The sequence below is a fragment of the Mesoplodon mirus genome, assembly GCF_964341445.2.
Source record: "Mesoplodon mirus genome assembly, chromosome: 2".
Classification (NCBI taxonomy): Eukaryota; Metazoa; Chordata; class Mammalia; order Artiodactyla; family Ziphiidae; genus Mesoplodon; species Mesoplodon mirus.
The window spans coordinates 69,992,493-70,046,522 of NC_138977.1; the positions used below are offsets into that span (position 1 = coordinate 69,992,493).

Here is a 54,030-nt window from a genome sequence, read left to right on the forward strand (position 1 = left end):
TGGAGCCAGATCATAAAGAATCTTAGACAGCAAAGTAATAAAATAGAATACACTTGCATAGTGTCTGCAATGTGTCAGGTTCCAGTCCACAAACTTTCTATAAATTAACTCATGTCATCCTCAGAACAGTCATCAAGAGGTAGGTACTATATTTAATATCTCAATTTCACAGATAAGAAACTGAAGTATAGCAAGGTTACATAACTTGACTTGAGATCACATAGCCAGTAAGGTTTCAACCATGCCCAGAACCACCACCCTCTACTGGCTCTTGTAATAAAGAGTCTGGACTTAACTCTCCAGCATGAAGAAAAGTGGAATACTTGATCTTGTTTTTATAAAAGTAAACAAATGCTGTCATGGAAAAGTAAATAGATGCTCATATAGATAACTCAAAGGATAAAGCAAAAAGAAGGGGGAAAATACAGTTTTACTTCCCAGAGATAAATTCTGATAACTGTTTTTCTCTTTTACTCCAAAGTGTTTCAAAACTTCGTGGACACAAATTAAAGAATAAAAGAGAACTGAGGCTGGAAAGAAACATAGCCTGCCCCCACCCCCGCCATTCCTTCTCCGCAGCCCCTACCCCAGAAGCAGCCTCTTTCTTTTTTTTTAATAAATTTATCTATTTATTTATTTTTGGGCGCGTTGGGTCTTCATTGCTTCACGCAGGCTTTCTCTAGTTGCAGCGAGCAGGGGCTACTCTTTGCTGTGGTGCGCGGGCTCTAGAGGGCAGGCTCAGTAGTTGTGGCGCATGGGCTTAGTTGCTCCACAGCACCTGGGATCTTCCCAGACCAGGGCTTGAACCCGTGTTCCCTGCATTGGCAGGCGGACTCTCAACCACTGCACCACCACGGAAGCCCCCACAGCCTCTTTCTTGATTTGACAATTGGAGGAAGTATTTCTTGAAATCAGGTGTGCTACTCCTGCATCTCATAATGTTTGACAATTACAATACTGCTTCAAAGTCTACTATTGGTTATCTTAATCATTTTAAATTATATAGTGGTCCTCTACTTATTCTATCAACTCTAGTTAGCTCATTCTTCCCTTTGCAAAATGAGAATATTAATTCCTCATACCTCCTTTCAACTTTCTTCCCTTGACCTTCTGCATTTGCACTTTTACTTTTATAGTACCAAGGTTGTTAACGTTTATATTCTCTGCTGCAAGCATAATCAGGTCTACGATTCTTTGTACTTAGTTTGACTTTAAGAGCTAAAAAAACCAATAAAGAGCATTTACATTAATATGACTCAATATTTTTTTACTGCAAAGCCAAATATAATGCTATGGTTATATTTCCTTTTTTACAAGTCCCATGTCACAACCCCCGGGTCATGGTGAGAAGAATGATCCTTGTGTCAAGGTGAAATGGGTTCTCTTATAGTCTATCAATTATGTTTAAAATCATTGCATATCTTATTTTGCTTCAAATTTGGATCACAACAGCTTGTGGTCTTACATAGATTTTATTTTGTGGGAGGAGGTTTTAAATTGCCTTTTTTTGGAGCCCTCTGTACTCCTATTTCAAGCTGATATGTTTGTGCTACAGGCCTGGGGCGTAGCTCTTATCCTGGATTTTCCTTCACTGCCCTCTGGAATTGGATCCACTGCTCCCTCTTGTACTCTTGGAGTGGATCCAGCCTCTTTCTTGAATTCCTTCCTTGTTTTCTAGAGTATATCATCATAAAACTTCCTGAGAAGGATTATGCCAGAGATAAACTTTCTGATTCCATGAATTCCCAAAAATATCTTTATCTTGCCGTATCACTCAAATCCCTAACAGGAAAAGTAAAGCCACTAAAACATTTAAACAGAGGAAATTTAATGGAAAAAATTGGTTACATAAATAATGGAAGAACTAAGAAACCAAACAAGGAGAAAGGCAACCCAATTATTACAGACTGTGGACATTCACAGTCATCCTCAGGCTGGAGGGACAAAGCAAGAGATGGTGTTCGCAAGTCCCACCCCTGGGCCAGGTAACCCAGGAGAAACTGGAGCCACAGAGAACGCACAGCAAAGGTCAGATTCCACTGCAGGGGGAGGGGTGGGAGGGATTGGGAGGAATTATATCCTGGTATCTTCATTCCTCCTGTGCTCTCTCACTGCTTGAACCTAACCATAAGGCAGTAAAACAGGAGCCTGGGAATAGCAGACTACAGAGCAAGTCTCCTGCAATACAGAGCACAGTGGAGGAAAGGCAAGGAATCTATTACAGAGCAAAGTCCAGCCCTCACTCATACTCGATTTATTTCTTGCCTAGTACAACATTCCAGGTCCTCAGTTCTATTTCTTCAGAGCTTCAAAGTCATTGCTCCACTGGCTTCTAGCATCTAATGTTGTGAATAAGAAATCTGATGCCAGTCTGATTCTTCTTTCATTTTAGGTGGCTATCAAGCCACTGGAGCCCATCAAGCCACTGGAGAAAGTGAAAGTCCCAAGCTTCCTATTCCAAATAAGACATCACTGCCATCAACATTCTTTCCTTCTCATCTCCCCTCAACCCATCCAGCCTGTCATACCACTTTGCCCACAGAACAGGAAAAGGAATATTTTAGAGCAACTCAAATTTCTGGCATTCAAAATAACTGTCACCAGGATTCCCCAGAAGGATGCACTAACTTTCCTGTGGGTCACCAAACCATTCATGCCCATAACAGACCCTCCTCAGAGTAGGTGCTGAATAAATATATGTTGAATAAATAAATGAAACTACCTGGAGATAACAGACCTCAGGACTCTTGTCTCTCTTCCTTGTTTTCCAGGTGCCACAGAAACCCAAAATCTCCAGGTTCTCCATCAACATATCCCTATAGTGATCTAGACCCATCCTAATCTGATCCTATTTCCCAAACCTTCCATCATGAGCCGTGGAACTCATGATACATCACCTGTAAGTTCCCTTCCTCCTTCTAAAACCCCAGCAACATTTGAATGTATGTATCAGGTGTTACCTCCTTAATTCCGTCCTTTACCACCCCGCCTCCTAACCTCTACCATCACTCTCCCTAATTCATTAATGACTAACATCTGCTGTGTTAATTTCTTATGACTGCTGTAACAAATTACCTCAAACTTACTGGCTTAAAACAACACAAATTTATTACCTTACAGTTCTGGAGTCTAAAATGGTTTCAGAAAGGGCTGCATTCCTTCTGGAGGTGCTATCTCCTAGAAGGGGAGAATCTATTTCTCTGCCTTTTCTAGCTCCAAGAGGCTGCCCACATTCCTTGGGCCATAACCCCATATCACTCTAATGTCTGTCTCCATCATTACATCTCCTTCTCTTACTCTGATCCTATTGTCTTACTCTTACAATGACCCTTGTGACTAATTGCCCCTTAGCCCCATAATCCAGGGTAAACTCCCCATCTGAAGATCCTTAACTTAATAATATATACAAAGTCCCTTTTGCCATGTAAGGAAACATATTCACAGAGTCCACAGATTAGAACATGGGCATTTTTAGGGGGCCATTATTGTACTTACATACCCACCCTCCCTTCCACCCCTAGCCCTGTCGCCGTTCTCAGTGTATCAGCATCCATTGGAAGATCTGTCCAACACCTAGACCTCTCAGCTCTTTGTCACTAATAATCATCTTTTCTTCCACCATACCTCAGTCACTTATCCCATGGTCATACTCACGACCTTGCCATTACCATCAACCACACTTCCTCCAATATCTGAATTTCAAATATCCAAATTTTTTTTACTACAACCTCATTTCATTGAAATCACCAACTCTAGCAATAATACAAATCCCAAAACTTCCAGCCCATTAATTATAGCAGGTTTTTAGTTTCTCTCACCCTTCTCACATCCATCCTGACCTAGCCTAGATCCTATGGTCCATCATTATAATCCCTCCCTTGAAAACCCTTAATTTGTTTGCCCTTTTTACCCACCCACACACCACCTGAAAAAGCATCCTTGGTCAAATCTAATCAAGAGATTTAAATTCTTGGTTGGGGGGCGGTGGGGGGGAGGTAACACGAGATAGGGCAGGGTCAAGCCTCTCAGGCCATCTTACAAGAGTACACAATATAATAAATATAAAATGACCAAAAACTAGTAATGTCTACACATAGTAGAATTCAATAAGCTTTAGCTATTATTAAAATATTCTTTTGTCCTACTTTCTGTATTATTGCTAAAAGAGTATAATTCTAATAGCTAACAAACTATTTCACCACTTTTAGCTTTTTTTTTTTTTAAGATCCATGTGGGCCCCACACTTTTGGGTTTCTGATCATGTGGCCCAGTACTGAAATATCTGGGTGACTGTGCTTTATTACAAGCACACCCTCCATTCCTGTAAATCTAAATAAATCAAGTCAGATTTCAGCATAGCCCAGATGAAGAAATACAAAGCCTGTTCTCGGAGAGACATATTACACACCAAGGAGAAATAGGATCTCATCAATTGGTATGATCAGGAGTCTGGTTAGCATTTATGGAAGTAGACTCTAAGGGTATTAAAGAAAATAAAATGTATGGTTTGATTATCAATATGGATGCACTTCCCTGGCATTCAGGATTTAAATGTGTTAGTGTGAGCTTATGGAAGTGTCTTTATAGCTTTCTAGTTGGTTAACTGAAGCTTGGACTAAACAATAACCTATACTATGAGTATGAGATGGCAAAATTTCTCTAGCATACTGTTGAAAAGTGATTTTTAATTTTTAACATGCATAAATATCACCTGTAGATTTGGTTAAACAGTTTCCTGGGCCCCAGACCCAGAAATTCTGATCCAGTAGGTTGAGGAGGGCCTTGAATTTGCATTTCTAACAAGCTCAGGGGTGATGCCATTGCTACTGGCACGAGGACCTAGGACCTATTAATCCCTACACTTGGAGAGCACTACTATAAAGGAATCTGAAGGCTCAGGGAGAAATGAATACTGGAGTACATCTATTATGTGCAATCTGCTGGACCACTCCTTAGCTATAACTTGGTTTTAGACAAGTTAGATGGAGATGTCCCAAAGCAGTTAGAAATAATATATTGGAGCACAAAGAATACAGATATGGAATTTTTATCAAGAGGTCATAAAATTACCACAAATAACATCTCACTGATAGAATCATAGATGGAAAACTAAGATTTTTCTGCTGAGCAGGTCTGCTACCAGAGTGGACCCACCACGAGTCAAAGGAATACTAGATTCTAGAGCAAAGTTTCTCAACCAGTTTTTCATGATTGCTTCCCTAAGGAGACATTTCAGACATTTTTTTCCTAATTGCCTTCCCCCATGAAATTGTAATGCCACAGATATACTGGCACATGTACTGTATGTAATGTATAGTTGTGAGATATATATATATATATATATATATATATATATATATATATATATCCAGGCATACCTCATATTATTGCACTTTATTGCACTTTGCAGCTACTGCATTTTTTACAAATTGAAAGTCTGTGGCAACCCTGCGGTGAGCAAGTCTGTCGGTGGCATTTTTCCAACAATATTTGCTTACTTCATGTCTCTGTGACACATTTTGTTTAATTCTCAGAATATCTCAAACTTTTTCAGTATTATTATATTTGTTTTGGTGATCTGTGATCAGTGATCTTTGATGTTCTTACTATGATTCACTGAAGATGAGGTGATGGTCTGTATTTTTTAGCAATAAAGTATTTTTTTAATTAAGGTATGTACATTGTATTTTTCAGACATAATGCTATTATTGCACACTTAATAGAGTGCAGCATAGTGTAAACATAACTTTTATATGCACTGGGAAATCAAAATATTTATGCGACTCACTTTATTGCGATATTCCCTTTATTGCGGTGGTCCAGAACCAAACCCACGATATCTCCGAGGTCTGCCTGCGTATAAAGAGTTTTTTCACTCCTCCAGAACCAGTTTTTACCTTCATTGGGAATGTAGGTTCTAGACCCAGATCCACCATTACCTTGTTAGGTTTTCTTAAGCTATTATCATTTCTGGGTCTTAGTTTACTCCTTACAATCTGACCAGGAAGTGTGAGATGATTCTCAAGATTCCTCCAGTGTTCTGCCCCTTCACAGTTACTATTCCATTAACGGACTTGCCCTTTGACATATGTACAGTGTTTGGTTGCATCTCTGTGAGTGGTGTACATTGAAAAGCTGCCAATAAATGAGTACAAAAATGAGCTACACTTTTTCTCAATCTGGCATCAATGTTGCTTTTGAGCCCCCAGTCAGCCTAAAGCAGATAGCTTAGTTTATTCCATTCTGGCAAGCTCAGGACAATCTGACAATTTGCCAGTCATATTTAGGACTTATCACCATCCTCCACCAGAAGTTCAAAGCACTTTCTCCTCTGCTGGGCCCCATATGGATTAGAAACATCCACGTTATTCATTTCTTCTGCCCATTTTTTAATTTGGTTGCTTTTTTTTTTTTTGATGTTGTGTTGTATGAGCTGTTTATATATGTTGGATATTAATCCCTTATTGGTCATCTCATTTGCAAACATTTTCTCCCATTCAGTAGGTGGTCTTTTTTTTTGTCAATTGTTTCCTTTGCTGTGCAAAAGCTTTTAAGTTTAATTGTTTACTTTTGCTCTTATTTCCTTTACTTTAGGAGATGGATCCAAAAAAATATTACTGTGATTTATGTCAAAGAGTGTTCTGCCTATGTTTTCCTCTAGGAGTTCTATAGTATCCAGTCTTACATTTAGGTCTTTAATCCATTTTGAGTTTATTTTTGTATATGATGTCAGAGAATGTTCTAATTTCATTCTTTTACATGTAGCTGTCCAGTTTTCCCATTTTTCCAAAGAGGAAATGCAGATGGCCAACAGGCACCTGAAAAGATGCTCAACATTGCTATTCATCAGGGAAATGCAAAATCAAAACCATAAAGAGATATCACCTCACACCTGTCAGAATACTATCATTAAAAAGAACACAAGGGCTTCCCTGGTGGCGCAGTGGTTAAGGATCTGCCTGCCAGTGCAGGGGACATGGGTTCGAGCCCTGGTCCAGGAAGATCCCACATGCTGTGGAACAACTAAGCCCACAAGCCACAATTACTGAGCCCGTGTGCCACAACTACTGAAGCCCACACACCTAGAGCCCATGCTCCACAACAAGAGAAGCCACTGCAATGACAAGCCCGTGCACCCCAATGAAGAATAGCCCCCTCACTGCAACTAGCGAAAAGCCTGCACACGGCAACAAAGACCCAACACAGCTAAAAATAAAATAAATAAATAAACAAACAAATAAATAAATTTATTTTTTTTAAAAGAAAACAAATAACAGATGTTGGCAAGGATGTGGAGAAAAGGGAACCCTCATACACTGTGGTGGGAATGGAAACTGGTGAAGCCACTGTGAAAAACAGTATGGAGGTTCCTTGAAAAACTAAAAATAGAACTACCATATGACCCAGCAATTCCACTCCTGGGTAGGTATCAAAAAAAAAAAAAAAAAACCCACTAATTCAAAAAGACACATGCACTCCACTGTTCATATTCATAGCAGCATTACTTACAATTGCCAAGGTATGGAAGTGACCTAAGTGTCCATCAACAGACGAATGGATAAAGAAGTTATGATATATAAATATACACAAAGGAATACTACTCAGTCATGAAAATAATGAAATTTTACCATATGCAGCAACATAGATGGACATGGTGGGCATTATGCTAAGTGAAATAAGTCAGATGGAGAAAGACAAATACTGTATGATATCACTTACATGTGGAATCTAAGAAATACAACTAATGAATATAACAAAAAAGAAGCTGACTCACAGATATAGAGAGCAAACTAGTGGTTACCAGTGGGGGTGGGGAAGGGCAATATAGGGGTAGGAGAGAGGGAGGTACAAACTACTGGGGTAAGATAGGCTCAAGGATGTATTGTACAACTTGGGGAATATAGCCAGTATTTTGTAATAGCTGCAAATAGAAAGTAATCTTTAAAAATTGTATACAATTTTTTTTTAAAAATAGATAAATAAAATAAAATATATTAAAATTTTTTAATTTAACAAATAAATGAAGAGCAGCAGTACTATAAAAAAAATAAGAAAGAAAGAAGAAACATCCATGTTAAAGAAGAGGAAAAAGGTGTGGCCTGTTTTCTATCCCTCCATTCTACTTCCTTGTACCAGCTCCCGGGTAGATGACTTCAGCAGATCTCCAAGGGAGCAGCCCCCTTCTCACCCATGGCTTCATTTTCCTTCAGTTGCTGGAAGGATTTAACTGTTGAGGTTAGCACAGTTTTGTCTCTCACCCAGACAGAGTCATATGCTGGCTCTGTCATACAGAACACGCCATGGTCTGTTGATGCCCATCTGGGTGTCTTGCCCATGCATATTTCTGGTGTCCCCTTCACTACTGAGCAGTGTCTTGAAGGGTACAAACAAGCTGGCCCATGCTCACAGCTACAGTCTTGGGTTTATCCAGGCCTCAGGGATTCTAGGACTCTCTGACATGGCAAACTTTAAGACCAAGAGAAAACAGGGTGAGGAAGATCTTGACTCCTTCATACCTGCTTTGTTTTCTGCCATTTAAACACTGTTTGAGAATTTGGTCCCCTGTGTTCAGAAATGTCACCAAACTTTCAGAGAAGAGCACCTTTGTTGGGAAACACAGTGACCACATAAGACCCCGTTGGGGAAGGCAGAGAATAAAGGTCACAAACTCCCTTTTCAACTCTCTTTCAGCCATACCACATCTCCTGATGGAAAAGTCTAGTAGTGTTACTGAACATAAGTTCATGTGCCCAATGGACAGTAAAGCCAAACAAACCAAAATTTGTTTGAAGCAGAGAAAGGTTTATTGCAGGGCCAAGCAAGAATGGGTGGTTTATGCTGAAAAACCCCGAACTCCCAATGGTTTTTAGGGAGAAGTTTTAATGGGCAAAATTTGGCTGCAGGGTGTGTGACTTTCTTCTGATTGGGTGGTGGTGAGGCAACAGGGCGATGCCCCAGGAATCAAGCGCTCAACCTGAAGTTACCATCCTCCACATGGGTGGGAGATTTTGTTCCTGCAGAAGAACTTAAAGATATTATGTATATTCCATGAGAAGGAACAAGGAACCTGCCCCAAGGCTGCATTATTGTTTCTTCACTGCTCCTCCCTTGTTTCTGCATTCCCCCACTTCCCTGATTGGCAACTGTTTGAATCTGCTCTTTGGAGCTCAGGGAAGATCTAGGAGGCTGAAGCCTTTATCCTGCAAATAAGAAATGAGGGACCTGGAAAGGCTTTTGCACCCAGGAGGGCCCTTCAGTGTCCTGCTCAGTTTCAGAAAGACAGGGTGAGGGTATTTATTTTAACTAAAAAGAAATAAAATATTTTTAGTCCTCAAGTCTGATTTTTCTCCTCTATAACCCACTCTCCACTTAGCCAGCAAGTGGAGGATAAGAAACCAGTCAGCAGCCTTTAATAAAAATTGTAGTGTATATACAGCATTAGGATTTGTGATTCATGACTTTTTATCTTATCTGTCCTATGCTCCAAGGTCTTAGAAGCAGAGAACTTACAATTTAACACTTCATACTGAGTTTTATCTACTTCCCCCACATTTGTATCTCCTCCTGTAATCTATCTCTAAATTAATGGTGCAATTATCCACCCAGTTTCACTCAATTCAGAACAGAGGGATTATCCTGGGTGCCTCCCTCATCCTTATCAGTGATAGTCATCAGTCATTAAAACCTGCAAATTCCTCCTTAGTCGTTTATCTCTGTCATACACCCCTTCTCTGTCCCTTTGTCTTAATTCCAGCCTTCATCACTTTTTGCTTAAAAAATTGCAATAAATTCCCAATTGGTTTCAAAGTCAATGAAACCTCTCCTCCCTCCGCACTAAGCATGTCTTCCCAAGGATGTGACAAGGTAACTCTCCTGCCTCAAAACATTTAACATCTGTGGAAACAACACTAGCCCCATAGGTAAGAAAAGAAAACATGAAATCAGAAATGTTTCTTCTTTTTGGAAGATAATAAACTTTAATCAATAATCTTTAAGCAAGTCACTTGGACTTAAAAAGGTATTTCGTTTATTCAGGTACTGTGTTGTGAATGCCTTCTCTTTGCTGGTAACAGAAGCTCTAGGGGAAAAATAGCACTAAGGGAACTAAACAGAGAACTTATTTGCTAGCTGATCAAATTGGGTGAAGATCTAAAGTAAGATTAGGTTGATCATGCTCGATCTGCTATCTCAAGAGACAGATTTCTCCAGTGTTTTCCTGCCATTTTCAGAGTGAATAAGACCTGTGTGCTGCCAAGCTGTTTTATTACCCACATAAAACGCAAACCTTTTTGTTTGTCAAGATTTACATGGTTAGAGGATTATCATAAATCACAATTAACAATAGCTTAGGAGATTAGGTTCATGAATTTTACATGTTGTTAATCACCTTATCGAAATAGCGCCCGTCTAGGGTTTTACGCAGATTTATTTTTCTTCTTAGTACTTATCACTAACAAACATTTTGTCTATTTTCTTGTCTCCACCAGAAAGTAAACGCCATAAGGTCAAGGAGTTTGTTTTGCCAAAACAATGGTACAATATGTCTTTTATTTCAATGGTACAATATGTCTTTTATTTGTATGTATCTCTAGTACAGAATTTGGTACAAAGTGAGCCTCAGTAAATATTTGTTTAACGGGTAAATGAGAATGATAGGAGGGGAAAATCTTCCTCACGTAGCCAAGAAATGTTTTTTCAACTTACAAATTACGTGCATACAAATAGTTTTCAAAACAACCCTGGGTAAGAGGCAGAGCCTGTTGTACCAACCTATTATACTAGTATTCACTGAACCTTGAAAGTGTGTCATGGGGAGGTCACAAAGCAATGAAAGAACTCCTAAAATCCGGCCAGGCGGCTCTCCGACCTCGTGTGACTCAGACCATTTTGTAGATTTCACATCTGCCGCAAGAAACCCGTTGGCTCCGGTCTGAAACTGCCAATTTGGCACACTATCTGGCAATAAATTCTTGACAAGAGGAAAGAAACAGGACGAAGGAATAATTTTTAATTCTCATACTATCATCTTTCAATTTTAAAATAATTTTTTAACTGCTACAAGTGTAACCGTTGAAAGAAAAACGGTGAGCTCCGCTACCCAGAGCTAAAATGGCTGAAATGCCTTCTCTGCCCACATCCACGATGGACGTTGACTGCGAGGCTCCCAACAATCCTCCATTGGCCCCGCCCCTACAGCTCGGAAACCCTCCTTCCTACTATACCCGCCCTTCCGTTAGGCCTCCTCTCATGATTGGCTGTCCTTAGTGTTTGCGACTTCTCCGGATGTTGCGTCACGCAGCGAGCTAAAGAGACTGCGCTCACAATCAGTAAGAAGTGGACGGCGGGCGCGGGACGTGGTAGTCGTTGCGATTCGCTGGCCCGGAAGGGGACCTGCGCCCTTGAGTTGACCAGGGACTGAGGTAAGGCTCCCCCGGGCCGTGAGGCACCGCGATCCACCGTACTACTGACAGCCGGCCTCGTTGGGCCGATGCGTGCGTGTGGGGAGGACTGGAGACGGCGGCGCTGCGGGCTGCGTCACGGGCTGGCGGCGCGTCAGGGCCGTCCTGCAGGTGACCCGGTGGAGGGGATGGCGACTTCGGGGCCTGGGGTAGGCGGGCAGGGGCCCGCTCTCTCTGCCTGCTTCTTCCTGGGCAGCGAGGTGCTGAATCATCCCCGCGGCCGGGCCTCCCAGGCGCCGCTGTGGTAGATAATGGGGTGCCTGCAGCTGGTGTGCTGTAGAGTCGTGCGTTGACTTTGGGAGGCTGGAGTTTTTGCTGCCGGGCTCTCATCCGAGTCTTGTGATCTAGCTGAACTTTCTCGGGGGACCAGGCGCCCGAGCTCATTGATGCACACGAAAGCGTACGGGGTCGGTAATAGTACCCATTTTGTAGTTAAGGCACCTGAGTCTCAGGGATCAAACATGCACACGAGGCCACTTCTAGCCTGTGATAGAAGTAAAATTCCCACTCTGGAGGCCACTCTGAGCTGCTGCTCCTCAGTAGGTGTGTTGAGGACTGAGAGGCACAGCACCTTTAGGCTGAGATGATGTAATGTCACGAAAGTGCTAGAATGATTCGGTATTTTTCCAAAGGATAGGTGTCAGTTTTGTACACCCCTCGCAGATCCCGTGGCAGAGTTGGAAGTACACTCAGATAGGTATTTAAAAGCAAAGATTCTTAGCTTTTGGGGTGCTAGTTAAAATACATATTACTGTGTCCTATTCCTAGGGGTTAAATCATTAGGACCGAAGTTAGACCTAGGAATCTACATTTTTAAGATACATCCCAGGTGGTTTCAATACCTTGAATATTTTTATATCATATTTTGAAGGGAAGTAATACTTAGCATGCTTGGTTTCCACTGATGTTTTATAACCTTGCAATGTAGTATGACCTTGAAGAGTTAATCACTTCTTGGATGACATTTTTCCTCTGCTCAAAGTTATTCTTAGCTCTTTTTTAAATTTTCCCACTGAATGCTGGTATAAATCTTCAGCCAAAACCACATGTATAAAATCCATCACACACCCCTTAATTCTCTTAAGATATTAAATCCACCCTGTATTGGACACATAACTTAAAAGTCATTCCTCTTGTTATTGTTCCGATTGGAATTTAAACCCATTTTGGTGGTCCATCCCAAACCAGTTCTGTGGGATGGATTTCTTGAACTAACAAGGGACAAGCAGAGTATTCATCATTATCATTTTAAAAGGTCACTTTATTTCACCTTTCCTCCTAAGAGATGACTGGCTCTTTCTTAGAGCCAGTGGGTTGGTTAATGGGTGATTTTTTGTCTCTGTCTCTAACTAGCATTTCAGATCTGCTTGGTAAACCTGGTGCACCACCATGCTGGCCGCAAGACTTGTGTGTCTCCGGACACTACCTTCCAGGGTTTTCCACCCAGCTCTGACCAAGGCCTCCCCTGTTGTGAAGAATTCCATCACGAAAAATCAGTGGCTCTTACCACCCAGCAGGGTAAAGATAATCTGAATATTTTTATATTGTCTGTCTCTCTGTATGCTTCTGGGACCATTTTTTTGACAGATTGTGAAGCTCCCTATTCTACTATTAGTGATTTACTGAAACAGCCCTGAAAATGTCCCAAATCAGCTCTTTCTTCCTATTAGTGTTCTGTTCCATCCTTATCATATATGAAAAAGAACTCCTATAACTTCTCCTTTACTTACAGCTCTTGGAATTTCTCATTCAGAGAATTTAGAGTAATTTGTGAAGGACTGAGAGCTGTATGGTTCAACAGAGAGATCGTGGAGCCGATTGTCAAAAGCTTAAGAATATTACCATTTGGCCAATAACTTATTAATAAGTTACTAAACATGTCATTTCAGCTCTTGTTTAGAGAATGGTAAAACAAAATCTGTCAAGTTAGAGAGAAACCCGTTTCCTTTTGTAGTAGATTTCTGTTCTAGCATTCAAATTAGGAGTATAAATTTTGAAATGTGAGGTAGATAAGGAAATATACAGAAGCTAGAAGAGACAACTTTTTTCTCTTAAATTAACTGTTCCATTGTTGAAAAAGAGCTAAAATAGAGGTAGTAGTCATCCCTCCCTTTGGCTTTGTATTAAAGGAAGGATTGAGCCCATTTCCCAGATGAAAAAATGCAGCTAATACTTACCAAATGCGTATCTTTTAAAAGTTAGTGTTTAAAATATGATAATTCTAGAGATATAAATAAAATTTGTAGTTTATGAAATAAACAGTTCAGAAACCTGACCTAAGAAGTTAGGTTGTAATGAATTAGTGAATCATTTCGAAGATAGAGCACAGGTAAGGTCTACATTTAATTTTTTAGATTGGCTAACATACTTTCATAGTGAAGTATATATGACTTACATACATAGGAAGTACCAAGTTACATTATCCAGAGTTTCCTAGGGTGATGAGATCCTCTGTTTTATTTTGTTGTTAACATTCTTTTGGTGTGGGTGGTGTGTGTCTTTGTTTCCATGTGTATCAGGAATATGCCACCAAGACAAGAATTGGAATTCGACGTGGAAAAACTGGCCAAGAACTCAAGGAGGCAGCTCTGGAACCATCATTGGAAAAAATATTTAAAAGTAGGTGGCAGCCTTTAGTAAACTCGTGTTTTAAAAAAAGGTCCAGAACAGCCTCCTTAAAGTATATGCAAACTTGTACATATGTGCATTTTGTGAGAAGAAGGGCAGTCATGCTCAGGTGTCTGATGACCCTGAAAAGGTTGGTACTTCACACTGAGCTCAGTGGTCCCCAGTCATATTTCTTCCAGAAAAAAATTTTACTTTCACCATTTTTTTAAGGATTATTAGTTAATGTGCCATGATCTGAAAGTTATAATCTGTTATTGAAGTTCATTTGAAGTCATGTAGAATCTTACTTCAAACATAATATTTGTATATGTTTCAGGTCAAGAGTAAATCACCAAAACATAGATGTTAATAAAAAGTTAGTTGTTCAAGAGGGGTCATCTTGATTGGCTGCCCATTTAGGGCCTCTCAGGAAGCAATACCCTAATGACGTCAGTTTGGTTCACAGTTTGGATTTCAGCTTTGCAAGTTCAGAATCTAGATTGGTAATCTACCCAAAATCAAAGAACACTACTGCTCCTTAACAGCCTTGCAAAAGGTCAATACCCATCTTCCCTGACTTAAAATGGAGTTACGTCCTGATAAACCCATCATAACTTAAAGAGGTCCTGAAGTTCAAATTATATTTAATATACCTAACTTACCAAATATCATAGCTTAGCCTAGCCTGCCTTAAGCGTGTTCAGAATACTTAACATTAGCCTACAGTTGGGCAAAATTATCTAACACTAAGCCTATTTTATAATTAAGTGTTGAATCCTTCCTGTGATTTATTGAATCCTGAAAGTGAAAAATAGAATTGTTGGGTGAGTACAGAATGGTTATAAGTGTATCGGCTGTTTACCCTCATGATCAACTAGCTGAGTGGGTGCCACTGCCCAGCATCACAAGGGAGTATCGTACTGCATGTCAGTACCCCAGGAAAAGATCAAAATTAAAAATTCAAAGTACAGTTTCTACTTAAATACATATCGTTTTTTAAAAAATCTTAAAGTTGGGGACCATCTGTATTTTAAAATGGGAGAGAGCCCTAGTTGGCATCCCTCAGGGCATTTCTGTTGGTCACTTGGCCCTAGAAACCAAATTATATGAATCATAGCAACAGTGTAGTAACATTCTTAGGGAATAAACTTTGACTAAAGGGAGCAAGATGCTCTTTGTGAATACCTCCATCCAGTTAAGAGTTGATAACATTTCCTCTCGGTACTCTAAAAAACAAGAGCATCCTCTCCCTTGATCTTGCTGCATAAACACTAATTACATTTTTCTTTGGTTCATTTTTTTCTTGACTCCATGTAAAGCATCATCTGTGTTAATAGCACTTTAGACACAATATTAAATATAACATGATGTTAGCATGTTTTTCTCATCTTTATTTTCTAAGAGTGTCACGAGAACACACATCTTTTATGAATAAAATAACATATATCACAGAAGTATCCCTACATCTACAGATATACTGCCTCCGCAAATTTTGTTAGAGTGAACTTAAAGATTAATTAAGTCTAATCATTTTAGTCAAGACAGCAGTATTAACTTGCATTTCCTCCTGTGTTCTGCAGTTGATCAGATGGGAAGATGGTTTATTGCTGGAGGGGCTGCTGTTGGTCTTGGAGCTTTGTGCTACTATGGCTTGGGAATGTCTAATGAGATTGGAGCTATTGAAAAAGCCATGTAAGTAAATTTTTCTCAAACAATTCGTGCCTTAAAGGTTCCAGTTTTCTTCTCATCCTTATCTTTCACCACTTTTGGAATATTTTGTGTCCAGTGTTCCAACTGTGTGGAAATATACATGAATAAAAATAGAATCTCTCATTTCCTTGGCATATATTTATTCAAACAATAAATAAAAATCTTTTACCAAGGTTATATATGTTTAAGCAAGAAGCAAATGTGTTGTTTTGTATATGTGCCAAGTGCTTATATGTTTTATATTACTTAATTTTTTATGGTAACTCCAACATGCATCATTATTTCCATGATACTGGAATAAGATTTAGAGAAATAAAGTGGTATTTCTCAAGATCTCCCACCTAGTAAATTATTCAACCAAAATTCACATTCATAATTCTATAAATTAACTGTGTTGTGTTTCTTACAGAATTTGGCCTCAGTATGTGAAGGATAGAATTCATACCACCTATATGTACTTAGCAGGAAGTATCGGCATAACAGCTTTGTCTGCCCTGGCAGTGAGCAGAACTCCTGCCCTCATGAACTTCATGATGAGAGGCTCTTGGGTGGTAAGTTAGCTTGTTTTTGTTTTCCTTTCCCACTAAATAGCAAGAGATTAAATGAAAACTCTCAGAGGAGGGGATTAAATGGAAAGAATACCTTACTATATTAAACAAATCTTTGTTCAAGTAATATATGAATTATTAGTGCAGCTGAAACAAAGTAGGAAATACCTTCTTAGGCAAGTCAGCTATTATTCCTTGTTGAATATGTATTTTAGTAGCAGCAAAGATGTTGGAAACCAAACTTACAGGAACATTCTACTTATCTAGCAGCAGATACCAAACAGCTCTATTTTGTAGTAATTTACTAAAAAATAAGGCAGATGAAAATCCATCTTATGTGGCACATATATACAATGGAATATTAGCCATAAAAAGAAACGAAATTGAGTTATTTGTAGTGAGGTGGATGGACCTAGAGTCTGTCATACAGAATGAAATAAGTCAGAAAGAGAAAAAGAAATACCGTATGCTAACACATATATGGAATCTAAAAAAAAAAAAAAAAAACAAATGGTTCTGAAGAACCTAGGGGCAGGACAGGAGTAAAGACGCAAACATAGAGAGAATGGACTTGCCAACACAGCGTGGGCGAAGGGTAAGCTGGGACAAAGTGAGAGAGTGGCATGGACATATATACACTACCAAACGTAAAATAGATAGCTAGTGGGAAGCAGCCACATAGCACAGGGAGATCAGTTCCGTGCTTTGTGACCACCTAGAGGGGTGGGATAGGGAGGGTGGGAGGGAGACGCAAGAGGGAGGAGATATGGGGATATGTGTATATGTATAGCTGATTCACTTTGTTATAAAGAAGAAACTAACACACCACTGTAAAGCAATTATACTCCAATAAAGATGTTAAAAAAAAAAATCCATCTTAGAGGTCAGTGGAGGGTAGCTGTCACAAAAACCCAAGCACTCTATACTACTAGGAGTAGAATAGTGCTGGCACTGTTCTGAACTTTTCTTGACCCTTTATAAGGTTTTATATTCAGTGAGAGTTTCTTGAGCATTTGTTGTTTTACTAGCATTTTTTTTTTATTTTAGTAGGAGAGGACAGGGTAGTTGAGTTTTGTGAAAAAAACAGCTTGGGCAAAGGAGAGGAGATAGTCATTATAAGTGACTTTACAATCCCATTCAAGTGAAGTTCAAGTGTTTGAGGTCTGGAGTGTAAAGAAGACACAATTAGAAAGGGTGTGTTTGATTGCCGAGCTGAGGAGAGCGCCTAAGCGGTTAGAGGCCATTGCAGATACTGGAACAGCAAAAGTGTGATTTGTATTTGAGCTTTAAGAGCTAATGTGGAAGAGACAGGAAGCAGGTATACCAGCCGTGCCTTTTCAAGGTCTAAAATGATGGTAATGCAAACTAGAGCAACGAGCGTGAGACTGGAAGGGAATGGGAGATGGGAAAGTTTATATAACACTTACACACTTCCCACAGCAAATTCCCACTGATTCTTCCCATGGGCAACCCAAATCCCTATGACTTCCAAATCTGTAATGTGTCCACTATTCTGTACTTTCTAAAAGGAGAACCATTTGCAATTATGTAGCCATTTAGACACTTCAGTATTAGGGTCTTGCTTCTCAGATGGGTGTCATGAATCTCCTAGCCTAGAGGTTATTGAAGGCACAGAATCAACCTGTTGCATTCTCATCAGGTATGTCAGTTTTAATCAGAGGTAAACAATTTAAAGCAATGCTTTTGTAATAAAGCAAACATGAAAGATTAAAATATACAAGAGTTTAGCCCCTAAAATAAGACTTCAAGGAGGTTTTGTGCTTGGGTCATATTCTCAGGTGCTTGTGGGCATAAGATCAGCCTCACCTGCCTTCAGGGCTGCTTAAGTAAAATAGTTTAGAAAGCCAGACAGGTGCTACAGAGAGGAAGAAGCCTTTGGGAGGTGACAGACATACACACAAATAATGTCAAAGTTTGTACCAAGTGCTTTTGGAACAGAGTAGAGACATCTGACACTGCTTATTACAGCCAGGGTACCTACCAGAAAAACTTTACAGGCAAAGAGGTAATCCTGGAATATGTCAACCAGATAGGAAGGAGGTATTTTTAGGCACAATAAACAAAAATAAAGAGGTGTGAAACGGGTATGTTTGCAGCCTACCAGTTCAGTGTAGCTGGAGTGTAGAGTATGGGAAGGTAAAAGGCAAAAAATGAACCTGGATGATGAAGGACTTTAAAAGAAAAATATATAATTGTGTTAAATATCCTGAAAATGCTTTGCACAGAGATAGATGAAGTAGCTTTTAGTAATTGTTTCTCTATTGGAAGGTGGTGAAGTAGAACCCAGCGTGCTTTTCTGTGTTATGAGTGAAGGCTTTCGCATTCTCAGCAAAAACAGCTGTTACGTTTACCTGTACTTTACCTCAGAGGTTGACCGTTCAGATGCCCATGGGTTAGACATAATGCAGATGAGATGAGTGAGGCAGGCCTGGTATGTCACGTGGGATTTTGGCATCTAGAGAAAGCCTTACAACTAAATGCATTCACGCTCAATTGTTTTTTGAATAGTTGGCCAGACAAAACATCTGCTGCTTGATCTTGCCCAAGGGCTGCAAGTTTGCAATTTCTGCTTTAAATTTCCTGAAGATTATCATCTTTCATTACAAACATTTCTTCCTTGTTATGCACAAGCAATATTTAAATGTGTAACAATGGAAATCGAAGATAGACAAAGAAAGGGGATGAGGGCCAATTCAGCCAGAAAATTGGGAGGATAGAAATGTAGAATCTTATTTCTCATCTTTTCCATGTGCTTCTTTTTTTCAGGTTTTCATTTAGCAAATACAGAGTTTGAGACAATGTGCTATATATATATATATATATATATATATACACACACATATATATATTCTAATTGGTGTATCATGACTAACTTTTTTTAATGTTACTTGTGCTATACCGAAATAAATATAATTTAAAATAATTAAATAATTATTCTGGGATTTTTAAAGGGGTTTTGTTATACCTTTGTCTAACAAGAATCAAATTTTTTAAAGATGATGTTATCTGCCAAAGCTCTACTCATTCACTTAAAGTTGTCTGGAAAACTTTATGTGTGATAGTAGGGGGTGCTCTTGCTAATTTGACCAAACTGAAATGAGCACAAGGCCTTTTAATGTGCTAGAGAAATATAGGATTCTGTTTATTATCCTTCATCTTTTTAAACATGGTTTATTGGAGGGACTAACTGGACTTGGAACCTGTGGGTTTCTACTTTGTTGCTGTATAAGCATCAATTTTTCTTAGTAATACATGTCTTTCAGACAATTGGTGCAACCTTTGCGGCCATGATTGGAGCTGGAATGCTGGTCCAGTCGATATCATATGACCAGAGCCCAGGCCCAAAGCATCTTGCTTGGTTACTACATTCTGGTATGTTCTGTTTTACAATTGTTGTTAAACAATCTTAAATACTGCCTTTTTTGATGGCTCTTCACGGTTGTAAATGATATGTACACAATTTAATTAAGCCTCATGTCTGCTAAACACGGTTTTCTGCACTTATTCCTGGTAATAGTATTGCCAGATCTCCACTCTGGAAAGTTAATGATTCTGATACTAAGATCATCGACAGCCCCAGTATTACACTTGCCTCTGGTGACAGTCTGGTATATGCAGAGATTTCCTTTTATGTATTTTGTCTAATACCAGAAGGATTTCAGATCTGATACACATCACTTGAGAATTGTTCTTGTTGTATATCTTTAGAAAAATAAGAAACTGGGGTCTCTACCAGAGAAGGAGGACGTAAGATGTGTGAAAGAATAGGAGCAGAGATTTTTGCAGTGGAGCATTGGGAAGAAGAAAGCAGTCAAAAAGATCTTTGGAAATTCACTTTTGTGTGTGATGAGGTTAGCTGGGTCAGTATTTAGATAGTTTTTGGCACAAAGTTACTGTGGGCAGGACAGAGGCTGTCCAACCCTGGTATTACAGAACAGTATTAATATTTCTTTAGGTATATGTAATATTTTCCTTAATTATGGAAAGACAAATATTTTAAAGTTGATATAAAGTATTTTCCATTGCAAGTATCCCAGGGTATTCTGCCTCTGGGTTGAGTAAAGAACACCAGATGCAGAAACAAAATGCTTTAGATGCATGATCTCTACCACAAGCCAAGACAAATTTTATAAGGATTTCCATGAAAATTCCAGGGAGACAGACTAAAATGTTTTTCACATGGGTTAGTAAATGGAAATTAGCTTTGGGATACCCAGTATGATGAATTTCCAGTGTGAAATACATCATTTGTATTCTTCATGTGCTGGCTTTGTTTTGGTGAATGTGAGAGAGCATGACTTCCCAACCTTGGTTTTCAAGCCTCTCTTCCATTAGGTCTTAGGTAATTCAACCATAGATATTTTCCATGGACCTTTACAAGACAGAACTTTTGTGGTTGGGAGGGCGATGGTCCCAATATTTTCTTATACCAGTAACCTGCTTTTAAGAAAAAAATTACTTAAAACGTAGTGTGTGCATTTGCTATAAAATTTAATATCTCTTAGTGCCATATAAATATTCAAGGATTATTCAACATCTTAGCCAGTAAATAGAGTTCTACACCTGTCTCCCATTTTAGACACTGTTTCCTTGAATAAACAGGTTTAGTGTCATTTTATCTCTGATAAATAGTAGATCCACTTGTTGAATTAAAGTAGCTATGTAGTTTTAATTCTAGCTAGAATAAGTAAGCCTTTCTACCTGTGTTGCTTAGAAAACCTCTTTTTATCTGATATAATTGTAACATATAAATTACTTAAGTTCTGAGTGTTTTATGTGTGTTGGAGGGCAGTCCCCAAGACCACCCATTCATTCAGCAATTTGTTAGATGGAGTCACAGGACTCAGCATATAGTTATACTCAGAGCTAAGGTTTATTACAGTGAAAGGATACACAACAAGGTCAGCAAGGGAGAAAGATACAGGCAAAGTCTAGAGTGTGGAGAAATCCACACACAGGCTTTCAGTGCTGTCTCCTTCCTTTGAGGGTATACGGCAAGAATGCTAAATATGCAGTAACATGTACAATGTTTCTGCCCAGGGAAGCCCATTAGAGACTCAGCGCCCAAGGTTTTTATTGGGGGCTGATCATTTAGGGGCCCTCCTAGCAACTACCAAAATCCAGACTCCCAGAAGGAAAGCAGGCATTCAGCATAACTCACTGTTTGCATAAATAGTCTAACCCTAAGGTTAGAGAATGGTTCCAGTGCCAAGTTCTCAGATGCCAGCCAAGGATTAACCTTGCAAGCAGGTCTTTGTAAAGGTAGGCTTAGGTCTGCTGTGTTAACCCTTTCTTGCACAGTATGAATGCCATTTTTTTCTTTTTTTAATTTGTTTTCAGAATTTGCTTTATTCTTCATAAACATCTTGGGAAGCTGTGTGTGCTGGCATTAGCCTGTCCATATGTTCATGGATGAGGAAGCTGAGGCTGGGTGAAGTCACACAGCAGGAAGTGCCAAAGTCAAGACTGACACCCCCCCCACAATGTTATTTCTCTTTTTTTCTTTTTTTCCCCCATAAATTTATTATTTATTTTTGGCTGCATTGGGTCTTCGTTGCTACGCGCAAGCTTTTCTCTAGTTGCGATGAGTGGGGGCTACTCTTCGTTGTGGTGTGTGGGCTTCTCATTGCAGTGGCTTCTCTTGTTGTGGAGCATGGGCTCTAGGCACATGGGCTTCAGTAGTTGTGGCACATAGGCGGAGTAGATGTGGCTTGCGGCTTCTAGAGCACAGGCTCAGTAGTTGTGGCGCACAGGCTTAGTTGCTCCATGGCATGTGGGATCTTCCCGGACCAGGGCTCAAACCCATGTCTCCTGCACTGGCAGGCGGATTCTTAACCACTGCACCACCAGGGAAGCCCCCAATGTTATTTCTTAAAGTCCAACTCTCTGTCTAATTCTTCATTCACTGACATGATTGAGTTTCAGACCCCTTTAATCCAAAGTGGATGACCTAAGGGCAACCACTCACAGTGTCAGAGAGACATCAAAGCCAGATTTTGACCCAGGATAAACATCCCAATGCATTCTATTTTCATTTTTCATACAGATGTTTAATACCTTGTGGACACAGCTGTGGTCTCAATCAGGCCTAAGTGATACTGTGCAAGAATTACTGAAATGCTCACTGAAAGCTAGTCTCTTCTAACTGTGTTTTTCCCCTGCTTTATAGAGATATAACTGATACATGATATTGTATAAGTTTAAGACATACAACATGTTGATTTGACACTTATATATTACAAAATGATTACTACCATAGCATTAGCTAACACCTTCATTTTGTATTTACCGTATCTTTTTTATGGTGAGAACATTTAAGATCTACTCTCTTAGCAGCATTTATGATAACGGTATTATTAGCTGTAATCATGATGTACATTAGGTCCTCAAACTTGTTAATCATAACTGGAAGCTTGTACCCCTTGACAGGTATCTCTGCATTTTTGTCTCCCCCCAACCCCTAGTAACCACCACTATGCTCTGTGTTTCTCTGTTTGACTTTTTTAGATTCCACATATAAGTGAGATCATACGATATTTGTCTTTCTCTGTCCAACTTATTTCACTTAGCGTAATGCCCTCAAGATCCATCTGTATTGTCAAGAAGTGCAACATTTCATTCTTTTTTGAGTCTGAATAATATTCCATTGTTTATATATACTGCATCTTCTTTATCCATCCATCCATTGACAAACACTTGGGTTGTTTTCATATCCTAATTTCAGTTCCTTTGCTTATAAACCCAGAATTGGGATTGCTGGATCATATGATAGTTGTGTTTATTTTTTGAGGAACCTTCATACTTGTTTTCCCCAGTGGATGTACTGATTTTCTGAAGGGCAGTTTTCATTCACAATGATAATGTTGAGCTATTCTTATCAGTTTTGTAATTGATTTGTCCTTAAGCAGCAAACATCTATTGCCATTTAAGATTTTTATCAGTATCATTGGAAAAAATCTCAATAATCTCCTTGAAAGTTTTTCTTAAAATTTTGCTGTCAGTTGCAAAACTGATAGGAATTCTAATAGAAATGTCATACAGATGAATTTCTATCCAATATCTTTCCTAGAGCAAAAAAATTTTTAATTTTTCATCATCATGTAATAAAATATGCCCTATTACTTGATCTAGAAATGTTAGTCTCAAAAGAGACACACTGGTATTAAAATTTCCGTGTGAAGGTAGCTCTGTGCTTATTCCATGAGTTCAACTATGCACATTTAATGTTTAAGAAAAGGGAATAGTTGAGAATTCCCTGGCTGTCTAGTGGTTAGGACTCTATGCTTCCACTGCAGGGGGCCCAGGTTCGATCCTTGGTTGGGGAACTAAGATCCCACAAGTCATATGGTACTGCCCAAAAAAAAAAAGAAGAAAAGGGTATAGCTTGCTCTACTCAATACGGAAACAATGCCTTATCTAAGATCTGTTTTTTTTAAATAAAAGATTTCTATTTACCTTTGCTAATGAAATTATTACTATACTTTTGGTGGACATGTTTATAACTATCTGACAACTAAAATTGCTTTTTACAAGCTGTGATTACATTCCCTATTACACAAGGTAACAGCAGCATCTGTCCTTGAAGTTCCTACTTTAAGATTAGCATCATATACTTAATCTTTCCTTTTACTGTGTTCTCTTTCAGCACAGTAGATTTGACCTTCAGTTATTTTAAGCCTTTCATCTCAGTTCTTCCAAATGTGAATATTGTTACAAAGACTATTGGTAGACTCAGATCCAAATAATGAACTACACTGAATTTGACATAGTTACTAAAAATCTAAATTAGTGTTTATACTTGTGTGAGTTTTGACTGACTGACTAGGAATCGTGTTACTTGTGATTTAAAATTTGGATAGGTACAAGTTTTAGTTGTGGGGTTTTGGGGATAGTGTCACCTAAATAAGGAGAAGACTTTTTGTAATCATATTGTTTAACTATAAGCTATATGTTCAGATGGCATGTTAGTTAGAAGAAGCATTTTCCTTTTGGTTGTTACTTAGTAAATATTTAACTGCCTGCTTGCTCTTTCTGCAGGTGTGATGGGTGCAGTGGTGGCTCCTCTGACGATATTAGGGGGGCCTCTTCTCATCAGAGCTGCATGGTACACAGCTGGTGTTGTGGGAGGCCTATCCACTGTGGCCATGTGTGCACCCAGTGAGAAGTTTTTGAACATGGGAGCACCCCTGGGCGTGGGCCTGGGTGTCGTCTTTGTGTCCTCACTAGGTAAGCCACTGTGCTTTGATGCTTGGTTCTTGGTTCATGATGTCCTAAAATCATCTGACATACTCAGGTATCCTAATGGAGAGAATCTAGTAAGTGTCATTTTTAAAAGTTGGTTAAAACATATATGCTAATTTGACTGGATTTGCTCACTTGGCATCATGGCAAACCATTATTATTGGTTTTACCAAATACATGTAAAATGGGAAAGTTGGTCTGGAGAACATGAAAATTGCTCTGATGCAGGAACTTTCCTATAATGTGGGCAAGTGACCCATTGCAAGAATGAGTATAATGGGTTTTGAACTGAATGTATGTAAAATTAGAGCACATACTCGGATGTTTCCTTATCTGTGCAGCATACCAAAGAAGAAAATTTTTTTAAGTAATGCTGATTATAAATCCAGTTACAGAAAAATCCTTTTTCCCAGAAAAACTTTTTTTTTCCCTTTTTGATTTCAGGATCTATGTTTCTTCCACCTACCACTGTGGCTGGCGCCACTCTGTACTCAGTGGCAATTTATGGCGGATTAGTTCTTTTCAGCATGTTTCTTCTGTATGATACACAGAAAGTAATCAAGCGTGCAGAAGTAGTACCAGTGTATGGAGTTCAAAAATATGATCCCATCAATTCGTAAGTAGCCTTTAATGTCTTTTCTTTGTTGCATAAGGACATTTGTGTTGCTTCGGCCTATTTTGTTTTATGACTGTGTTAGTTTCCAAGGACTGCTATAACAAATTATATAAACTGGCTGATTTGAAACAATAGAAATTTATTCTCTCATGGTTCCAAAGTCCAGAAGTCTGAAATCAAGGTATCATCAGGGTTGGTACCTTCTGAGGGCCCTAAGGGAGAATCTACTCCATGCCTCTCTCCTAGCTTCTTGTCATGGCCAACCATCCTTGGCATTCCTTGGCTTTTAGATATATCACTCTAATCTTTACTCCTGTCCTCATATGATGTTCTCCCTGTATCTCTGTCTCTTATAATGATGCCATATTGAATTAAGGCTCACCCTTCTCCAATATTACCTCTTCTTTACTCACATCTTAATTATAATCGCAAAGACCCTATTCCCAAGTAAGGTCACATTCACAGGTACCACAGATTAGGACTTGAACATATCTTTTGAGTTCAACCTGCAACAATGACTTTGTTGAATTTTACTATTTTATTTCTGTTATTATTTGGTCTGTTCTCTTTCCTTAGTAAGTTGTGTATACATTTGATTATATTGCAACTAAGTGTAATAATTAGGTATGTATTCAGTTGATTCAGAGTATTTTACCTATTTTTGTTAATTAGCCTTATAGTCCTTTTGTTGGTCAATTAATTGTGTGTGTGTGTGTGTGTAATTTATATTTAACAGACTTTAAAACTGAAGAAAAGATGTATTAGTCAAGTGTTATTTTTGGAAAGTGTACATAATTGAAATTTTTAATAGGAAAGCCTATTTTATTAAAAATTGGAAACACTTCAATTTTTAATTTTTTATTAAAAATTGAAAATTCCATTTTGGAGATACTCAACTGTAGCTGATGTTAAGTGTTGTATAATAATGCTTTTTCCTTTCCTTGGCCTCTCCACCAAAGTAGGTTATTTTATTTAAGTAATTTCCTTGAGTTTCATGGTGTCTATCACATTTTTTAAAGTAATTTATTTTTCTTTGTTTAAAACTTAATGTAATGATTTTTTTAAACATTGCTATAATGCTTACAGATTTGTAGCAGGTTTTTTTGGGGGTAATGAGGGGAGGCATTGAGGGAGTGTGTTATATTTTAAAATGCCAGACTTGTGTCTGACACATTTTTGTGAAGGTGTTTCTTTGGTTTTTGTTTTGATTATTTCATTGTCTATTACCCATTTCTTTTTTTTTTTTAAAGCAAGATGCTGTACTCATAATAGAGTGTCAGAGAATATAATGATTTTTAAAACTGCCCTTTAACACGTAAAAGATTAATCTGCCAAAAGAAAAATCTTGATAGTTTTCTAGTCTAGGACTTCCTTAGTTGGTGTCTTTTTTAAAATTTCCATTTCATATACCTGGGACAAATAATCAGTGTTGCGCTTTCTTCTCTCCTACGTTAAGAAATCGTTTTTGTCATTGTTACAAGAATTACATCATATTTAACAGGCATAATTTCTTTTCTAGGATGCTGGGAATCTACATGGATACATTAAATATATTTATGCGAATTGCCAGTATTCTAGCAACTGGAGGCAACAGAAAGAAATGAAGTGACTCAGCTTCTGACTTCCTTAATACATCAGATATCTGGCTTGTTTAATAGGGGCAGATATTCTTTAGTTTGTGCAAGCAGCTTTCGTTGAAGTTTAGAAGATAAGAACTTGTCAACATGTTTCAGGTGTTCCAGTAATGTGATGCTTCAGGTCTGCTTTTTCTTCTGGAGAATAAATTCAGTAGTTCTCTTCCAAATAATACACACATTTTCAATTCTTGTGTTTGAGTAATTCTAAAATGTTCAAATGAATATGAAAACCAAGTTTTGTGTTGAAGGAATTTAAGTATTTTATATATTTTTAAATTTATTTGGTTAAGTGAAATTTAGCAAACTTGTGTACCTGCATTTTTCATTGCAGAATATTAACAAGTAATGTCATAAGTGATGTAGGGGTTTGGTAAAGGGACCAGAGAGAAGTAAAGCGACACCTGCAGTCTTTCTTTGAATACTTAGAACTTAGCACTCGTGTAATTGTGGTGAGCCAGTGAGGGGGTCTGGATGTTTGGAAACAAGTCATGGCTGTACATCTGCTGAACTTACCAGAAGCACTGAGCAGAAAACAAAAGACATAGGTGATTCTCCACGCTCTCCTTACGATATGGATGTGATCATGTTTGGCTTCTCATTGTTTGACACTGTTGGGAGAGTCCACAATGCTAATCATGTGGAGAATTCCTGTTACATATATTATGTGTGTGTGTAAGTCTTACTTTTGAATTGTCTAGTAGAACAAAATATCCTTAAAACACTCAGGAAAAAAATATTCGAAGCATGAAAATTGTTGCATTTTAAGTATACAAACAATATGTGCATAGTTGCTGAATATTTTTACAAATTTATTGAAATGTTTAAAGGAATACATGCTTGCCTTTCTTATCTCTTCAGGCTTTAACTTTTATCAGAAAAGCCTACTCGTGGTTTACACTTGAGATTATGAAAGCAGTTTTCCCCCTCAGATTTAGTTTCTTGCATTCCCTCTCAGAGGAATCACTGAAAAAAAGGAAGGCACGGCTTCCCTGGTGGCGCAGTGGTTAGGAATCCGCCTGCCAATGCAGGGGACATGGGTTTGAGCCCTGATCTGGGAAGATCCCACATGCCGCGGAGCAACTAAGCCCGTGCGCCACAGCTACTGAGCCTGTGCTCTAGAGCCCGCGAGCCTAGAGCCTGTGCTCCGCAACAAGAGAAGCCACTGCAATGAGAAGCCTGCGCACCTCGACGAAGAGTGGCCCCCGCTCGCTGCAACTAGAGAAAGCCCGCGCAGAGCAACGAAGACCCAACGCAGCCAAAAATAAATAAATAAATAAATTTATTTTTAAAAAAAAAAAGGAAGGCAAAGCGAGGCTTCTTTCATGAACTATATCAATCAAAAATGTAATGGAGAAAATGCTTCACTAGAGTTTCCCCTAGCAGAATTCTCCTCTCCTCCATAGGCCATTACTTAACTCTCTTGTGCCATTTATAAGTTTTTTGATACACAAGTTATTTTTGGAAGTTCTTATGAATGAAATAAGTGTATGATTATTGAGATGGTGTTTTGACAAATACTACAGTAATCCATTAATAATTATTCTACCCACCTCAAGTTACATAGGATGCCTATTCCTGAAATAATAAAGGTTCTAGCCAGATGGTGATTGGTCTGTAATTTTTCCAGCTGAACCATATGCATATCATTGAATAGGAGATTTGTTCGAGAGAGTAACTTATTCCCTTACTGATGTAGTATATAGAGTATGGTATGATTATAACTATGGTCCTTACATCTAGACTGCATTTATCTGAATCCCAGCTCTTCCACTTATTCCTTACGTGACCTTTGGCAAATTACTTAACCTCTCTGTGCCCATTTCCTCATCTGTAAAATGAAGATGATAGCAGAACCTACCTCATAGGGTTAAGGTGAAATGTGCAGGCACTTAGTAAACGCTATATAAGTTTTAGCTGCTGTTGCTGGCTGGTTTTGAAGGGTTTTTTCCTAAGAAACATCTATGAAACTTCTGTGTTTTCCCTTCTCTACCTTAGCCCCTGTACAGTGTGATCTTAGAGTGAAATCTTACCGGTCCTGTTGTCAGTCACGTTTTAGCACACAAAGTTTATATCCTTATGTTGGGATGATATACACACAACACAAAATGATATAATTTCAACAGTGGTATCAGGCAAAGGCTTATCTAGAAAATCAAGGGGTTTTTTTGGTTTATTTTTTTTTAATGACAGCATTTTATTATAGCACTTTTTCTGATTTTGCTAAGACAGTGAAGACTTCAGTATGAAATGAATATAAATTAAAATATTATAATAGGTCTTAAATGATAACAGAAGAAAAATCACTATTTCTCTGGCTACTGTTAACATACTACTGGGTTTTTTTTTTCCCTCACATCACTCACAGGGAAGAGTGGAGACCTGCAAATTGATAGGCTTTAGGCAAAAAAAAAAAAATCCATTTCTCATTTTCTGAAACATCTTCTGAAGAGTTAAAGGGTAACTGAGGTATGTGGTTAAAAACAATCACACAAAATAATAAAGGCCCATTTGGTTTGCTTAGAATGGTATCTAATGAACATTCAGAGGACGTGAGTATAGCGTCTGGACCACGCTAACTGGACCCAGGGGAGACAATAATAGAAGTTGCCTTCTGAAGCATAGCAACCTCATGTAAAGACAGCCGTAGCCTCTGGTGATGAGTGTCAGAAGAGAACAATGTTACGTTTACAAGGTGTCCGAGGATGAAATCTTCAAGAGTAAACATAGTTACAGCACATAAGAAAGGTAGGGCATTTTACACAGCAGGAATATAATGGAGAGAGAGTAGGGATATGGGGGAAGATGACAAGAACAGGTTCCCCTGAAGCCTGATTCCCTGCACACAACTGGTGTGTGTGCTGTGCCTAGAGGCCTGACCCTTGAGTATTTTCTGTGCACTTTAAAATGTTAGGATCTGGGAAGAAAAGCAGGCATATTTTCCTGAAATTTGTTCATCTGTGTAGGATGTGTCCACATTAAAGTCCCTGAAATTGAATATACCCAAGATCTATATCATTTGAATAGGGTAGGAGGGTCCAGATATGCTGATAATATCTAATGTTGAACTGAAATGTTTGCATGTTGTGTGATAAGCCCTTTGCATAATCATAACATTCCTTTGAGCTAAGCACTGCTGTCCCCATTTTGCAGAGGAGTAAACTGAAGCCCACAGGTTCAGTCTTTGCACAAGGTCATATGGCTGGGAAGAATAAAGTGGTAGAGTTGAACCTCCTAACCAGATATACTGGGAAGTTTGTGATGAATGCCATAGGGCTGAAATCCTGTTTGAGAATCAAAAGCACTACAAATTAAATAGGTTGAGGTTTAGCTGAAAATACTTAGAACATTAGAATTTTAGTGTTTATCAAAAGGGATTGATCTCGTTGAAGGATAAATGGATGGTAATCATTTATATTTTACTTCCCCAGATCCTATTGTATAGAGTACCAGAAACTCCTTTTCTGTATTGCCCAGTCCACTTGGAGCTACAGATGAAACCATTTTTTAAGGTCGATGTAATCAGTAAGATGAAATTCTCCTTAAATGTACTCAATTTAGCTAGCACTCAAAATGGAAGCCATTTTTCAGGAAAAGATATGAAAGCTGTGATCTTGAGGACTTTGTCTTTTGTGAAACAGTTCAGGAAGATGGAGGAAGTTCCCTCAGTATTAACATTTGAAAATAGCAAAAGGAGCATTTTGTGCCAGTAGCAAAGATGAAATCAGTGAAAAGTCTGATGGGGGAGGGAGGGTTATATGGACTGCTCTAGCGGTATCTCACAGGGCCACCACCAGTTAGCATGAGGGCAGCTCCAGCACAATCTGTTCCCTTCAGCCTCAGTATTCCATTCTGCTTTGCTCATAGCTTGTATTGCTTCCTCACCTAATGGAATATCAGCCCTCCTAACGGGCCTCCAACCTTCCACCTTCAGTTGAGAGGCTGGGTTGCAGCCTCATTGGATACAGTTAGAAGGCTTGGGGGTCCCTGTGGCTACACCCAGAAATACAGGATTGATATTTTATGGCAGGACCAACTTGACATTCATTCTCACAACTGAGCAAATTCAGAAAATTTTTAAATATTTAAAACAAATGCTTTCCACTAAGCACTTTTTAAAAGCTGCCTGATCACCTGTACGTGTGATGTCAGGTGGCTATCATTCTTCCAGGCTAGCCTTCCATGTGCTTGGAACAGGTGGACTGCTCACCTATGTGCCCCAGAGTAGTTTCACTTAGCATCGCAGAGCTTGGTGAAATAGAGGTTCAAATGACGATCTCCTAGGAAGGGTGTCGTGTCTTTATTAGCTCATTAGTCATGCTACCTCTTCTAAGATGCAGTATTTTTCAGACTTCATTTCTGAAATGTGTGTTCCATTTCATGATTTTTTTCCACAAAACTAAACAGCGTATCTTTAAATCAGTGGCATCTTAGAATTGAAGAAATAATGGTATTTTTCAATGATTTGTTTTCCATTTCTAATAGTTCATTGTCCTGTTAAGAACTGGTATCTGACGATTCAGAGAGACTCTTCCACAACCTAGCCCCACCCAGTTACGTACTTCATACAGGTTGAATGGACTGATTTCCCAGCAATGCAGAATGACTCCCAAATAGGAATGCCAGTGGAAGTTGAGAGAGAAAGATTTTGTGGTTTGGCATGATCTGGCTGTTCATAAAAGGGATTAACGAGTTGGTTCAGTTCAGTACTCCTTTAAGGGATGAACTCTTAGCACCAACTGTGGGGAGAAACCAGGGTGAATGAGACCCTTTTTGCCCTGCTGTCACAGCCTGGCTGGGAGCTTGTCAGCTAGAAGACAGCATCAGATGGGCAGAGGCAGTGGGTGGTGGCCAGGAGAGATCTCATAGTGAGAGAGGGCCGTTGGCCCTGCTGACCTTTGAGCAGGGAATGCTGGAGACAGAAACCCTTACTGTTGGTGGGGAATTTTGCGCCTGAACACAACAGCATTATTATTATTATTTTTTGCTGTATAGTTGATTTGTAATGTGTCACTTTGTACAGCAAAGTGACTCAGTTATACACCTATATACATTCTTTTTTTATGTGCTTTTCCATTATGGTTTATCACAGGGTACTGAATATAATACCCTGTGCTCTACATTAGGACCTTGTTGTTTACCCATTCTAAATGTAATAGTTTGCATCTACCAACCCCAAATTTCCAGTCCATCCCTCTTCCTCCCCCCATAACAGCATTAATCTTTACAAGTCACTTTTTTTTAACAGATCAGGTCAAGAGATAGGCACTCTATTTGGTACCGTGTCGCTAAAATGTGAGAAACAGCAACAAATGACCCAAGGTAATTGTGAAGTGATTATTGAGAAACTACAAAAGCATTATCGAGACTACTCACTACAGGAGTTCAGAGAAAGGGGGCAGTTTCACTATGCTGAGTGCCCACAGGAACATAGGTGTCCTACACACACCAGCACAGAAAGGCTGGGGGCTGGAGGGGGCTCCCAGCTTTAGTGGGAAGGGACGTGTCTGGGGCAGCCTCCTGGCAAAGCATGATGGGAAGCATCTGGACCTACTTTGCAGAGAACCCAGCCTTCTCCACCTGCAAACCAAATGTGTTTGTGACTCTACTTGTGTGCTCACAAATTATGTCACCCTTATACTGGGTGCCTCAGAAAAGAATTATGGTCATCTACCTCATTTAAGTAGAAGACGCATTTAAAAAGTTGGGGAGTTCCTTAGCAGTCCCGTAGTTAGAACTCCACATATCCCCTGCAGGGGTCACGGGTTCGAACCCTGGTCAGGGAACTAAGATCCCTCATGCTGTTTGGCACGGCCAAAAAAAGAAAGAAAGGAAAAAAGTTGGAGAAATTATGACAAGATTTTCACTCTTGTTATTTCTGAGTGGCAGAAAAATGGGCATTTGGAAGGGAAATGGGGTGTTCAGTATCTTTTTCAGTATATTATATCTGCCCCTAAGTAGTTTTTTAGAAAAGTAAGTCCATATGGAGAGAAAATACATTGAACAGCTTAAAAGAAGCTTTTCAGATTTTAGGAACTTAGTGGGAAAGCAGAAACTCTCTCCACCCTGTGGCCTTTGGCACCATCTCACCTCTGAGTGGAATTGAACCCAGAGCCTTCAAGGCCCTTTTAGCCCTGATGTGTTGTGTCTGCAGTGACATCAGGGTTGAAGTTTAGCCCAGCATGGCAGGACTCTGTCGGCACCTTGCGCATCTGCCTGGTCCTGGTGCTTCCAGGCGTGGGGCAAGAATAAGTGAAGGGGACACCTCACCTCTGGGAAGCCTGCTGCCAAACCTGCAAAGCACGCAACAGACACTGACAAACAGGATCCACCCCAACCCCACCTGCCGATCTCCAGCTCCGAACGCTGGCAAAAGCCGGAAACCTTGGCATCCTCCTCCCTCCCCATTGCCCAAGTCAGTGGCACTTGCTTTGCTGGTCCTCTCACCCTTCTCCATCAAAATCCACACGTGTGGGTGAGTCTGCTATCAGTCCTTTAGACCTGAATTTCAGTGTTTATTTCTTCTTTGCCTCAAATCGTGGCAAGAAAAGACAGTCATCGTTCCACGTTAAAGAAGCATCATACATCCTTGAGCACAACTGGGGAATTGGTATTTCTTAGAGACAGGTTATTTAAAAAAGGAGGGAAAGCTATGCACCCCACTGCTGGCAACTGACTGCCTAATATAAGAAAAAACTTCTTTTCATAGGGCACGATGCTTTAGCATTCACTTTCCTCAAAGGGATCTCTTCCTCTCCAACTTCAGTTACTGTTTGACTGAGCAGAGAAACTGAGGAACAGAGAAGTTGAGCAACTTGTCCAGGGTCACACAGCTAAAGATTGCCAAGTGTTCTGCTGAGAACCTGCATCACGTGGCTATAGAGCCTGTGCTTTTCATGAGTGTAGGGGAGCAAGGGAGACACAAATAGAAAGCAAGCGTCCTGAGTCCCCTACTCCAGGCTAAAACCATGGGGTGGATGTGAAGGGGTGGAGGGAAAAGGCCAGGACCTCCAGAGAGAAAACAGAAAGCCAAGGGACTGTTCCCTTTAGGGACTCAGAGATGGTGGCTTCACAGGTGTTCCAGCACCAGCATGGAGTGGCCACAGGATAGAACACAGTGCCTTCTAGTCTCCCCAGGTGGCTTTGTGGTGTGAAAGAGAAGGTCACATTGTGGCACATGCCCATGCAGGAGCCTGCAGGCCTGCTGGCAGCCACCATGGTGAGGCAGGGTAGCCCACACCAGTGGGGAGGGAGGCATGAGTAACAGTGGGTGGATTCACAGCATCATTGAGTACCTAGGGGACCAGCAAGGGTGAAAGTGGAGGCAACAGACCCTGAATTTACCAGCCTTGTCCCCAGCAGTGGGACACCCAGGGGCAGGCGAGATCCAGTGGGTTGGAGGCTTATGAGGAAGTTCAGATTAATTGTAAAAAATAGAGGAAGTTGTCAGGTTTTGGTACAATTTGAGGGTAGTGTGTAAGCTAAACTTCAGTGTAGCGGATTCTTTTCAACTACTCATGAGCTCTAATGGTACCACTGTCAGGAAAGAACCTCTGATTTGGAGGCAAACACACCTGGTTCCAGGTGAGAAGTTGCCATAACATACTTAGGTGAAGGAAAACTTCCCTTTCCCTTGTTGTAAGATGGAAATGAAATGCCTGCCTCCCTGAGGTGGGAGGAGAATTAAATGAGAAGACAACTGAAGGATCACACCAGATGCTGGCCCCTCCTCTATTATAAACTGATCTACAATTTCCTGAGCAAATAAAGGATGGAGAGTCATTTCTGATCAATCACAGGGTCCATAAAACAGCCTTGAAGAAGAGCATGGTGGCCAAGAGTGAAGGAGGGACATGGGTCAAAATGCTCTAACCATAAAGGGCTCCAGGCATTTTCCTAATTGACCTTAGAAATCACAGATTTGACTTGAAAATTCTTTTCTTCCTTGTAAATTCCCCTGTGTGTTAGGTGTGTCTCTGGAGACTTTTTTCTCAGGAAGATTGCCAAGTGTTCAAAAATCATCTTTGGAAATGATTCAAAGCCTCAAACTTGATTATTTTTGTACCCAAACTGCATGTGCTTAAAACTAACAGGTGTTCCTGTTAAAATGCTTCTCATTTTCACCTCTCTCAGTTCAACATGAGATTTCAAATATTCTAAAGAGCCAGAGGTGTTTCTTCCTTTTTTAAAGTAAGAAGTTGACAGTTATCTTTGAAATGTTAAAAAAAGCAGGTGAAAATCTGTGAACTGGGATTGTCTCTGGGGAGTGGGGTTTTGGATGGAACTTATACTTAATACCCTGTGTTATTCAAATTAATGCATCATAGATTGCTTCAGTAATTTTTTAGAAGCATTTAAAAAGCAGGTGGAATTCTGACATCTGAATCTGCTCTTCCCGTTAAACACATGGTCCTGGGAACACCTGCAAATCCGTGAGTTGTATGTGTGAGTGTGTAAGGAACAGACCCCTGAGATCACAAGTTCTTCCTGTTCTTAGCTGTTCAGTGCCCCCCAAAAAAGCTGTACTGAGAACCTAACATCTATTTCTGACTCTGTGGCTGAGCGTTCTGGGAAAATTACCCAAGTCCTGGCTTTGTTTGACTGTGTATCCAAATGAATCTCTCTCTTCATTAGCCTGGGACTCTCTCCTAATTTCTGCACCACTGCTAAGCAGGTAGAGTTCAGCTTGAATATCTGGCCCAATCCCTGCCCCCTCTGCCAACTACTACCTCGTTCTTTTCACCTCTGATGATGGCTTGCCAAAAGGAAAAAGGAACCATGCCAATCCAAAGAGTACCTGTTACAGCAGGTAATGAGTGAGTGGCAGCCAAAGGTAGGCTTTTGCCCAGAGAACTCAGTGGTGGCACCCTAAATGACCCCAGAAAATAGTGGTAATAGTCCTTGATGTGAGTCATGGTTGTAATCTCAGGAAGCATCTTTGGGAAAGTTTGCTGGGTTTAGGAACCTGTAACAAGCAATCTAAGAAAAAACAGTGTGAGGGCTGACAGATGGAAGCTCAAGACAAGCCCCATCCTCTTCTCGACCCTCCTTCGTACAATGGCCATGCCTCAAGCATTTCCTGGGCCCCAGCTCTGGAGCTGCCCTTGGTAGACCCCTTGGGTCTTCCTGACCACACCATCTGCCATGGCCACTGCCCGCTCACCACAGAGAGCAGGATTCAGAGTGCAGCCGGAAAGGGAATCAGGCCGGGGCTGGGCAGGTGACTAACACAGTATGACATTTGGTCCTTAAGTGCAGTCGCCCCAACCAGTTTCTTTGTGTGGATTGGTTTTAAGGTTCTTGGGAGCACATGAAAGCATACAGGCTGACTGTCAAAATATCCCTTGGCAAACAGTTTGTTCACCAAGCTGTCTCAGCATTTGATCTATACTGAAACTCTAATCTCTAGCAAGAGAAGAGAGCCAATTCCGGGCAGTGGGGACTGTCTGAATTGACTGCCGGGAACAGGATGATCCTAGAGTGTTGAACCTGATACTACCAACTTCCCACTTGCCCTTGGAGGCTGGGAACCAGCTCTTTGGTTAGAAGGGCACACTTAGGAAAGGAAAGGACAAGATGGACATAATATTACAAGGGAAGATGCAAATTCGGTGTGTCTGCATGACTGCCTCCACCACGAGAAGCTCCCTGAGACCATCCAGGCAGTGTCTTCTGTGTCCCTGGGGCCAGGCGCACAGCCTCGTGTGTGTCCAATGAATAAGGTGACTCCTGAGGCTCCTGCACCATCAGCCAACTTTCCCCCATGCTTGCCGTTGTAGGATGGAATGAATACTGACACTAAAAGTTAATATTCAACCCTGGGAAGTGGCTCTTCCCTGCCAGGAGCTTTCTGAGGCCATTGTCGGGAGCTCCTTCCTGGGGCTGGGCATTTATAGCTTTCTGTTTTACAGTTCATGAAATGCTCTCAACTTCTCGAAAAGCTGAGGTTTTTTTCCTCCTGGGAGGGGCTGACTCTACCCTTTATGACAATTCCAAGGCTGCTGGTGCCCTGCCCATCAGGAAACACCTCTCTCTCTGCCACTCTACAAAGGTCCCCGGTGGCCCCAAGGGAGGACTTCTGCGGCACAGCGGCCTCCCCGGGACGTGAGGTTCCCACCCGGCCACCATGAGGTTTCTAGCCCTCGCCAGCCTACTCTGCATCTTGCTTCTCTGCTTGTCCGTCTTCTCCGCAGAAGGTAGGACTGTCCCCCTCCCCCGCCCAAGGTGCCGGTCCCTGAACAGGGATTCCCATGTCTGGGAAGATTGGAATCAGGAAATGTTGGAGGGCAGGCCCTCACAGGCAGTCCTGGGCCCTGAAAGAGGGCTGTCACCCCTGAACCTGTACAGCACCTCTATCCACAGTGGCAGCACCGGCGGTGGCTCGGGAATTTTAAACCCCTGCAACCTCCATCCACAGCCCCAGCTTCCCAGACACACACACACAAAAACTAAGTAAAAGCAGTGTGCTTACCACTCGGACACACAACCTGCCAGCTAGATTGCTTCGTGCACTGAAGTCCTACCTTGCTGGAAGTTCTGGAGCCGCTCTATTACATGTGCATGAAGCTTGGGGCACAGTCAATCTGTGTTGAGTGGATGAATAAATTAATTAGTAGACCATCTGAGTCTGAACACCCCCAAATCTCACGCACAAGAAACACCTGTGGCAGACAGATGGGATGAGAGTATGTGGTGGGGGGCATGTTCGTGTGCATTTGGAACTGGGGGAGACAGCCCTCGCACCTCCGTGGATATGAGTACTTAGCTCTTCTGTCTTTCTCAATTCAGAAAGCTGAATATTTTGAGCTTTTACTCTTGCCTAACACTCTAAAAACTGCCTACTTTTTTCTGTTTGTTTGTTTTAGCAATTATGGTTATTTTAGCATTTATTGGAGTTCGGGGATATAGAAATAAATATGGAGGGAAAAACACCCATAGTTTCATGACTCAAGAATGGCCATGTTCAACATTTTGTTTATTTCTTTTCGGTATGCATACAAGCATCTTTGTAATTGAAAACTCTCTGTATGTTCAATCTTGTATCTCTTTTAGTTATCACTATATTATTATAGTCACCAAAAATACTTATGATTGAAATCTGGAAGCATTTATACCAAAATGCCAACAGCAACCATCTCTGTCTGCACGTTAGGATTATAGAAAGTATTTGTTTTCTAAAGTTTCTGCAATGAACATTGCCACATATACAATATGGAAAACAGTGATTAGAGTTCCTCATAAACACAGTCTATAGCAATGCAATTTATCAGACCTCTTCTGTTGGAAAAGTTAGAGGTTGCCAATGTTACCTTAATGACAATTCAATGAAGATGAATACCTTTCCTCATTAAGTTTCCTATCCATTTAGGAGTATCTCTAGCAGATTCCCCAAAGTGGTGTTATTTAACTAATATTTTTAGGTATAACTTGCCATCAAGTGAATGTGCTGTGATGAATTTACATGTTTAGACATTCAAATGAGTCACAACTTTGCACTATTTTAAGTATATGGTAAAAATCATGTGTGTACATAAAACATTTTCTAAGTTTAGGATTATTTTCTTAGATTACCAAAGGGAGAGAATTACAGTGTCAAAGGGCGTAGACACTTCTGAGTGACAGTGCTGAACTGTTACTCGGACAGGGACATGAGGAAGACGTATTCTGGAGGCAGAGTATCTCCCCACACTGACTTTTTTATTTACGGAAAATAGATCACCTCAAGGCCCACTCTTCCCACGGGCCCTCCTGTAGCCTGGCCCGTCCTTAGTTTCCTTGAATAAACATTCCTGAGCCCTCCGCCTTGGGAGTTGAAGTTCCCTCCTGTCACTCCTGCACAGACCCAGTCCCTGGCGTCCCCAAGCACGCTAAGGGAGGGTCTCTGTTCCTGTGTCCACCCTCAGGAAGAAGGCACCTGAGCCATCCTTCCAAGTCCGGGAAAGGCAAGCCCTGCTGTCCCAGAGTTCCTGGCCCTGACCTGATGACCCGGAAAGGTAAGCACCACGCACCTGCCCAGGTGTAAGGAGAAGCTCTGGGGAGGCCGTGGGACAGGCCATGTACGCACCCCCTGACCCCCGTGCCTGGGGGACATCAGGCGCTTTTGCGGAAGGGCCACAAGCAGATGTGATCTCACCCTCACTGAGCTTCCCGTCTAGTAGGGGAAACTGACCAACCCCCGCCCCCCGGCAAAAGTCAACAATTAATCACCTTGAACTGAATACATTCCCACAAGAGAAAGAACAGGATGCAATTAGAAAATGGGTTGGGGAAGATCCCTACCCTGGGTGGGAGGCATTAAAGCAGGTGACATTTGTGCGACCTGAAGAAAGACAAGGAACTGGCACCCGGAGTGTGGAGGGGACAGGGCAGGCAGGGGAAGCAGCAGGCGAGCAGGCAGGAGATGGGCAAGAGGGAGGCCTGAAGACAGAGGCGGGGTAGTCTGGAGGCACTCACGGAAGCTACGAACCAAGGCAGTGCTGACCTCATGAGTGAGCTGGCACGTGAGGCAGGGTGACCAGAGGGGATGGGGCACACAGGTCCAGGGAGTCCCAGAGCTGTGGGCAAGCAGCGCCAGTCCAAGGCGCCAGGCTAGAGGTGCAGATCCAGGCTCCCTGCCAGGGCGAGGTCTCGAAGAGCAAGGCTGCCCTCTCCTCTAAGGCCTGGAGGGGACTGGGGAGTGAGGGAGACGGGCCAGCAGAGGGCTGCAGGCACCCAGCTCCCAGGACTGGGGCACCAGGCCAGGGGCACCAGGCCAGGGGCAGGCTGACGCATGGGAGTTGCCTCACCCGGGGTGCAAGGTTGGGATGGCTGGACCTCTGCTGGCCTTTGGTAGGAGGGTCCTAGAGCCTGGGCCAGGCAGAACCCCCATGGCAAAAGCCAGCCAGGCCTGACACAAACCCAGGGTTCCTACCTGACCCCCCCCCCCCGCCCACCGCCCCTGCAGCCTAAGGCCCCCTCGCAGAAGTCTGAGAAGGTTCCAGCCCTGCTGGCTCCTGTGGGGCTGTGGCCCAGGGAACCTGTGATCAGAGCGGAGCTCCCACACCCCTCCCAGCTACCAAGAGTCCTGTGCACGAAGCTGGGGGCGGGCAGGGGCCTGGGTGTGAAGCAGAGGGAGGGAGGCAGGCTGCCCGGCTCAGCTTCAGGCCACTTCTCTGGAGAAGCTGACAGCCCCTCCTTTGAAACTGGCTTCACACTCCGCTGGGGCCGGGTAAAAATAACCACTTCTCACCCGCTGAACCCCAGGGTGAGGCCCGGCCCGGGCTGGCTGACTGCAGCTCTGCTCTCCCCGGATGCTCCAGCCGGAGGAGGAGGTGTGTGAGTCCTTCGCCATGGGGAGCGGCAGGGTATGCTCAGACCCTGCAACCCCTCCCCAGGATGGACTTGCTCAGAGGCCCTTGTCGATGAAGATGATCAATAAACCATCAAAAATAAGAATAGAAAATAGTTTGATTTGAGCCAAACTGAGGACTAGCCCAGAAGCCCGCCTCCCAGATTACTCTGAGAAAATGTGGAGAAGCAGGGTTTTCAGCACAGTTTTTTATCTTGTCAGAACAAAGAACATTAAACAAGTCAGGGTTTCATTTCTTCAAGGTTTCAAAAAAAAAGAACAGACCAGCATGTACACAGCGGCTCAGTATGACCTTGGCACCTGGGAAGGAATGCTAATCAAAGGAGTACCAGCACTGGCATCCCAGGAAGAGGGGCATTTAATCTATATTTTAAACATGGACATTCTTTACTTCTGGTCAATGTGCCCTTTTACTATTCAAAGCAGATGTACAATGTATGTTTGATAGGCCACACACAGGCTATTTTAGTTAGCATAAAATTCAAGTTAACTCATGTATAAGCCAGAATGACTTCCCTATTTCTCAATATGTGAAAAAAAAATTATTTTTTGGCCACGCTGCACAGCTTGTGGGATCTCAGTCTCCCGGTCAGGGATTGAACCCAGACCACGACAGTGAAAGCCCAGAATCCTAACCACTAGGCCACCAGGGAACTCCCTGTGAAAATTTCTTTCATCACAATAAACAGAAGTTAAGGATGCATGGTGCATGCGCACACACGCACAGACAAGCCCACACGGTTCATAGGAAACAGCTGAGTTAACTCCTTGTGCACAGTACAAGGGCAGCTCTTTTTTCAGTCACACAAGACTTTAGAATAATCGAAGGGCATGCCTCCCGTGCTGAGTCTGGATTTCTTTTAGTGTATATGTCTTTTAAATTCCATTGCAGGAATTTGCAAACAACTTAGAACAAGAAGAACAAAAAACATTTTTACTAGGTCCCTATCATGCGGTCTCATTTAAATCCTTGGAACCACCCTGAGGAAGCATGGTCACCATTTTACAGATTGGGAAATTGAGGCTCAGAAAGACTACGAGGCAGAGCCAGGAACTTGGATCTGTCTTCCTCCTTCCACTGCAAGAAACTGTCTCCTCCAGAGAGAGAAGGTTCCAGCATCACACTTATGAAGACATGTGCGTGCCCAAGGGAGACTGAATACTTTCTGGAAGGAAAGCTCCACCTGGGTTGGAATCTCAGCTCCACCACCGGCTACCTGTGTGCCCTTGAGCAGGTACCCCAGCTCTGCTAAGCCTCAGTCTCCTCACCTGTGAAAGGGTATAATAATGGACTCTATATTTTCATAGAGTCTATTACCTCATTGTCCGTAGGGTCGTGACTATAAAGCCAGGCATTGGCCTGGCACCAGCTACCCCATAAACTTGCCCTCCCGTGGCTGTGGAGGAAGTCTGAGCTCGCCCAGGCTTGGAGGTTGCCATCTTCCAGGGCTGACCCTGGGGCTCACTCAACGTTGTGGAACCAACAGCAGGGACACTGGGTGTGCCAGGCTCTGGGAATTCAGCCTCTCTATCCCATTTCACTGACATAGGAGTGTCTGTGCATGTCCGTCGAAAGAGAAGGTAACCTGGGGCAGCCTGGAGGATGTCCCTGAGCTGACATCACCAGCTGTGACCCACGCAGGACAATATCACCTACCCTCCAATCTAAGGCATCTTTCCTGAGCATGGCTTTTACCTATGTGCTCTTCTAGGACCGTGGCGGTGACAGGAAGAGGCGGGCACAGGACTCTGGGTCAATTTGACAAAACCATTGTCAAAAATCAATGTGCCAAGAGGCCAATTTGCTGAACTTACCACCTTTACCAATTTACTAAAAAAGGGCTTTCTATAAAGCATTTGAAAAGTTTGTAGCAATCTCTATGGCAACACTTTTAAAAGGAATGTTCAATTTGTTGATTCTGTTAGCACTTGAGGAGCCTCAGGTTTAGGCTGGGGTCAGACTGACAGCTGTCTAGACCCCACCAGCTGGGAAGTCCTGTGACCCTGGGGACTCTGTCAAGCTGCCCTCCATCCATGTGTCCTGAGGCTGTGAGTGAGAGGGAGCTCCTGGGGAAGGCTGGGACGGCCTTGTGGGAGGGTCTCTCGAGCCTGAGAGTGTGCCTGCCTATCCCACAGACTTCCTGAGGCCTGAGAGCTCCGTGCCGCCCTCGCTGCTTTGAAGCCCAGCAAAATGACTTGACCCATAGTGGGAGACAGGGGCTGAAAGGGACACAGAGAGATTTCTTCCCCACCGTGGGGTTGCCACTGTCTTCAGAAAGGAGCCCAGACTGCAGAGACAAAGCTTACCCACTGAGGACCACGAGAGTGATGACTTGAGGATTTTGGCAACTTTGGGTGTTAGCAGGGTGGACACAAGGGCTCAGTACAATGGATGCAGGAAAGGAGGAGGTGGAGAGGGTGCCCGGCCCATACTGCCCAGTGGACCAATCAGAGGGGCTTAGATCAGCAGTCTAGCTCCTTGTGATTATACCTGTCAGCCACGACTGCATAACAAAACACCTCCAACTTCAGTGGCCCAAAACAATAGGTAGTTATCATTTCCCATGTGTCTACAGGTCAGTTGAATGGTTCTTCTCATCTTGGCTGGGCTCATTCATTCTTCCAAGGGTTGGATAGGCACTTCTGCTGAGCTTGGCTGGGCTCTCTCACATGTTTGGGGGTTGGTGGTCTGAAGCTAGGATGGTCTCAGTTGGGCAACTGGACTCTCTTCCACATGGTGCCTCACCCTCCAACAGGCAAACTCAGACTTGTCAACCTGGGGCTGCAGGGCTCCTCCTATGTGAGTGGAAGTACCTAAGGCCTCTTCCGGCCTCAGAACTGGTCCACCTTCATCTCCACTGCATTCTCTTGGTCAAAGCAAGTCACCAGGCCAGATTCAAGGAGCAGGGAAATAGACCCCTTATCATGATGAGAGAAGCTGCAAAGTCACGTTGCAAAGGGAGGGTGGAGAATTGCACCCATATCTGCAATCAGTTAACTGCAGTATTTATTGTAGGAGCCACAGAAGAGAATCTTGGGGCCTGAGGGTGGGGACAGGTGGTGGAGGGGAAACAGTGATCAGGAAATCATGGTTCTCCGTCAAAAATGCTGGTGGAAAACTCTCACAATATGATATTAATAGAAAGGAGTAGTTTACAGTGTATATTACTATGGTTATCACTATGGAAAGGCAAAAGCACTTTCAAATAGGAAGAAAAAGAGAAAATTACACGAATATTAGCACTTATTTATGATTAAGAGATGAAGCTATGGATGAATTATGATAATTAAATTTATTTTTCATATAGCTAGTGATTATATAGCAATTACTGTGCAGCACCTACATGTGCTAACTCATTTAACCCTCACAATAATCCTAAGAGTTAGATACTTTTGCTATCCTCATTTTTACAGATGAGGTGCCAAAGCACAGAGAGGTTTAGTAACTTGCTGAAGGTCACCCAGCTAGGGTGGGTAAGTAAGTGGCAGAGCTGGGCTTTGAATCCAAATAATCTGGCTCCAGATTCTATGTTCTTAACTATCATACCACCTTGCATATAGTAATAATCCAGAAATGAAAACAGGAAAAAGAAGAATTTCATTACCATAATTTAATAACCCTCCTGATTCATGTGTGTTTCCTTTTTTTTATACAAACATGCTTACCTAGTTTTATTTTCATTGGACCTCATTTTTTAATTTTTAAAATTAACATTGCATTGTAGGCATTTTTCTTCATGATGCTATATAGTCTTCATAATCACAGGGTTTTATCACTGTTAAACATTTCCATCACGAGGTACCATTTACTAATTAACCATTTCTCTGCCATAGGATATTCAGATTGTTTCCAGAATTTTTTTATGCTATTAAAAACAGAACTATGGGGACTTCGCTGGTGGCGCAGTGGTTAAGAATCCGCCTGCCAATGCAGGGGACACGGGTTCAAGCCCTGGTCTGGGAAGATCCCACATGCTGTGGAGCAAGTAAGTCCGTGCGCCACAACTACTGAGCCTGCACTCTAGAGCCCGCGGGCCACAACTACTGAGCCCGTGCCACAACTACTGAAGCCCGCACACCTAGAGCTCGTGCTCCACAACAAGAGAAGCCATTGCAATGAGAAGCCCACACACCGTAATGAAGAGTAGCCCCCACTCACTGCAACTAGAGAAAGCCTGCGCACAGCAAAGACCCAGCGCAGCCAAAATAAATAAATAGATAGATAGATAGATAACGAAAACTATGGAGCTTCCCTGGTGGTGCAGTGGTTAAGAATCCACCTGCCAATGCAGGGGACGTGGGTTCAAGCCCTGCTCTGAGAAGATCCCACATACCGTGGAGCAACTAAGCCCATGCGCCACAATTACCGAGCCTGCAAGCCACAATTACTGAAGCCTGTGCACCTAGAACCCGTGCTCTGCAACAAGAGAAGCCACCATAACGAGAAGCCCGTGCACCGCAACAAAGAGTAGCCCTCGCTCACCGCAACTAAAGAAAGCCCGCATGCAGCAGCAAAGACCCAAGGCCGTCAAAAATTAATTAATTAATTAATTAATTAATTAATTAATTACTTTAATAAAAACTATGGGGACTTCCCTGGCAGTCCAGTGGTTAAGACTTGGCCTTCCAATGCATCCCAACCGGGATGCCAGTTCAATCCCCGGTTGGGGAGCTAAGAAGCCACATGCCTCGTGGCCAAAAACCAAAACATAAAACAGAAGCCATATTGTAACAAATTCAATAAAAGACTTTAAAAATGGTCCACATCAAAAAATCTTAAAAAAAAAAAAACTATGAAGACTAGCTTAATGCATGCAGGTTTTTTTTTTACTTATGGATTATGCCTCCCATAAATGGGACTGGTTTGTCAGAAGATGAGACACATATTGCCTGAGACAGCCTGAGGGTCCAAGGGCCTGCAAGTAGGTGTGGGTGAACCCTCCCACCACCGCCATCAGAAACAGGCCTTCCAGACCCCTCAACTTTAGTGGACTCTGCTCTTGACAGAGACAGTTTATCTGTATAAACTACCTTCTCTCCATCTTCTGCCTGTAAATCAGGTTACTCCCTGCTGGGATAGAAATAGCCTGGGCTGGTCATGTTTGCAATGAAAAGCCCCCTCTGGGCCTCCAGGGAGGAGGGTAAGATCTGACTCTTGCTTTTTTTAAAAAAAAATCTTTGTATCTAAAAATTAATCTTAACTGTATTTTCCCCTCTCCCCCACCTTGACTCTGTCTGCCTCTCTGCCTCTTGTCTGGCCTTGTCTCCCCACTGCTCCTTCCCAGGACACCATGTGAGAAGCTGCAGACCATGCAAGTTCAAGCCAAAGCACCGCTCTTGGGTGGTGCCTGGGGCACTCCCACAGGTGTAGTGCTCCCCAAAACAGGCTCCATATAGCCGAGACCCTCATGCTCAGTGCCTTAGGTACCCAGAAGACTTAGGTTCCCCCAGGATGCTCCTCTCAAAGTTGGAGCTGATGACAAAGCCTCTGCCCATGAATCTGAGCCTCTTCTCTTAAAGATACAATATTTCTTGCCTGCCATGTTGGACTGTGCTCATGCTGCCTTTTAGAAAAGCCAGAACCAGAATCTTCTGAAAACCACAACATGGATTCAAAGGTCAAAGTCCTGGAATGCCTGTCTTGTTGTGTGGCCCTGGACAAGTAACTTAGCCCCTCTGGGCTCATGCTGGTTTCAGAGATATAAAATCCAGCAAGACAAAACATACAAGGAAGGTATCAATGGGTTTCACTAACCCCTTTCAACCTTCATGGCAGAGAGCTGGGACGTTGGAGGGCTTCGTGTTGGGCAGCAAAGGCTCTGGGAAATTTCCAGAACTCCAGATCCTGGTCTCAATCATGCCACCAACCTTCAGAGTTATTGTGTGCCAGGTTCAGCCCACCTGGCCTCAGTCTCCACCTGGCGCCTTGAACGCTGATAGTCAAGACTCCACCGTGACCTGTGGCAGCAACAAATCTGGAGACTTCTGAGCCTGCTAGGGTGCAGGGTAACAGGAGCCCAAGAGCAGCCAACCAGCCATGCAGAGGTTCATCTGTCCTGAGATAGTACACCTAAGCCCCACATCCCGTGGCTCCTGAAGGAACCCATTCCTGACTTCCCGATGTGAATCTGCTGTAAAAAACGTTCAAAGAGGGCCTCCCTGGTGGCGCAGTGGTTGAGAGTCCGCCTGCCGATGCAGGGGATACGGGTTCGTGCCCCGGTCTGGGAGGATCCCATATGCCGCGGAGCGGCTGGGCCCGTGAGCCGTGGCCGCTGGCCCTGTGCGTCCGGAGCCTGTGCTCCGCAGGGGGAGAGGCCACAGCAGTGAGAGGCCCGCGTACAGCAAAAAAAAAAAAAAAAAAAAAAAAAAAAAAAAAAAAAAAAAAAAAAACGTTCAAAGAAACAAATTGTAAATAAATAAACAAAATGCATGGCACATGGTTGTTTGATAAAATTGGTGGTAGGGCCTGAGCCACAGCTTTCTACTAGAGGAAACCCACACCCTGAGGTCTCTCCTGCAGGCCACGCCTTCCTCACAGCACGCACTAACCAGCAAAAGGGGGGAGTGAGGAATAGTGACAAGAGCAAGGGTCTTGGTCCGACACACCAGGACTCAAACCCCAGTCCTCCCCAGGATTTTCGTGTGCCCTGGGCAAGTCAGTTCCCTTGTCTGTAAGATGGAGAGTCCAGGACCTATTCAGAGGGCTAACATGAGGCTCTGGCAAGTAGACAGCTGTAAAATGCCACAAGGGGCCTGGCACACAGAGGAGCTTGGTTCGGGAAGCCCCTGCCTTCCCTGCCCCCAACCCTAGGGGAATGTTTATGCCCAAGTGAACACAGAACTGCGGAGAGGAGGCTCAGAGGAAACAGATGGCCCAGGTCTAAGAGGCTTATCACTCAGTAAATTCCTTCTAATCTGATTCTCCGGGCAAGGTGAGAAGGCCCTCCCCACGTCATCCCACAGGCACGTCTGAGAAGTCCAGTCCCACTAGGTGCGAGGCTGATAGGCAGAGCTTCCCTGGCCCTGGGCAATGGGGACAATGGTCCTAGGGCAAGCTCAAAGTCCCTACCTTGTCCTAGGACAGACCTTTGCCTTCCTTCCAAGAACTTCATTTGCGAGCTCATTCACTCACTCACTCAGTCACCCGTTCCTGGGGTAGGTAATGGTCAGACTGTGCTAGTTCTGAGGCTCAGAGATGAGCAAATACGGTCCTCGAGGGCTGAGAAATCATCACACAGTTGTGAGGCAAGAACAGAGACCAGGCACAGGAATAGACGTGAAAAGAGGAGGAGCTGATGCTTGCACTGAATTATGGGAGAGTTCCAGCGGGAGAATGGGTGTGTGTGTGTGTCTGTTAGGGTGAAGCAGGGGTGAAGACTTGAGAGTTTGAGAAGAATCTAGCAACTGGACAGCAAAATCACGGGACAAAAGGGAAGTGGAGTTTTCAGTCTGGGGCCATGAGAGCACCCAAACGTTATCAGATATTTAGAGCTTATCCTGAGGACGATGGAGAGCCAGAGCTGTCTGTGAGCAGGAGAGAACGCAGGTAGGAAGGACCATCAGGAAGAGATGGAATGAGCTGGAAAGAAGGCAGAACTGCAGGGGAGGGACACAGGGGAGGGATTCAAGGGGCTTCTGAACAGCAGTGGAGCAGCCTTGAGGCTTGGTAACTGTATGGGCTTGGGGCCAAGTCCACAGTGGACATTTCCTGCGCTGTGTGGGACTCTCACCAGGAACTCTCTTGCAAGGTGAGCCCCTCACTGCCCAGCAATGGAGGAGCTGGCCATTCCAGATCCTCGTCCCTCACCCATCTCCTCTCCGCTCCACCACCCCCCACACTACCCAAGAGAAGGTAAAGAAAACACTCACACGAAACTAAACACGCGTGCTCAAGAGTCAACAGGAGGAGCAATTCGAAGGCCATGTGTCCGGCCACTGAACCCTCCTTGTCCTCAGGAAAGCACAACCACGGAAGCCTCGGCATCTTTGAGGGCGCACTAGGGAAGTCATTTAAGGTACACAAATAAAAGGAAGACACAGCCTGACCCTTGGGAGGAGGCTGTCTCTGAGGGGCAGGAATGCAGTCCCCACAGCTCTGAGCCACTGGCCTGGGGGAGGTGAGTGCCAGAAAGAGACCAGCCTTGGGCCAGATGGACAGTGACCCAAAGGGGCTTCCAGGGACACCAGCCCTCAGAGCAGCCCAGGCCAAAAGTGGGAGGCCCAGAAAGGAGCTGAGGACCCTGCACCTGCCCGCCCACCCTGCCCCATCTGTCCTTCCTCTGAGGAGCAAGGGAAAGACTGAGACCAGTTCCCAAGCAAACAGAGGTGCCCATGCAGAGCCGGACGCTGTCCAAATGCCAAACACTCTCCTTGCCATGCTCACCTGTGGGATGCCCTCTCCAGAACTTGTGACACCGGCTTTTAAACCTGATGGAAGAACTTAACCCTCAAAGGGTATTGAGTTGACAGGGAAATCTTATGAATAAGGCTATTCAAGGCTCACAGGGACCCTAAGAGGATACAAAGAAAACCCAGACATCTGGAAGTGACTTTACGTTATAAAACTGGAATTCTTCTGTTGCCTTAATTGACTCCTTGAAGAATCTAAACACACTGGCAGGTTACAGTAGTATCACTAGAGAAAGTGTGGTAACTGAAGGTGCCCACACTCCCTGACTTGGTGGGACCCCTAGGGCAGTTGACAGAGCCAGTCTTCCCAGACAGACTTGGGTTCAGGTGATGGCTGACTGTATGACATCAGGGAGGTCAGACGACCTCTCAGAGTCTCAGGTTCCCCATCTGGAAAGTGAGGTCAAGACTGCCTGTCACAGAGGGCTGTTGTTAGGGAGAGGAAAGTAGAAATGTCTGGCTCTGAAATAGAAGCCGAACTGTCATCCCAGATCTGTTTCCACCAAACTAAATGGATACAGAACTCTCCCCCTCTCCACCCCTGTTCAAGACTAGGTCCTCAGGTACAGAGTGAAGTAAGTCAGAAAGAGAAAAACAAATATCGTATATTAATGCATATATGTGGAACCTAGAAAAATGGTACAGATGAACCGGTCTGCATGGCAGAAACAGAGACACAGATGTAGAGAACAAACGTATGGACACCAAGGGGGGAAAGTGGCGGGCAGGGATGGTGGCGGTGTGATGAATTGGGAGATTGGGATTGACATATATACACTAATATGTATAAAATAGATAACCAATAAGAACCTGCTGTATAAAAAATAAATAAAATTCAAAAAAAATTTCATGAATGAGCTCTTTAACATTTGGTAATTCTACACTGTTCTTTTATAACTTATATTTATGTTCCATTTCCCCATAAAATGTTATCCAAATGTAATACTTTTTGTGTTTGAAAAACATTTTATTGATCACATCTTTGCAATAAAATTATGTATGTATTAAAGTATAATTTAAAAAAAAAGACTAGGTCCTCTGGGACCAGTTCCATCCCCAGCTATCACAGAACCTCCTGTTGGAAACCACATGCATTTTACAGCTCTGTGTGCCCATCCACTCTGCTGACTCATCTCTGAGCTTATCTCTGGGCCAACTGTCCAGGGTAAACCACTTTCTAGAGTCCCAGCTGGTTAATGTTCACGCAGGACCCCACATGTGACTCTCTCCACTGACTCCACAGCCACTTGCCCTGCAGTGGAAGCATCATAAAACTTCTAGGATATGGGTGTGTCTAGGTATCTAGTCTGGTTTCCCAAGTGGTGGTTGGACCTTGCCTGTTTACAAGCAGTCTGGTAACATGTGGCCAGGTCCAGAGGCAGGTGGCAGGCTTGTTATCAACAGCTCCATCGCTGGAAGAGGTCTTTGGTTCATCTGCTGTTTAATCTGTCAAACTGCCCTGCACCTCAGGATTTGCAAAGTATGAACCAGAGGGTGGAATTTATCAAATTATAAGATGTCAGACCTGAAAACATCATTTTCCACATCAAAATGCCACCATTTCACTTGTTCAACTCAGTGTTTAAATACGCTATAGAGGGCCTCCCTGGTGGCGCAGTGGTTGAGAGTCCGCCTGCCGATGCAGGGGATACGGGTTCGTGCCCCGGTCTGGGAGGATCCCATGTGCCGCGGAGCGGCTGGGCCCGTGAGCCATGGCCGCTGGGCCTGTGCGTCCGGAGCCTGTGCTCCGCAACGGGAGGGGCCGCGACAGTGAGAGGCCCGCGTACAGCAAAAAAAAAAAAAAAAAAAAAAAAAAAATACGCTATAGATATGGATGCTTATACGTGTTCAGTAGTTCCCACCACTCCCTATTGCCTTTCCCTCAGCCATTTCACACTTTTCCACATCCTGCCTGGCTCAGCAGGCATTTCAGAGTATACCCTTTGGCTGCTTCAGCCTACCCATTTATGGATGCATGGAGGGGAAGGGAGCATGTCGAAGGCCTGAAGAGGGTCAGTTGTTGACTAGGACCAGGAACCAAGACTTATGACACTGTCAGGTGTGTCTTCATTCATTCATTTATTCAGTCATCATTCAGCCAGTCAACAGCTGCTCATCAAGGATCTATTGTGGGACAGGACCTATGTGGATACTGAAGCAACCTATGCATGAAACATGGTCTCTCCCCTAAATGATTCACCACACTCTGGGGGAGACACCAAAGCAGACTGATTACAGCACTAAATTCTTTTAAGGGCCCTGTCAAGGTCCCAAGTAAGGACCAGTTCTGTCTGGGGACAGAAGCATACTACTCTCTGGAGGAGAAGACATTCTTGGGAATATCCCCTACCCAGGCTCAGCCGTCTGGCAGGCTGAGATAGCAAAGGAGACTGCTATAGGGTGAAAATAGGCAACGCCAGGACTGGAGCTTCTGCCCACCTGTGTGAATGCCACAGTGACCAAGAGCCAGCATTAAGACACAGGAATCCCAGCAAGTGGGTACTAGTTCCAGCTAGATGGAGACTGGGGGAATAGGTGGCAGCCCCAGATTCCTGCAGAGTTTCTCAGTTAGGGGAACAAGTCGGGCCTTTAGACAGATAAGAGGAAGAATGCCATCCCCATGTCAAAGGACACTGAGGCAGCCACCTTATACCTGGCCTGGACACAGCAAGGGGACAGAGAGTGGCCACATTTCAGAGTAGATAACGTCCAGGACTCCTCAGCCCCACAGAGCCCACAGCTGTAGGGAAGGACTCCCAAATTCCAGCCAGGTGGGTATACCTGACCCAGACCTGTAGAGGACAGTCCTCAGGACCTCACCTGGACTGGGATAGGTGGGACTTCACAGTTGTGTCCAGAGAAGGTACATCCCCTGACCCTATGCCTTCATGCTCAGTACCAAATCCCATCCTGGACCATGGCTTCCCTGTCATGAGCAGTCATTTTGTTGGAACTTGGCAACTGAACAGAACAGCTCAGGATGCCAGGTTCCAGGGCAGACATTAGTCTGCCAGACGGGTCTCATCCCAGACAGCTGGGGCAGTAGCAGGGTGCTGGAGACCAGCCCTTTCCCCCTCCTAGATCAGAATCACTAGGAACATGAGCCCGAAAGCAGGCCTCTGCTGCTCAGCAATAGAAAGAGCTGAGAGAGCTCCTTGCCCAACCCCCCCTAGTGCGGGTACACACACGTGACCTGGGCACGCGTGTTTAAATGAGGAGATGTGAGCGATCTGCTGGCTGTGCACACACGTGTGCACAAATGGGTCTGCAAATGGGACTAGAACTCGCGTGTTTTCGGGCAGCTGTGTGAATGTGCGTGCATGTATGTGGGCAAGGCACTGCGGGTTAGCACGCTCAGATCAGATATGACCAAAGAGGTCACAAGAGCCTGGGGTGACATGCTGGCACATGGGGCTAGAACACACATGCATGTCCAGTCTGGCAGCTGGCACTCGAATTCCCACTTACTCACAGAGGGACCAGCTGTTTTACATCTACCTGAGGAAGAGCTGTCGGAACCTGATCTAGAGATGACCTGATTTGGTATTTCACAGAAGGTGCCATGTTGAGGAGGCCCAGGGGAGAGGGAGCTTGTCACCATGCAGGGGTGATGGGCCTGTGGAGGATAAGGTGACAGGTGTGCCCGAGACTGCCCAGGGTCTTTGAGTGAGGGCCAAGCCCCATGTCTCATGGCAGGTGGGACTTTCCTTCCCAGCTATGAGAAACTGAGCCTTCCAGGCAGTTCCCAGACCCTGAGCACCACAAGGTCAAGATCAGGGTCCATGGTAAGAACGTCCATAAAGAGCTGCTGTTTTCCTAGGTTCTCAGATGCTTTGTTTGAGGACAGGGGCCGGTCTAGAGCGACTAACTCATTCCCGTTTAAGTCAAACTTTAATGGTTTTAGCATTGAAAGTCCTGTACCCCGGAAATCCCCTCAGTCCCAGGCAAACCAGGCCGCTAGTCACTATAGCAGATCTGAACCTGTACAATTGAAGGGGCACAGAAGAATATAAACTACAAATACAAAATTAGGGCTCTGGAAGGACGTGTGAGCAAGGGGCTCAGGAGCTGAAGCTTCAGTAGCTTCACGGTCATCTTCCTCTGCCATGGAAAGAGTTTCAACTATTTTTACAGCCAGGCCAAACTGGGTGTGAATCTAGACTCTTTCTCTCACTGGCTGTGTGAGCCTGGGCAAGTGACTTACCCTTTCTGTGCTTTAACTTCTTCCTTTCGAAAGCAGGGACAATCACACCACACACACACACACACACACACACACACACACACACGGCATGTGGGGTACTCCTTCTCTATCCCTCTCCAGTACAAGTCTGTTGACTGAGTGAACTGAGGAGAAAGAAGTCAAAAGCACCACAACCACTGGTGAGGAGATGAGCAGATGGGACACAGGGAGAGCTGGCTTTTCTCAGCACATTGACACTTGCCCCAGGAAACCCTGTCTGTGCCTCCAGCTCACTGGGTGATCTACAGAGAGCCGCAGTTTCCTCATCTCTGTGTAGAACATAGGGAATGCTTGCCCTAGCTTTGTCCCAGCATTTTGTAACACGAAAGATGCAGGAATGTCTGTGCAAGTTAAAGTGCATCTTTCCAGCAGACTCACAGGTACGGAGAACAAACTAGTGGTTACCAGTGGTGGTGGGGGGAGAGAGGCAATGTAGGGGTAGGGAATTAAGAGGTACGAACTATTAGGTATAAAATAAGCTACAAGGTTATATTGTACAAGACAGGGAAAGTAGCTAATATTTTATAATAACTAAAAATGGAGTATAACCTCTAAACATTTTGAATCACTATATTGTACACCTGTAACTTATGTAATATTGTATATCAACTATACTTCAATAAATAAAATAAAAATAACTGTTATACCTTTTCAAAAAATAAATAAAGTGCACCTTTTCAGTGAAAGGGCCAAGCCCGAGGGGATTCAACATGAAGGGTTTTGGTTAATTGGACCTGAAAATTGCCAAACACTCTGGGACTGCTCGTTCATCTTCTCCTTGGCCTGAATCCCTAACTCTTGCTAACAGTAGATGGAGGGAGACTGGCCCGAGGCATGGGGGATGCTGTACTCCTGTGAACACCCTTGGGGAGGAAATGTTGGGACCCCAGCCTCTCTGGGGAGCACACAAAGGGGTCTTCTCTGTCTGTGGCCACACCCTCCCAAGGGTATCCTTGAGAGTGACCAAGCTCGGGCCTGAAGTGTCTGCCCCGTACACCCTGTGAATACAAGGAGAACAGGCTGATTCTTCAACCAGATGCTGGTGTCTGAGCAAGAAAGTGAAGGTCCAGCCCAGGGAAACTTATCAGCAACCAGGAAGGCTCCTGAGCTTAAGTGTTTCTCCCAGCTGTCAGCACCCAGGGCCCCCATAGCAGCGCCTTGCTTGCCTAAACGTCTTCCAGGGATGGGAAGCTC

The 54,030-nt window shown here is 43.0% G+C and overlaps 2 protein-coding genes across 2 annotated transcripts; both read left to right on the top strand.

Moving 5' to 3' along the window:
* Positions 1-11,294: 11,294 nt before the first annotated feature.
* Positions 11,295-27,011, top strand: GHITM (growth hormone inducible transmembrane protein). Its single transcript, XM_082639807.1, has 9 exons — positions 11,295-11,420; positions 12,813-12,977; positions 13,979-14,078; positions 15,647-15,758; positions 16,186-16,327; positions 19,609-19,717; positions 24,383-24,571; positions 25,031-25,202; positions 26,722-27,011. Exons 2-9 carry the CDS (start codon positions 12,849-12,851, stop codon positions 26,804-26,806), a joined length of 1,038 nt encoding a protein of 345 aa, XP_082495933.1. The 5' UTR covers positions 11,295-11,420; positions 12,813-12,848; the 3' UTR covers positions 26,807-27,011.
* A 9,951-nt stretch (positions 27,012-36,962) lies between these two features.
* Positions 36,963-45,555, top strand: GPR15LG (G protein-coupled receptor 15 ligand; the record flags this gene model as incomplete). Its single annotated transcript, XM_082602424.1, has 3 exons — positions 36,963-37,032; positions 38,740-38,829; positions 45,470-45,555. 3 exons carry the CDS (start codon positions 36,963-36,965, stop codon positions 45,553-45,555), a joined length of 246 nt encoding a protein of 81 aa, XP_082458550.1.
* Between the last annotated feature and the right edge of the window lie 8,475 nt (positions 45,556-54,030).

What these genes read in the sequence shown, in the direction of transcription:
- GHITM (XM_082639807.1), top strand. Translation starts at nt 12,849, where the DNA reads ATGCTGGCCGCAAGACTTGTGTGTCTCCGGACACTACCTTCCAGGGTT. An exon ending in TGATGAGAGGCTCTTGGGTG is followed by an intron (nt 16,328 to 19,608) that starts GTAAGTTAGCTT and finishes CATGTCTTTCAG; the next exon opens with ACAATTGGTGCAACCTTTGC. An exon ending in AAATATGATCCCATCAATTC is followed by an intron (nt 25,203 to 26,721) that starts GTAAGTAGCCTT and finishes TTTCTTTTCTAG; the next exon opens with GATGCTGGGAATCTACATGG.